Source organism: Tachyglossus aculeatus, unplaced genomic scaffold (genome assembly GCF_015852505.1).
Source record: "Tachyglossus aculeatus isolate mTacAcu1 unplaced genomic scaffold, mTacAcu1.pri scaffold_143_arrow_ctg1, whole genome shotgun sequence".
Lineage (NCBI taxonomy): Eukaryota > Metazoa > Chordata > Mammalia > Monotremata > Tachyglossidae > Tachyglossus > Tachyglossus aculeatus.
Window position 1 is genome coordinate 684,159 of NW_024044867.1, and position 71,358 is coordinate 755,516.

General features: G+C 47.7%; 4 protein-coding genes and 1 non-coding gene across 5 annotated transcripts; all 5 read right to left on the reverse strand.

Annotated features, from left to right (window-relative positions):
- Positions 1-23,398: 23,398 nt before the first annotated feature.
- On the reverse strand, positions 23,399-24,313 carry LOC119923079 (olfactory receptor 14A16-like; the record flags this gene model as incomplete). Its single annotated transcript, XM_038742633.1, has 1 exon — positions 23,399-24,313. A coding segment is annotated over exon 1 (915 nt), but the record flags the coding sequence as incomplete, so codon positions are not given.
- An 836-nt stretch (positions 24,314-25,149) lies between these two features.
- LOC119923093 lies at positions 25,150-25,287 on the reverse strand. Its single transcript, XR_005448758.1, has one exon. It is a non-coding gene; the product is annotated as a small nucleolar RNA SNORA7 (small nucleolar RNA).
- Positions 25,288-28,394: 3,107 nt separating this feature from the next.
- Positions 28,395-47,935, reverse strand: LOC119923085 (olfactory receptor 14A16-like). Its single transcript, XM_038742636.1, has 8 exons — positions 47,910-47,935; positions 44,505-45,431; positions 39,779-39,918; positions 36,403-36,455; positions 34,034-34,154; positions 30,270-30,328; positions 28,560-28,575; positions 28,395-28,453 (listed from the first exon to the last, which is right to left on the reverse strand). Exons 1-8 carry the CDS (start codon positions 47,933-47,935, stop codon positions 28,395-28,397), a joined length of 1,401 nt encoding a protein of 466 aa, XP_038598564.1.
- Positions 47,936-52,053: 4,118 nt separating this feature from the next.
- Positions 52,054-58,317, reverse strand: LOC119923087 (olfactory receptor 14A16-like). Its single transcript, XM_038742637.1, has 2 exons — positions 58,024-58,317; positions 52,054-52,725 (listed from the first exon to the last, which is right to left on the reverse strand). The coding sequence occupies exons 1-2, from the start codon at positions 58,315-58,317 to the stop codon at positions 52,054-52,056; spliced, it is 966 nt and encodes a 321-aa protein (XP_038598565.1).
- Positions 58,318-60,399: 2,082 nt separating this feature from the next.
- On the reverse strand, positions 60,400-65,659 carry LOC119923088 (olfactory receptor 14A2-like). Its single transcript, XM_038742638.1, has 7 exons — positions 64,721-65,659; positions 63,205-63,220; positions 62,501-62,554; positions 61,655-61,663; positions 61,273-61,348; positions 60,725-60,779; positions 60,400-60,426 (listed from the first exon to the last, which is right to left on the reverse strand). Exons 1-7 carry the CDS (start codon positions 65,657-65,659, stop codon positions 60,400-60,402), a joined length of 1,176 nt encoding a protein of 391 aa, XP_038598566.1.
- Between the last annotated feature and the right edge of the window lie 5,699 nt (positions 65,660-71,358).

Consider the following 71,358-nt stretch of genomic DNA (forward strand, 5'->3'; position numbering starts at 1 on the left):
CCCCACTCTAGACCAGGCCACGGCCCCACTCCAGTACTTCATAGTTCCGAGGTGCTAGGGCCCTTCCTACTTACATTTCTCTGGTGCTAATCTCAGAACTCCTCCCACATGTCCCAGGGAAGTGACCTGAGGCTCAGAGCCCTTGTTTCTGCTGCTATGGCGCTGAATCAGAACCTAGGACCATCCCTACAGGATCGGGGTTGCTCGCCCAGGTCCCAGAGCCCTCACTGAGATGCTGAATCATGTGCCAGAACTTTCACAAATGCCAAGAGCCCGAGTGAGGTCCTGAGACCCCTGCCCCATAGGCACTAGGATTTTGATTCATGGCTCTCCTGCTAGTTTCCGGGGGGTTGGACCATGTCCCAGGACCATCTCTAGAGGTGGTGGGCTGCTGAGCCAAGTCTTTGGGCTCCACAAAAAAGGGAAAGAACCCCTGCATCACCCCAGTATAACTGTCAAAACCAGGATGAGACCACAGGGCAAAAATCTCAAACCAATACAGTTTACTGGCTCACTCTCACAATGATGTCCAGACCCATGGTCTCCGGTCCACCGAGCATAGACTTTTGTCCCCAGTCCCATTTGAACCAGCTCCAATATCCTTTGCTCCACCCCGGTTCTGCAGAGAAGGTGGGCTTTCTCACTTCTGAGGTCAGTCTGGGCAGACTAGCGTTCTTGAGGTGCATCACCATATTTCAGAGTGACATGGGCGTCAGGAGGTCATGGGTACTAATCCCAGCACTGCCACCTGTCTGCTGTGTGACCTTGGACAAGTCACTTAACTTTTCTGTACCTCAGTTCCATCATCTGTAAAATGGGGAATAAGACTGTGAGCGCTATGTGGGACAAGTACTGTGCCCAACCCGATAATGTTTTTATCTACCCCAAGCGCTTAGAACAGTGCCTGGCATATAGTAAGCACTTAACAAATCCCGCAATTATTATTAATTATTATTATTTAAAGCACTTAATTACTTTACCTCCCCCTACCTTAGCTGGCTACTTTTCTGCTACAACCCAGTCCGCACACTTAGCTCCTCTAATGCTAAGCTTCTTGCTGTGCCTTAATCCCACCTATCTCTGCACCAACCTCTTGTCCATGTCCTGTCTCTGGCCTGGAATATCCACTCTTGTCACATTCAGCAGGCAATTACCCTCCCTGCCTTCAAATCCTTATTGAGGGCACATCTCCTCGCAGAGGCCGTTCCTGACTAAGCTCCCCTTTCTTCTTCTCTCACTCACTTTTTAATCACCCGATTTGCTCCCTTTGTTCATTGCCCTCTCCCAGCCCCGCAGCACCTATGCACACACCTGTAGTTTATTTATTTATCAGTAGACTGTGAGTTCGTTGTGGATAGGGAATGTGTCTCTTCACTGTTGTATTATACTCTTCCAAGTACAATAAGTAAGAGGGAGGAAGGAAGGAAGGACGGATGGAAGGAAGGACGGACGGAAGGAAGGAAGGAAGGAAGGAAGAAAGGGAGGAAGGAAGGGAGGGAGGGAGGAAGGGAGGAAGGGAGGAAGAGAGGAAGGAAGGAAGAGAGGAAGGAAGGAAGGAAGGAAGGAAGGAAGGAAGGAAGGAAGGAAGGAAGGAAGGAAGGAAGGAAGGAAGGAAGGAAGGAAGGAAGGAAGGAAGGAAGGAAGGAAGGGACTGATCCTACCATCCTTTCATGTTCTTTTTACTATAGCACTGATTCTGGTATCTGCCCTACCAACCACCAAAGCACAGTGATCTGTGCCCCCATATGGGGCGATCCAGTTAACTACATTGCTTTAGAACTCTTGTTATGTTATCTTGTCGTTGGCTTGGTAATTATGCCAGGATGATGGGCAGGTTCTTAACCGTTTGGCTGGGGGGAGGGAGATTGTTGGCGGGGGGGGGGGGGCTGTGGAGGAGGTAGGTCTCTTTCAGGAGCCCCAATACGTTGTTGAAGGGAGATGGTTGTTAACAACATATCCAAGTCCGTGCACTCTTCTCATTAGTGCAGAAGAACTGACCAAAACCCTAGAGTCCTCACTACAGGTGCTGGGTGACAGGGACCCTATCAGACCCTATCAGTTCAGGGTCTTGAACCGGTCTCCAGACCATCCACCTGGAAACTGAGATGCTGTCAGGTCCCAGAGATTTCCCCAGAGATGATGTGATGCTGACCCAAATCCTGCAGACCTCTCTGCAGGTGCTGGGATGTTGACCCTGGTCCTGGAGCTCTTCCCATCCATTTCACAGAGATGATCTACAGGTGACGGGTTGCTGAATTAGGACCTGGGGATCCTTCATTCTATGAAATTGACCCAATATCTTTAACCCTCCCTATGGTTACTAGGGTAATTACCAAGGTCCCGGAGTTCACAGGTAGATGCTAAAATGCTGAATCATTTCCCGAGGCCTTCAAGAACTAGGATGTAATGGCCCAGCTCCCAGCGTTCTCCTCCCTGGTGTCAGGATCCTGAACCATTTCCCAGGATCTCCCTCACTTACTGGACTGCTGGCCCAGGTCCCAGCACCAGCACAGATTGTGTTACGTCACTGCCCCATTGTCTCATGTCACTGCCCCATTGTCTCATTCACCCCTCTCCTCCAAGCCAGCATGCTGAGGTCTCAGGGCTTTCTCAATTTGTATTTTATATGCTGTCTTGGGTTCCTGGGCCTTCCCTCCAAGTTCTGCATGATGATACATGTCCTAGGACTCTCTTCATATGGGCTGGGGAGCAGACGCAGATCCCAGAGATGTCTCCATTGTTGTTAAAGGTATTGACTCATGTCCTGGGGCTCATCTCTTGCAAGCCACCAAGTTTTCTTAAGTTCCTTAGCCCTTCCAACACCTCTGTGAGGTATTGAACCAGGTTCCAAAACCAACACCATAAATGCTGTGGTGCAGGCCCAGAACCCAGTGGAGTTCACCAAAGGAAAACTCCAGAGGAGCTGGGCCTAAGACCTAGGTCCTTCTTTATAGGTGCCAGGTTCTCACCCAGGTCCCGGGATTCTCTTCAAGGACTTAAGTCCTAGTGCCACCCTACAATTACTGATGTGCTGACCCACTGATACAGAACCAGGTCCCTGGACATACCCCAAATATCTCTGGGTGCTGACAGAGTTCCTAGGGGCCTCCTCACTGGTGTTGAGGTGCTGATCCATGTCGCATCTGGTCGAAGAAGCCGGTATACTGAACCAAGTCTCCGGATCTTCCCCAGAGGTGCTTCTTTGCTAACTCAGGTCCCTAGACATACCAGACGCAGATCTCAAGGCCTGCCACACAATTGCCAATGTGCTATGCCAGGTCTTATGCTTTTCCTCCCAAGTGCCAGTGTGCTGTAACAGGTCCCAGGATCCTAGCCACAGGTACCAAGGTATTGAACCAGGTTCCTGGACAGGCCCAGGCAAATGCTGGGTTTGATGGAACCACCATACTTCCTGTCTCATAAGTCCATAACCTTGGCATTTTTCTTGACTCCTCTATCATTCAACCCACATTTTCAGGCCATCACTAAATTCTGTCATTTCTAACTTCAAACCATCGCCAAGATCCGGCCATTCCTCTCCATTCAGACTCCTACCACATTAATGCAAGCACTAATCCTATCCTACCTTGATTACTGTATCAGCCTCCTTCCTGACCTCCCTGCCTCCTGTCTCTCCCCACTCCAGTCCATACTCTATTCTTTGGCCCGAATCATTTTTCTTCAGAAACATTAAGACCATATTTCCCCTCTCCTCAAGAAATTCCCTTGGTTGCCCATCCACTTCCGCATCAAACAAAAACTCCTCACCATTGACTTTAAAGCACTTAATCACCTTGACCCCTCCCACCTCACCTTACCACTCTCCTACTGCAACCTAGCCCACACACTTTTCTCCTCCAATGCTAACCTTCTCACTGTACCTCGATCTTGTCTATCTCGCGACCGACCTCTCACCCACATCCTACCTCTGGCCTGGAATGCCCTCCCTCCTCATATCAGACAGATAATTATTTTCCCCCACTTCAAAGCCTTATTGAAGGCATATCTTCTCCAAGAAGCCTTCCCTGACTGAACCCTCCTTTCCTCTTCTCACACTCCCTTCTGTGCTGTTCTTACTTGCTCCTTCATTCAGTCTCTCTCCCATCTCCACAGTGTGTATATATATATATATAGATAGATAGATAGATAGATAGATAGATAGAGATATATATCTGTATACATCATTTATTTATTGATTTATATTAATGTCTGTCTCCCCATCTAGACTGTGAACTCGTTATGAGCAGTAATGTGTCTGTTTGTTGTTATATTGTATTCTCTTAAGTGCTTAGTACAGTCTTCTTGCAGATGCACGGGTACTGAATCAGGTCCCAGGACTCTTCTCAGATATCAGATGTGGGCTCAGATTCAGGGACTCTCCCCACAAATGCTGGGGTGCTGCTGAATCGGGTTCCATGACTGACCCCATATGTGCTCTGGTGCTGACTCAGGTCTCCTAGACCTTGTGCCAGGTGTCAGAATTCTGAACCAAGTCCTAGGGCTTCCTCCATAAGTGCTGGAGTTCTGGTCAGATACCTTCAGCCCTTTCCACAGCTGTAGTGCTCGTCCAGGTCCCAGCGCTCTCTTCCTTGATGCCAGTGAGCTGGACCAGTCTCCAGGACTTGGTTTGTTTACATCTGTTTCCTTCTTTTCCTCTTCTCCAACTCTCACCTCAGGCTGCTGTAATCTGATTTTTTCATCATCCACACCACTCAAACTGCTCCCTCCATGGTCACGAGTGACCTCCACTTTGCCAAATCCAATGTACTCCTAGGCATGTCAGTAGCCTTTCCTTCTGTGGGTCATCCCCTTCTTCTGGAAACACTATCTATCCTTGGTTTCTCTGACAATGCCCACTCCTGGTTCTTCTCTTACCTCTCTGGCCTTTCCTTCTTGGGCTCTTTCATTACCATTCCCTGTAAAGGTGTAGGGTAGAAATAGAAAACACTCCAACCACACCTCATTCTGGTTGAAACCCCTTGATTTCCACTCCTCAACCCTGAGGAATGATGCCCATAGATTTGGGCTTTTATCTCTTGGAATATTTACATCCTCCCTCCCCTGGCAGACACAATCAGCCTCCCAGGCAACTGCCCACCAACCCACGTCTCTGGAATAGTCCAGCTAGCAAGAATCCTCCGTATCCTGAAGTTTGTCCCAGATATTAGGGCTCGGCCCACAGATGTCAACCCAGCTCTAGCCCTTGTCTGCTATGTGTCCTTGGACAAGTCACTTAATTTCTCTGTGCCTCAGTTACCTCATCTGTAAAATGGGGATGAAGACTGCGAGCCCTTTGCAGGACAGGGAATGTACCCAACTCTTTTTACTTGTACCCACACCAGCACTTAGTTCAGTTCCTGGCACATTCTACGTGCTTAACAAATACCATAATCCCTCTAGACCGTGAACTCATTATGGGCAGGGATTCTCTCTCTTTATTACTGTATTGTGCTTTCCCAAGCGCTTAATACAGTGCTCTGCACACCGTAAGCACTCAATAAATACAATTGAATGAATGAACCACGTTACCCTAGCAGAGCATCTCTTCCCAGTGACATTCTACCTCATGGTGAGGACAAGGGTTCTAGTCCCAGCTCGCCTAATGTGCAATCTTGGGCAAGTCAACTTAACCGCTCCACGTCTTATTCTTAGGTGGGTGGACAATCACTGAAGGTTCTAGAGGAGCAGGGAAATGTGAACTGATTTTTTTTTTAGAAAAAGAATCTGGCCAGCAGAGTGGAGTAAGGATTGGGATGGGGAGAGGTAGAAGGCAGGGAGCTCAGCAAGGAGGCTGATTCAGTAATCAGATAGGATAGGATAAGTGCTTGGATGAACATAGTAGGAGTTTGGATGGAGGGGAAAGAGCAGATTCTAGTGATGTTGTGAAGGTTGAACTGTCAGGATTTGGTGGCAGATTGAATAGGTGGGTTGAATGAAAAAGAAAAGTTGAGGACAATACCAAGGTTATTGGTTTATGAGACAGGGAGGGTAGTTATGTTTTCTCCAGTGTTGGGAAAATCTTGTGGGAGGACAGAGTTTGGGTGGGGAAATGAGGAGTTCTGTTTTGGACATATTAGGTTTGAGGTGTCAGCCAGATATCCAGGTAGAGATGCCCTGAAGGCGATAGAAAATGTGACACTGCAGAGAAGGAGTGATAGATTTGGGAATCATCCATGTAGAGATGGTAACTGAAGCCAAGGGAGCAAATGAGTTCTCCAAGGGAATAGGTGTAGATGGGGAATGGAAGGGGACCCACAAATGAGCCTTGAGAAACTCCCACAGTTGCAGCGGGGGAGTAGAGGAGGAGCCTGTGAAAGAGACTGAGAAGACAACTGAGGAGGTTGTGGTCAGTTAGAGGAATGTCAGAGTTGATGAGGGTAGAGATTATTCAGTTACTAGAGACGTGTCCAGGCATGAGTCCAATTTGGAGAAAGGATGAAGTGGGGTGGAGCAGGAGGTCAGTGGAATGGTCGAGAAAGGGGAAGTGGGCAGTGGAAGGGTTGTCGTGAACATCCCTGTGGATATTGAGGTTCCCATATGGATAGAGAGAGAAGGAATGTGAGAAAGGGATCAAAATGGTTCAAAAGGTTGAAAGAGAGGCCCGGGGGTGGTACATGATTGTGACTAGTAATTAGAATGAGTGCTGAAGGCAAATGATATGGGCTTCAAAGGAAGGAGATGAGAGCGACAGGGGAGGTGGGATGGTACAAAAGCAGCAAGGGGGAGAAAGAAGGAAGCCAACACTTCTCCATAACCTAGTGAGTCTAGAGGAGTGGGAGAAGATGAAGCCCCCTCTAGAGAGAGTGGCAGGGGACACTGTCTTCTAGGGAGAGCCAGGTTTCAGTAATGGCAAGGAGGAGCAGTGATTGAGTCAGAAACAGGTCAAGGATGAAGGGAAGCTTTTTCTTAATGAAGTGGGGATTCCACAGGCTGCACTTGGCTGAGGCTGTTGGGAAGCGTTGAGGTGCGAGGGGCTGGCATAAGAGATACGGATCAGTTGGATGGGAGTGAGCTGTTGTGGGCTGGTGCAGGGGGAAGGGGGACACCTTCTCAGGATTTGACCAGTACTTCACTAATCCTTATCCATGGGAATAACAAATATTGAATGTTCAGCAATCAATCGTATCATTGAGTACTTAGTGGAGAGAGCACTGTACTAAGAACGTGGGAGAGTACAATATAACAGAGTTGATAGGGACATTCTCTGCCCACAATGAGCTTACCGTCTAGAGGAACATAGCTTTGCGGTGGTGGAGACTGCCATTGAGAACAATATGTCCTGAGGCTTAAGGAACAAAGTCCTGTCTGAAGTGACTGAGCATAAGACAAGTGGTTGTAAAGCACAATTCATACTCTCATTCCTGCCATTCATTCATTCATTCAATCATATTTATTGAGCGCTTACTGTGTGCAGAGCACTGTACTATGCCCTTGGGAAGTACAAGTCGGCAACATATAGAGACGGTCCCTAGGGCTCAAAAAGTGAAATGAGCAAGTAGATGGGCACAAATCGAGTATATTGTGAAGTGTACACAAAGATTCTTTTATAACTGTGTTATTTGGTAAGGGCTTACTATGTGCCAAGCCCTGTTCTAAGCACTGAAGTAGATGAAAGATAATCGGGTCGGACACAGTCCCTGTACCACATGGAGCTCACTGTCTTAATCCCCATTTTACAGATGAGGTAACTGAGGCATAGAGAAATGCAGTGACTTGCCCAAGGTCACAAAGCAGACATGTGGCAGAGCCAGAATTAGAATCAATCAATCAATCGTATTTATTGAGCACTTACTGTGTGCAGAACCCACATCCTCTGACTTCCAGGCCCCTGATCTTTTCACAAGAACATCTAATCATATGCAATTGTTTAAATATTTAATTTTATTATGTAGTATTACATTTCTGTTTTCATATCTGTCTCTTTGGTATGCTTCTTGTGGGCAGGTCACCAACCAATCACGAAAGTGCTTACTACAGTGCTCTGCACACAGTAACACTCAATGAATACCATCGATGGCTTGATTGATCACCCATCTCCATCGAAACCGCTACCACTCTAATCCAAACACTTACCATTTACCACCTTTTTAGTCATTTATTCTTTCATTTATTCAATTTTACTCATTGAGCACTTACTGTGTGCAAAGCTCTGTACTCAGCGCTTGGAAAGTACAATTCGGCAACAGGTGGGAGCAATCCCTACCCAACAACGGGCTCACACTCCAGAAGGGGGAGACAGACAACAAAACAGAACAATTACACCGGCACTAATAGCATCAAAATAGATAAATAGAATTCTATATATAAACACATCATTAATAAAATAAATAGAATAACAAATATGTACAATTATGCACAAGTGCTGTGAGGCAGGGATGGGGGTAGAGCAAACGGAGGGATTGGGGCGAGGGGGAGGGGAGGAGGAACAGAGGAAAAGGGGGACTCAGTCTGGGAAGGCCTCCTGGAGGAGCTCAGCTATCAGTAGGGCTTTGAAGGAGGGGAGAGAACTTTTTTAGAAAAAGTATTTATTATTCACAATAATAATATTTCTTAAGCACTCATTATGCCCTACGCACTGTACTAAGTGCTGGGGGGGGGGATACAAGCAAATCGGATTGGACACAGTTCCTGCGCCATATGAGGTTTATAGTCTTTATTCCCATTTTATGGTAGAGGTAACTGAGGCCCAAAGAATGATGATGATGATGATGGCATTTATTAAGCGCTTACTATGTGCAACGCCCTGTTCTAAGCGCTGGGGAGGTTACCAGGTAATCAGGTTGTCCCAAGGGGGGCTCACAGTCTTAATCCCCATTTTACAGATGAGGTAACTGAGGCACAGAGAAGTTAAATGACTTGCCCAAAGTCACACAGCTGACAATTGGTGGAGCCGGGATTTGAACCCCTGACCTCTGACTCCAAAGCCCGTGCTCTTTCCACTGAGCCACGCTGCAAAGAAGTTAAATGACTTGTCCAAGGTCACAAAGCAGACCAGTGGCAGGGCTGGGATTATAACTCAGGTCCTTCTGACCCCCGGGCCCGTGCCCTATCGACTAGACCATTTTGTTTCTCTGCCTTGACTACTGAATCAGCCAACTCGCTGATCTCTCTGCCTCCTATCTCTTCTTCTCCAGTCCATACTTCATTCTGCTGCCCGAATCATTTTTCTGAAAAAATGGTCAGTCCACATCTCCTCACTACTCAAAACCTCCAATGATTGCCTACCTACTTCTACATCAAATAAAAATTCCCTAAAATAGGCTTGAAGGCACTCAAAAATAATGATCTTGGTATTTGTTAAGCACTCACTCTGTGCCAAGCACTGTTCTAAGCAGTGGGGTAGATACAAGATAATCAGGTTGTCCCACGAGGGGCTCACAGTCTTAATTCCCATTTTACAGATGAGGTAACCGAAGCCCAGAGAAGTTAAGTGACTTGCACAAAGTCACACAGCTGACAAGTTGCAGAGCCGTGATTAGAACCCATGACCTCTGACTCCCAACCCGTGCTCTTTCCGCTAAGCCACGCTGCTTCTCTATCAGCTCACTCCATTGTATTTCACCCTTCTCATCTTCTACTATGACCCAATATGCACACTCAGCTCCTCTATTGCCAGCCTACTCTATGTACTTTGATCTCATCTATCTTGTCGCCAACCCCTTGCCCACATCCTCTCTTGGGCCTGGAACTCAGCATGGTGTAGTGGATAGAGCACGGGTCTGGGAATCAGAAGGTTATGGGTTCTAATCCTGGCTCCGCCACTTGTCTGCTGTATGACCTGAGCAAGACACTTAACTTCTCCGTGCTTCAGTTACCTTTCATTCATTCATTCAATCGCATTTATTGAGCGCTTACTGTGTGCAGAGCACTGTACTAAGCGCTTGGGGAGTACATGTTGGGAACATATAGATACGGTCCCTACCCAACAGTGGGCTTACAGTGTACCTCAGTCTACCTCATCTGTAAAACGGGAATTGAGACTGAGCCCCTCATGGAACAGGGACTGTGTCCAACCCTATTTGCTTGTATCTACCCCAGCACTAAGTACAGTACCTGGCACATAGTAAGCGCTTAACACATACAATAATTATTATTGTTATTACTCATATACCACTGTCCACAACTCTCTCCACCTTCAAAATCCTCCGATAATCACATCTCTTCCTAGAGGCATCCTCCTATAATCACATCTCTTCCTAGAGGCCTTCCCTGACTAAGCCTTTATATTGCTTATCTCCACTCTTCTCACCATCAACTATGTACTTTTCTGTGTACCCTTTAAGCTCTTTGATACTCATAAGAGCCCTATGGAACTCACGTAAATATCTTGATACTTAACTATGTCCCCTATCTGTATTTTATTTGAATATCTGTCTCCTCTTGGAGACTGTAACCTCCTCCTTATGGGCAGGAAAGTACAATTATAATTGTACTTTCCCCAAAGCTTAGTACAATGCTCTGTACACAGATTGTTTGCTTGACTGATTAATCACCTTCCCTGTTCTTGCTTCCCAATCTATTTTACCCTGAAGATAATCCTCTCTTCCTGCTACCATCACCTTCCCTACCTCATCCTTTCTGCTCAACCTTAATTATTTTCCCCCAAAGACCTATGTCTAGCACATCCTAAGCTTTATACCTCAACCAGCCCAGTAGTTCCTGTTGGCACTGCCACCTTCAACATTTCCCAGTCCTCCAATGGTTCATTAAGTCTTTCAGGGACTGTGGATTTTCCACCCCATTCAAACAGCATTTTCCAGCTACAGAGATAGTCAGCAGGCCACTCTTAGCTTTCAGGATATTGCAGGGTGCTGATTGGCAACCACGCTGCAAAATTGTTACCATTGTGGTCAGTGACAGGGTGCAGACGAGTTTCCACTCCCGGAAACGGCTGCCTCGGCCCTCTCGGCTGCTGCCTTTGCAGTGCTGCAGAGGGAGCCCTACTGTCAGGAGAGCCAGGTCTTCATTCAATTTCATTGTCTCTACCTACTGTCTTCAAACCAAGTACCCACGCCGACTGCTGGGGTTTCCACATGCGTCCTAGGACAGATGGAGGTGCACCAGGGAAGCAGTAATCACAGGTAGGCCTGGCCCTCACCACGTTGAACCAATGATTCACACGCAATTAAGATGTCCAGCATCCTGGGCTCCTGCAGCCTTGTCACAAACAGGTTGAGCAGGTTGAATCGGACCACCCATCCTTCAGTCCTAGTGGGACTCTTTGCCCCTTGGTGGAGATCTCCTAGCCAGGAACCATTGCTACTATTATCATTGTTATGGTATTTGTTGAGCACTTACTCTGTGCCACGCACTGTTCTAAGCACTGGAGTAGATACAAGGTAATCAGGCTGTCCCATGTGGGGCTCACAGTCTCAATCCCCATTTTACAGATGAGGTAACTGAGGCACTGAGAAGTTAATCAGCTCACCCAAGGACACACAGCAGACAAGTGGCAGAGCAGAGACTGGAATCCACATCCTCTGACTCCCAAACCCGTGCTCTTTCCACAAAGTCACGCTGCTTCTCCTATTGATACGTCTTTATGACAGTGTTCCTACCCTGTCTGGCTCCACCTTCGGACCCTGCTCTCACCCCAACTAGTCTGCACCCTCTGAAACTTTCGAACACTCCTATGGGGACTGGTGGTAGTAGCAGAGAAGATGTGGGAATGGATGGGTCGCGGCACGCAACTTCTCATTCCTCTTTCTCTAACAGACTAACATATTCACTTCCCCAAAGCCCAGGAAAACACATAGTCCCTTGAGCAGAACTCTTGAGAAGCGCACTAGGAAGGTGAAAGTTCAAACTCTGGGATCAGTAAACAGGTCAGTGGTATTTATTAAGCACTTACTATGTGCAGAGCACTGTATTAAGCCCTTGGGAGAGTTCAATACAGCAGAATTAGTGGCTAATGTTCCCCACCCATAGCAAACTTACAGTCAAGAGGGGCAGACAGATAATATTATAAGTAGGTAATTCATAATATATAATTTAAAGAAATGTACAAGGTATTGGGGGGTTGGAGGTGGAGTGAATATCAAATTGCCCAAAGGTCATAGATTCAAGTGCCTAGACAAGGGAGAATGGAGAGGGAGCAAGGGGAAAAAGGGGCTTATTTGGGGAAGGCCTCTTGGAGGAGATATTACGTCCAAGAAGGAAATTAGGATTGAGGAGGAAGGGGCAGGGAGAAGTTGAGGCAAGTATGTTCACTTACTTACCTTGTCCCTATCCCAGTTTCCATGGCCTGGTACATTCCCCAGCCCCTCGCTATACAAGGCTTTTGAGTTGGGGCCCCGTGCAGAAACCAGCCCTGGCTTCGTTGTCCACTAGTGGACAGTGGAGTGTTCAGCTGGCTCTACCTTCAACAACTTTGTGGGGATGCCTGTCTAATGTCCAACAGAGGCCCCAGTGTCCCTGACGCCATAGGAGGATGGAAGGATTGGATGTTGTAAGCCTTAGGGGATAGTCATATAATAATAATGATAATAATAATAATGGCATTTATTAAGCACTTACTATGTGCAAAGCACTGTTCTAAGCGCTGGAGAGGTTACAAGGTGATCGGGTTGTCCCACGGGGGGCTCACAGTTCCAACCCCATTTTACAGATGAGGTAACTGAGGCACAGAGAAGTTAAGTGACTTGCCCAAAGTCACACAGCTGACAATTGGCGGAGCAGGGATTTGAACCCATGACCTCTGACTCCAAATCCCATGCTCTTTTCCACTGAGCCAGGCTGCTTCTGTATGTGTGTGCTGTGGGCAAGGTCAGGCAAAAATGAATTCCTGAGGCTCACCTGGGGGTTTCCCTTGACCTGCGTGGCTTCGTGGAAAGAGCAGGGGCTTGGGAGTCAGAGGTAGTGAGTTCTAATCCCGGCTCCACCACTCCTCAGCTGTTTGAATCTGGGCAAGTCACTTCATTTCTCTGTGCCTCAGCTATCTCACCTGTAAAATGGGGATTAATTATTATTATTATTATTATTACTATCAATTATTATAATAATTATTGTTGTTATTATTATTGTATTTGTTAAGCGCTTAACTATGTGCCAGAGACTGTACTAAGTGCTGGAGTGGATGTAAACAAATCGGGGTGGACGTAGTCCCTGTCCCATGTGGTGCTCACAGTCTCAATCCCCATTTTACAGATGACGTAACTGAGGCCCAGAGAAGTGAAGTGACTTGCCCAAGGTCACACAGCAGACAATTATGAGCCCCATGAGGAAAACCTGATTACCTTGTGTCTACCCCAGCACTGAGAACAGGGTTTGGCACATAGTAGATGCTTAACAAATACCATCATCATCATCATCATCACCATCTGTTTTGCCATATCAGAATAGCATCAGTCACTATGGCTTCCAGTGCTCATAGGACACAGCCTACCCCCAAATGTCCCTCTGGCCAATGACAGGTAGAGAAGGCCACTAAGGGTCGAGACCCCTCTACCAGCATGATGATTCTCCTATAGCTGAAGGCGCCCAAGCAAGCCACAGTTAGGTCTGGACTTCACACATTGTTTGTCCTCCATTTGTCCATTTCCAAAACTTTTAGCCTTCATTTCGTATCCTCCACATGGGCTTGGGTGAGTAACTTGAGAACTGTGCAAGAGCCATCAAATTAGGGCTAAGCAGTCCATTCCCCCTGCCTCTATAACCTTGCCAAAGTCAATCGCTTTTCCTTCTAATAACCAATACTTTGTATATCAGTTATTGGATCCTCAATTAACAACAGGGTAAAGGCCAGATTGGGTTTTGAATGAAAAATTCTCACAGACACTTTACAGGACGCTGCACCTTTTCCTCACTCCTGGATTGTTGCAACCACTGCCCAGCAGACAGAAGGGCCTTTGGTGGGCCTTCACCAATACAAGGCAAGTAGACATGGAATATACTAGGCATGCAGTAAGCTGAGATGGTGCTACATGCGCACTTTGCCCAAGTACATAGAGCTCACTCCAACTAAAAGATTTATCTGGAGGACAGGTCCAGATAAAGATCCCCATGCTCACAGGGGTATTCAATTTGGGGGCTTCCACAGCGCCTGTGACATCATTATACAACGCTGCACTTACCAAGCCTCTCCTCCTCCTCTATCATGAATCCAGAGTCCGAGTTCTCCCCTTCCTCCTTCTGCCATTGCTCCCTTTTATCTCTGTCAGGCTCCTGCCCTTTCCAGGAAATGGTTGGTGATTGTCCAGACATCAGGTCTAGAGAATAGGTGGGGGTGTCCAGGCCTCAGAGCCATGGAACAGGTTGGGCATCAGAAAGCAGCCAAATCTAATTTGCTTCCCCTTTCTCCTCAGTCACCTGAGAGTCACTTTCTTACCCCTAAATGGAGAGACTTTCTCTCACCTTCCTGCCCCGCTGGCCCATGGAGTGAAATGAAGCTGGCTCCTTCCATACATCTGATTAGGCCTCATATATAACGGGGAAACTGGGGCCAAGTAGCATTTTGTCACTGCTGTCTGGCTGGAAGGTCTGCAAGGGAAAGAGGAGACGGGAGGACCCTGCTTAGCAGAGGGGAAAGGGGAAGGCTTGAGCACCATCTGTCCCTGGTGAACTTCACTTTGACCTAAACTCAGCTCTGTATCTTTGACTCTCTCACTAAACATGTTTTCCCTGTGATAGGGCATCTCCTTACCATCAGCTTTAAAGCACTCAATCACCTTGTCTCCTCCTACCTCACCTTGCTACTCTTCTACTACAATTCATCCCACACACTTTGCTCTTGCAATGCCAACTTTCTCACTGTACCTTTATCTTGTCTCTCTCCCCGCCAGCCTCTTGCCCACATCCTGTCTCTGGTTTGGAATCCCCTCCCTGTTCATATCTGACAGACAAAGACTCTCCCCACCTTCAAAGTCTTATCGACGGCATTTCTCCTCCAAGAGGCCTTCCCTGATGTAGCATTCCTTACCTCTTCCCACTCCTTTCTGTGCCGCCTTGACTTGCTCCCTTTATTCATCCCCCATCCAAGCCCCACTGCACTTATGTACATATCTGTAATTTTAGTTTTTATATTAAAGTCTATTTCCCCCTCTAGAGTTTAAGCTCCTTCTGGGCAGGGAATGTGTCTGTTATATTGTTGTGCTGTACTCTATCAAGCACATAGTACAGTGCTCTGCACACACTAAGCACTCAAATACGATCGACTGGCTGAATGACTAACTCTAAGTTGGCCATGGAGCAGAGACAGAAGAGAAAGAATTAGTGGGAGAGTGAGTCAGAAAGAGAGAGGGTGGAGCAGATGGCGGCATAGCGGTCATAAGACATTGCAGTGAGGACAAATAACTCTAAAGCGGCAAGCAGGACCACTAGGAAGAGCTGCAAGACACAACCCAGAAAGGAGATGGAGCTGTCACTGGACAAGGAGTTGACAATGGATTTGGGTACCGTGGTAGAAATGTAGCAGAGGTCTATGAAGGACAAGATCTTGAGAAAGAAGTACATGGGGGTGTGGAGACACTGGTCGAGGGTGGTGACAACAATAATGAGGAGATTCCCCAGAAGGGCTACTAGGTAGACCAGGAGGAACAGCGTGGCATGGAGCAGCTGCAGCTCCCGGATGTCAGAGAACCCCAGGAGGAGGAATTCAGTCACTGTGGAGATGTTGGTCATTTCTGGGAGATGATGCTGACTCCCTGGAAAGGAAGAGGGGAACTTCAATTTAGAATCATTGGCATTCCCTCCAGGCTGTAAGTTCCTTTTGGGCAGGTAACACTCCTACAAATTATATGATATCGCACCCTCCCAAGCACTTAGTACAGCGCTCTACACACTGTAAGTGATCAATAAATATGATTGACTCCCATTTTAATAAATGAAGCAGCTGTATTCATTGATCACCTATAGAGTTCAATAATATTGATACTTGTAGGGATATGAACACATCAAGTAATAGCTCAATGGTGTTCACCGAATACTCACTGTGTGCAGAGCACTGTACTAAGTGATCCTACTCTATCCTAATGCTCCTCGACCTCTCAGTAGCCTTCAACACTGTTGACCACCCCCTTCTCCTCAACACGCTATCCAACCTTGGCTTCACAGGCTCCGTCCTCTCCTGGTTCTCCTCTTATCTCTCCGGCCGTTCATTCTCAGTCTCCTCTGTGGGCTCCTCCTCCCCCTCCCAACCCCTTACTGTAGGGGTTCCTCAAGGGTCAGTTCTTGGCCCCCTTCGTTTCTCTATCTACACTCACTCCCTTGGTGAACTCATTCGCTCCCACGGCTTCAACTATCATCTCTACGCTGATAACACCCAAGTCTACATCTCTGCCCCTCCTCTCTCCCTCCCTCCAGGCTCGTGTCTCCTCCTGCCTTCAGGACATCTCCATCTGGATGTCTGCCCGCCATCTAAAACTCAGTATGTCCAAGACTGAACTCCTTATCTTCCCTCCCAAACCCTGCCCTCTCCCTGAATTTCCCATCACTGTAGACCGCACTACCAACCTTCCATCTCCCTCCTACCATTCCTTTCCAAACTCCTTGAATGAGTCGTCTACACGCGTTGCCACAAATTCCTCAACACCAACTCTCTCTTCGACCCCCTCCAGTCTGGCTTCCGTCCCTCCACAAAAACTGCCCTCTCAAAGGTCACCAATGACCTCCTGCTTGCCAAATCTAACGGCTCATACTCTATCCTAATCCTCCTCGACCTCTCAGCTGCCTTCGACACTGTGGACCACCCCCTTCTCCTCAACATGCTAATCAACCTTGGCTTCACTGACTCCGTCCTCTCCTGGTTCTCCTCTTATCTCTCATGGTCGTTCATTCTCAGTCTCTTTTGCAGGCTCCTCCTCCTCCTCCTCCTCCCCCTCCCATCCCCTTACTGTGGGGGTTCCTCAAGGTTCAGTTCTTAGTCCCCTTCTGTTCTCGATCTACACTCACTCCCTTGGTGACCTCATTCACTCCCATGGCTTCAACTATCATCTCTATGCTGATGACACCCAAATCTACATCTCTGCCCCTGCTCTCTCCCTTCCTCCAGGCTCGTGTCTCCTCCTGCCTTCAGGACATCTCCATCTGGATGTCTGCCCGCCATCTAAAACTCAGTATGTCCAAGACTGAACTCCTTATCTTCCCTCCCAAACCCTGCCCTCTCCCTGAATTTCCCATCACTGTAGACCGCACAACCAACCTTCCCGTATCACAAGCCCGCAACCTTGGTGTCATCTTCGACTCAGCTCTCTCGTTCACCCCACCCATCCAATCCATCACCAAAACCTGCCGGTCTCACGTCCACAACATCGCCAAGATCTGCCCTTTCCTCTCCATCCAAACTGCTACCTTACTGGTTCAATCTCTCAATCTATCCCGACTGGATTACCGCATCAGCCTCCTCTCTGATCTCCCATCCTCCTGTCTCTCCCCATCATCATCATCAATCGTATTTATTGAGCGCTTACTGTGTGCAGAGCACTGTACTAAGCGCTTGGGAAGTGCAAGTTGGCAACATATAGAGACAGTCCCTACCCAACAGTGGGCTCACAGTCCAAAAGGGGGAGACAAAACCAAACATACTAACAAAATAAAATAGAATAGATATGTACAAGTAAAATAAATAAATAAATAAATAGAGTAATAAATATGTACAAACATATATACATATATACAGGTGCTGTGGGGAAAGGGAAGGAGGTAAGATGGGAGGATGGAGAGGAGGATGAAGGGGAGAGGAAGGAAGGGGCTCAGTCTGGGAAGGCCTCCTGGAGGAGGTGAGCTCTCAGTAGGGCCTTGAAGGGAAGAAGAGAGCTAGCTTGGCGGATGGGCAGAGGGAGGGCATTCCAGGCCCGGGGGATGACGTGAGCCGGGGGTCGATGGCGGGACAGGCGAGAACGAGGTACGGTGAGGAGATTAGCAGCAGAGGAGCGGAGGGTGCGGGGTGGACTGTAGAAGGAGAGAAGGGAGGTGAGGTAGGAGGGGGCGAGGTGATGGACAGCCTTGAAGCCCAGGGTGAGGAGTTTCTGCCTGTTGTGCAGATTGATTGGTAGCCACTGGAGATTTTTCTTCAGTCTATACTTCACTCTGCTGCCTGGATCATATTTGTGCAGAAACGCTCTGGGCATGTTACTCCCCTCCTCAGAAATCTCCAGTGTGGCTGCCTGTCAACGTACGAATCAAGCAAAAACTCCTCACTCTTGGCTTCAAGGCTCTCCATCACCTCGCCCCCTCCTACCTCACCTCCCTACTATTCTTCTACAGGCCAGCCCACACCCTCCACTCCTCCACCGCTAGCTCCTCACGGTACCTTGTTCTAGCCTCTTCCGCCGTCGACCCCTGGCCCATGTCCTTCCCCTGGCTTGGAATGCTCTCCCTCCACACATCTGCTAAGTTTGCCTTCTTCCTCCCTTCAAAGCCCTACTGAGAGCTCACCTCTTCCAGGAGGCTTTCCCAGACTGGGCCCCCTTTTTTCTCTCCTCCTCCCCATCCCCCCCACTGCCCTACCTCCTTCCCATCCCCACAGAACTTGCATATCTATCTATCTATCTATCTATCTATCTATCTATTTATATATAGTACAGATATATTACTCTATTTAACGTGTACATATTTACTATTCTGTTTATTTTATTAGTGATGTGCATATAGCATTAATTCTATTTATTCTGGTGATTTTGACACCTGTCTACATGTTTTGTTTTGCTGTCTGTCTCCCCCTTCAAGACTGTGAGCCCGTTGTTGGATAGGGACCGTCTCTGTATGTTGCCGACTTGTACTTCCCAAGCGCTTAGTACAGTGCTCTGCATTCAAAACTCCCCTGTGCTGGGGAGCAGTGTCATGGAAGAGAGTCGAGAAGGAGACTCAAGTTAACTGCAGGGAAGAAGACAATGGTAAACCACTTCTGTATTTTTCCAAGTAAACTCTATGGATGAACTACCAGAACATTTGCAGTTGGAGAATGGAGCATTCCTGGAGAGATATGTCCATTCATTCGCTATTGGTCAGAGATGACATGATAGCATAAGAAAAAGCAAAGAAGCGTTCAAACATCTCTCCTCCAAACACTTCACTGGCCCCATGTATCTTTTCACATGAAAAAATACCTCACAATTATCTTCAAGGCTTTCTACCATGTGAGACTCACTCTTAATTCCCATTTTAGAGATGCGGTATCTGAGGCACAGGGAAGCAAAGTGATGTGTACAGCAGCATGGCTCAGTGGAAAGAGCCTGGGCTTTGGAGTCAGGGGTCATGGGTTCAAACCCCGGCTCTACCAATTGTCAGCTGTGTGACTTTGGGCAAGTCACTTAACTTCTCTGGGCCTCAGTTCCCTCACCTGTAAAATGGGGATTAAGACTGTGAGCCCCCCGTGGGACAACCCGATCTCCTTGTAGCCTCCCCAGTGCTTAGAACAGTGCTTTGCACATAGTAAGCACTTAATAAATGCCATCATTATTATTACTATTATTGTCTGACATCACACAGCAGACAAGGGGCAGAGCCAGGATTAGAACCTAGGTCCACGAGCCGGTTGTTGGGTAGGGATTGTCCCTATCTGTTGCCAAATTGTACTTTCCAAGCACTTAGTACAGTGCTCTGTACACAGTAAGCGCTCAATCAATACGATCGAGTAAATGAATGAATGAAGGAATGAATGAATGGCAGAGTCAGGATAAGAACCCAGGTTCCCTCACTACTACCACTATTATTTGCCTCTCCCTGGGCCCAGACACACTTTTTCCCTGGAAGGTGATGGGAGAAGATTCCCTTCTCCTCCTCCCCTCCAGCCCTCCGCCGGCCAAGGTTTGTTCACTGCCTCCCCTGCCCCACCTTGGATACACACAAAGCCGCCGACACAACAAATCTGACTGTGGTTCTCAGAGGAAAATGAAACAGACTGAAGTCTGGTTGACTCCAATCACCTCCTTGCCACTAACTTCAAGGCTTTTGACCGGTGTTCTCCTCCGTGTTTCCCTTCCCTCCGCACCGACTACCCTCCAGCCACTGGAAATAGATCTTATCCCTTTTCCTCTCCTCCTCCTCCCCTCCCCATCTCCCCATCTGCCCACTGCTCCATCCCCTTCCCCTCCCCACAGCACTTGTACACGTTTGTACATATTTATTTCTCTATTTTATTAACGATGTGTATTTAGCTATAATTCTATTCATTCTGATGGTATTGTCACCTACTTGTTTTGTTTCGTTGTCCAAGCACTTAGTACAGTGCTCAGCACACAGTAAGCGCTCAATAAACACTATTGAATGAATGAATGAATGAATGAAAAAGGACCTTCCCTTTTCCAACACATGGCTTAGATCCTTCTTTCTTCCTGAATCTCCCTCTCCCTTCAGACTTGCCCAGATTGATGTTTATTTTCCCTATGCCGATTCAAGCCAGACACCTCCTCTGCATTTACACATTCACAACTGCTCATTGCACTTCCCTACCCATAGATTCACATTACTCAGCACTTATTAAGCTGTGCATCCAGCTTTCCATTCTCATTTCCCCCTAGCTGTAAATTCTTTTGGATTGGTCTAGCCCAGCAGATCGGTAAGTCCAGGAGGGAAGGGATTAAATCTCTTACCTCCATCATGTTCACACAACGTTCCTACATGAAGGAGTTGATGAGAGTGCTGATGGTCTAGAACCAATCACACTCTTTCATTCCCTCCCTGTCATTTCTCACCAGAAACATTTTCTGACATCCAGGACACAGTCTTGGCCGAAGTGACCACAACATAATGCTGACGCCGTGCAGCGGGGCCCCAGCCGGACATGTTAGTTGGATGGAGGTGAATGAGGAAGGGGAGATGAGTGATGGTTGGGGCCACTGCACTGTCAAATACTTACCCTCCTGAAAGCCCACCCACCCTTATGAGGATGTAGCCCTGACCCAAAGTCCGACAATGGCCCCATGTGTGAGCATTTCCCCTGAATGGCTCCACCTCTCGCATCCCCATCATGGTCTCTCTCTCCACCTCCAACACCCTCCGGTCACACTCACTGGGGCAGCGTAAGGCTGTAGGGCTCTGACCTCCGCCGGGTTGGGATGCTCCTCCCTCCACTCCAGTTCGTGGGTGCAGCTGGCTATGAAGGAAGGGACAGCGTGACACCCTCAGCCCCTCTCTTATCTCCTGTGGGCAGGGAGATGTTCTTCAGAGAGTCCCCCATCCCCATAGATAAAACAGCCACTGCTCCCTGGGGAACCCCTGGAGGATCAACTCAGGTGGGACCGCGTGTCCTGGCCAATGCCAAAATCCTCTGCCTGTGAGGTCTCTGAGATTCTTTAGGGATAAAGGACCAGGCTCTAAAGCTGCAGCAATGGTGCCGCACTCCAGGGTTCCCATGGAAACAACAGCATCTGCATCGCAACATCCCAACTGTTTCTAATGTTACTGACAATCTACATCAACTGTGGGTGGTTTCAGCTTCATCTCACATACCACCTTAGATGGTCAGCTTCTCATTTAGTCAGTCAGTTGATAGATTTCATTTTCTGACATCTTCTGATTTCAAAGCTCGACAGAGCAAGAGATTCCTCTGAATCCATTCTCTGATCCTCCCCCAGGCTGAGTGAGGTGGGGCAGGGGACTGAGGCTTCGTGAATGGGAGGATGGGAAGGAGAGATTCCTTGCTTGAGGAAGAATAAGATGGAAATGGCTCCTCCTGTTGTGATGATTTACTAACCTGGGTTCTGGAAACTAGACTTCCAAACCACTGCCTTGCTGGTTCAATCTCTCATCCTATCCTGACTGGATTACTGCACCAGCCTCCTCTCTGATCTCCCACCCTCCTGTCTCTCCCTGGTTCAGTCTATACTTCACTCTGCTGCCCGGATTTTCTTTGTACAGAAACACTCTAGACATGTCACTCCCGTCCTGAAAAATCGCATAGTGGTTGCCTGTCAAACTATGAATTATGCAAAAAATCCTAACACTCGGTTACAAGGCTCTCCTTCACCTCGCCCCCTTCTACCTCACCTCCCTTCTCTCCTTCTATGGCCCAGCCCGCAACCTCTGCTCCTCTGCCGCTAACCTCCTCGCTGTGCATCGTTCTCGCCTGTCCCGCCGTCGACCCCCGGCCCACGTCCTTCCTCCGGACTGGAATGCCCTCCCACCACATATCCACCAAAGTACCTCTCTTCCCCCCTTCAAAGACCTACTGAAAGCTCACCTCCTCCAGGAGGCCTTCCCAGACTGAGCCCCCTTTTTCCTCTCCTCCTCCCCATCACCCCCCCAGCCCTACCTCCTTCCTCTCCCCACAGCACTTGTATATATTTGTACAGATTTATTACTCTATTTATTTTACTTGTACATATTTACTATTCTATTTATTTTGTTAATGATGTGCATATAGCTTTAATTCTATTTGTTCTGATGATTTTGACACCTGTCTACATGTTGTCTGTCTCCCCCTTCTAGACCGTGAGCCCGCTGTTGGGTAGGGACCGTCTCTATATGTTGCTGACTTGTACTCCCCAAGTGCTTAGTCCAGTGTTCTGCACACAGTAAGTGCTCAATAAATACGATTGAATGAATGGAGTTCCATCAGTGAATGTCTCTATCTCTTTTCAAACACCATTATCACTATTATTTTTATTATTTGGTATTAACAATTTCTGTGTCGAAGTCTGTGCCACCTGATGATAAATAATTCAATCGATCAATGGTATTTTTAGTAATAATGATTATAATGGTGGTTTTTGTTAAGCGCTTACTATGTGCAAAGCACTGTTCCAAGCACTGGGGAGGTTACAAGGTGATCAGGTTGTCCCACGTGGGGCTCACAGTCTTACTTCCAATTTTACAGATAAGGTAACTGAGGCCCAGAGAAGTGAAGTGACTTGCCCAAAGTCACAGAGCTGACAGTTGGCGGAGCCGGGATTTGAACCCATGACCTCTGACTCCAAAGCCCCTGCTCTTTCCACTGAGCCACGCTGCTTGTTGAGTGTTTACTGAGTGCCTTACATTGTACTAAGCGCTCTGCAGAGTACAATACAATGGAGTTGGTAGATACAATTCGTGCCCACAGTGAGTTTACAGTCCAAAAATGAAATTACAATCCAAATAGGCATTTTTCCCATCCCACAGGGGCTCAGCAGGTAAGAGGAAGTGAGAGCCCAGGAGCACAGGAATGGCAAGACATTAACGCCAGGTCACACAGCTGGCCAGTGGCCGAGCTGGGATTAGAACTCAGGTCACGTGACATCCATTCACATGCCACTGAGCCATGAGGCCTCCTAGGGAATGAATGCATTGCCACTCATGACCTAGTCTTATCAGCCAACCTCCCAGACCTTGACAAATCCTTAATATCCCGACTTGTTCTTTGGGACTCTGAGTCAGTGATATCTATGCATATGTCTAAGGGCAATTCCTCTTTCAAAGAGGTCATAGGGGATTATTAGTACATGGACACAGACAGTTTATCCCAGAATGGATGCTGGGGGAATTTCCCCTTTAGGATCCTGCCCAGGGCAGCCTTCAGGTCCCTGTTCCTCAGACTGTAGATAAGGGGGTTCAGAGTGGGGGGCACCACAGTGTAGAACATGGAAACCAGCAGATCCAGAGCCGAGGGCAAGTCTGAAGGTGGTTTGAGATAGGCAAATGCTGCGGTAAAGAGAAAAATGATGATGACAGTGAGATGGGGCAGGCAGGTGGAGAAGGCTTTGGTTCGGCCCTCGGAGGACGGCATCCTCAGCACGGCTGAGGCGATGTGGACATAGGAGTGGATGATGTAGATGAAGCAGACGGCATCTAAGACTGACCCAGCAGCCACACTCACATCTATGGCAATGTGGTCCTCAGAGCAGGAGATCTTCAGCAGAGGGGGGACATCACAGAAGAACTGCTGGACAATATTGGACCCACAAAAGTTCAGGGAGAAGGTAGAAGCTGAAAGCCAGACTCCAAACAGACCCCCACTGAGCCATGATGCTGTTACTAAGCGCACACAGGCTGTTTTGTTCATGATGAGCTCATAACGCAAGGGGGAGCAGATGGCGGCATAGCGGTCATAAGACATTGAAGTGAGGACATAAAACTCTGAAGCAGCAAACAAGACCACTAGGAAGAGCTGCGAGACACAACCCAGAAAGGAGATGGAGCTGTCACTGGTCAAGGAGTTGACAATGGATTTGGGGACCGTGGTAGAAATGTAGCAGAGGTCTATGAAGGACAGATTCTTGAGAAAGAAGTACATGGGGGTGTGGAGACGCTGGTCGAGGGTGGTGACAGCAACAATGAGGAGATTCCCCAGAAGGGCCATCAGGTAGACAAGGAGGAACAGCATGGCATAGACCAGCTGCAGCTCCCGGATGTCAGAGAACCCCAGGAGGAGGAAATCAGTCACAGTGGAGTTGTTGGTCATTTCTGGGAGATGATGCTGACTCCCTGGAAAGGAAGAGGGGAACGTCAATTTAGAAGCATTGGCATTCCCTCCAGACTGTAAGTTCCTTTTGGACAGGTAACACTTCTACAAATTATATCATATTGTACCCTCTCAAGCAATTAGTACAGTACTCTACACACTGCAAGTGATCAATAAATATGATTGATTCCCATTTTAATGAATAAAGCATTTGTATTCATTGATCACCAATAGTGTTCAACAGTATTGATACATGCAGGGGTATGAAGACATCAATCAATAGCTCAATGGTATTTACTGAATAGCTCTGTACTAAGTGCTTGGGAGAGTTCAATCCAACGGAGTTGACAGCTATTTTCCTGCCCACCAGGAGGTAACAGTCTGGTGGGTAGACTCTGCATACCATAAATGCTTAATAAATACAATGGAAGGATAGCATCGATGACATAATCAACACTAATTCCTTTTGGAGTTTGCCAGCGCTTAGAACAGTGCTTCACACATAGTGAGCGCTTAACGAATACCATCATCATTATTATTAAATCAATCTGTTGTATTTATTTGTCACTTGTAGTGTTCAATAGTATTAATATGTGCAGTGGTCTGGCGTGTCTTGACTTATGCTGTCGATTCGCCTCCGACCCATAGTGACTCCGTGGAAGCTTCTCTCCCAGAATACCCCACCTCCATCTGCAAGCATTCTGGTATTGTATCCGTAGAGTTTTCTTGGTAAAAATAGAGAAGTGGTTTACCATTGCCTTCTTCCACCCAGTAAACCTGAGTCTCCACCCTCGACTCTCTCCCCTGCCACTGCTGCCCAGAACAGGTGCGTTTTGACTTGTAGCAGATTGCCTTCCACTCGCTAGCCACTGCCCAAGCTAGGAATGGAATGGGTATCCCTCTGCTTCACTCTCCCTCCCTTGACTGAGACTGGTAGAGTACTGGAAACTCTCCAGGTGTGATCCTTTGAGGGGGCAGGGGTATGTACCCATCAGTGAATCAAGCAATGGTATTTACTGAGCACTTAGGGCTCAGTCTTCATTCCCATTTTACAGATGCAGTATTTGAGGCACAGAGAAGCAAAGTGCCTTGCCCAAGATCACCCAGCAATCAAGGGGCAGAGCCAGTATTAGAACCCAGGTCCCCGAGCTCATTGTTGGGTAGGGATTGTCTCTACCTGTTGCCAAATTGTACTTTCGATGTGCTTAGTACGGTTCTCTGCACATGGTAAGCGCTAAATAAATACAATTGAATGAATGAATGAATAAATTAGTAGCAGAGTCAGGACTAGAACCGAGGTCCCCTTACTACTACCACTATACTTTGCCTCTCCCTGGGCCCAGGCACCCATTTTCCCTGGGAGGTGATGGGAGAAGATTCCCTTCTGCTCCTCGCCTCCAGACCTCCTCCAGCCAAGGTTTGTTCACTGCCTCCCCTGCCCCACCCTGGGCACACAAATCTGATTGTGGTTCTTAGAGGAAAATGAATCCGAATTAAGTTTAGTTGACTTCAATCAACTCCTTGCCATTAGCTTCAAGGCTTTTTACCCGTGTTCTCCTCCGTGTTTCTTTTCCCCCTTCACCAACTCCCCTCCAGCCCTTGGAAACAGATCTGCTCCCTGTGCCTCTCCAAGGACATTCCCTTCTCCAACACATGGCTCAGATCCTTTCTTCTGCCCGAATCTCCCTCTCCCTCCAAACTTGCCCAGATTGATGTTTCTTCTCCCCATGCTGAATCAGCCCAGATGCCACCTCTGCATTTACACATTCAGAACTGCTCATAGCTCTTCCCTACATATAGAGTCACATTACTATGTAAGAACTTATTAAGCTGTGCATTCACATTTTCATGCTTATTTCCCCCTAGCTGTAAATTATTTTGGATCAGTCTTGCCCAGCAGACTGGCAAATCCAGGAGGGAAGGGATTGAATCTCTTACCTGCATTGTGTTCACCTGACATTTCTGCATGGAGGAATTGATGATAGTGCTGGTGGTCTAGAACCAATCACACTCTCTCATTCCCTCCCTCTCACTTCCCACCAGAAACATTTTCTGACATCCAGGACCCACTTCTGTCCAATGTGACCACAGCATAATGCTGACGCTGTGCTGCTGGGTCCCAGCCAGCCGCTCAGACACACACACACACACACACACACACACACACACACACACACACACACACACACTTGCTTAAACTGACTGTGGTTACATACACATAAACACACATAGTCACACAAACCCACACCTATTTAGCCACTGATTTGTTCATTTAAATATTGGCTAAAGCATCACTCTCCCAAATCAATATCGTACCTGGAGAGTTTCCAGTACTCTGCCAGTCTTGGCTACCAGACGGACGGTTAAGCAGAGGCATACCTGTTCCATTCCCAGCTTGGGCAGTGGCTAGCAGGTGGAAGGCAATCTGCTACAAGTCAAAGCTCCCCTGTACTGGGCAGCAGTGTCATGGGAGAGAGTTGAGGAGGAGACTCAGGTTTACTGCAGGGAAGAAGGAAATGGTAAATCACTTTTGTATTTTTACCAAGAAAACTGTATGGGTAAACTACCACAACATTTGCAGTTGGAGAATGGGGCGTTCCAAGAGAGATGTGTCCATTCATTCCCTATGGGTCAGACACGACACGATAGCAAAAGAAAAGACAAAGAGCTCAAACATCTCTCCTCCAAACCCTTCACTGGCACCATGTATCTTTTCACATGAAACAAAAACACCTCACAATTATCTTAAAGGCTTTCTTCCATGTGAGACTCACTCTAAATTCCCATTTTACAGATGCGGTATCTGAGGCACAGAGAAGCAAAATGATTTGCCCGATGTCACACAGTAGACAAGGGGCAGAGTCAGGATTAGAAGCTAGGTCCCCGAGCCGGTTGTACTTTCCAAATTGTACTTTCCAAGCGCTTAGTACAGTGTTCTGCACACAGTAAGCGCTCAATCAATACGATCGATTGAATGAAAGAATGAATGGTAGAGTCGGGATTAGAACCCAGGTCTCCTTACTACTAACACTACTATTTGCCTCTCCCTGGGCCCAGACACACTTTTTCCCAGGAAGGTGATGGGAGAAGATTCCCTTCTCCTCCTCCCTTCCAGACCTCCGCCAGCCAAGGTTTGCTCACTCCCTCCCCTGCCCCACCTTGGATACACACACAGCCACCGACACAACAAATCTGACTGTGGTTCTCAGAGGAAAATGAAACAGACTGAAGTCTGGTTGACTCCAATCAACTAGCTTGATTGGACTACTACTACAACCACTAGCTTCAAGGCTTTTGACTGGTGTTCTCCTCCGTGTTTTCCTTCTCTCTTCACCAACTACCCTCCAGCCCTTGGAAATAGATCTTCTCCCTTTTCCTCTCCTCCTCCTCCCCTCCCCATCCCCCCCTCCACCCTATCCCCTTCCCCTCCCCTCAGCACTTGTGTATTTTGGACATATTTATTACTCTATTCATTTTATTAATGATGTGTATTTAGCTATAATTCTATTTATTCTGATGGTATTGCCCCCTGTCTACTTGTTTTGTTTTGTTGTCTGTCTCCCCCTTCTAGATTGTGAGCCCGTTATTGGGTAGGGACCTTCTCTATATGTTGCCGATTTGAACTTCCCAAGCTGCTCTGCGCACAGTAAGTGCTCAATAAATACAACTGAATGAATGAAAAAGGACAGTCCCTTCTCCAACACATGGCTTAGATCCTTCTTTCTTCCCGAACCTCCCTATCCCTTCAAATTTGCCCAGATTGATGTTTCTACTCCCCATGCGAATCAGGCCAGATACCATCTCTGCATTTATACATTCACAACTGCTCATTGCACTTCCTTAGCTATAAAGTCACATTACTAAGCACTTACTAAACTGTGCATCCACCTTTCCATTCTTATTTCCCCCTAGCTGTAAATTCTTTTGGATCAGTCTAGCCCAGCAGACTGGAAATCCAGGAGGGAAGGGATTGAATCTCTTACCTCCATTGTGTTCACCCAACATTCCTGCATGGAGGAGTTGATGATAGTGCTAGTGGTCTAGAAACAATCACATTCTCTCATTTCCTCCCTGTCATTTCTCACCAGAAACTTATTCTGACGTCCAGGACAAACTCCTGGCTGAAGTGATGACATTGTGCTGCAGGGCCCCAGCCAGGCAAGTGGCTTCCATGTTAGCTGAATGGGGGTGGATGAAGAAGGGGAGATGAGTGATGGTTGGGGTCACTGCACTATCAAATACATACCTTCCTGAAAGCCCACCTGCCCCTCAGGGGATGAAGCCCTGCCCCAAAGTCTGAAACTGGCTCCGTGTGGGAGCACTTCCCCAGAATGGCTCCATCTCTTGCATCTCCATCATGGTTTCTCCCTCCCCCTCCAATACCCCCCGGCCACATGCACTAGGGCAGGATAGGGCTGGGGGGCTCTGACCTCAGCGGGCTAGGGATGGTCCTCTCTCCACTCCAGTTCTTGGGTGCAGCTGGCTATGAAGGAAGGGACAGCATGGCACCCTCAGCCCCTCTCTGATCACCTCTGGGCAGGGAGATGTTATTCAGCGAGTCCCCCTCCCCAAAGATAAAGCTGCCACTGCACCGTGGGGAATACCAGGAAGATCAACTCAGGTGGGACTTTGTGTCCTGGCCGATGCCAAAATCCTCTGCCTGAGAGGTCCCTGAGGTCCTGCAGAGATAAAGGCCCAGTCCCTAAAGCTGCAACAATGGTGCTGTACCCCAGGATTTCCATGGAAACAACAGCATCTGCATCCCAATATCCCAAGTGTTTCTAATGTTATTGACAATCTACAGCAACTGTGGGTGGTTTCAGCTTCACCTCATATACATCCTTAGTCAATCAGCTTCTCATTCAATCAGTCAGTTGAACAGATTCATTTTCTGACACCTTCTGATTGCAAAGCTAGATAGAGCAAGACATTCCTCTGAATCCATCCTATGATTCTCCCCCAGGCTGAGTGGGGTGGGGCAGGGGACTGGGGTTTTGGGAATGGGATGATGGGAAGGAGAAATTCCTGGCTTGAGGAAGAATAGGATGGAAATGGCTCCTCCTGATGTGATGATTTAATAACCTGGGTTCTGGAAACTAGAGTTCCAACAGTGAATGTCTCTGTCCCCTTTCAAACACCATTATTATGATTATTATCATTTTTATTATCTGGTGTTAACAATTTCTGTGTCCATGTCCATGCCACGTGATGAAGCAGAAACAAATTAATTCTATCCATCGAATGTATTTGTTGTGTGTTCACTGTGCACAGAACATCATAGTAAGCACTTTGAAGAGTACAATACAATAGAGTTGATAGATTCAATCCGTGCCCACAATGGGTTTACAGCCCAAAGATGAAATTACAATCCAATCAGACACGTTTCCTGTCCCAAAAGGGCTCAGAGTGTAAGAGAAAGTGAGAGCCCTGGAATGGTAAGACACTAATGCCAGGTCTCACAGCAGGCCAGTGGCCGAGCTGGGATTAGAATTTGTCTGTAAAATTGGGATTAAGACTGTGAGCCCCAGGTGGGACAACTTGATCACCTTGTAACCTCCCCAGCACTTAGAACAGTGCTTTCTGCATAGTATGTGCTTAATAAATGCCATCAATATTATTATTATTATTAACTCAGGTCATGTGACACGCATTCACGTGCCATTTAGCCATGAGGCTTCCTAGGGAATGCATTGTCACTCACGACCTAATCTTATCAGCCAACTGCCCAGACCTTGACAAATCCTGAATATTCAGACTTGATTTTTGGGACTCTGGGTCAGTGATATATTTGGATATGTTGAAGGGCAATTCCTCTTTTAAGGGGGGTAGGGGATTATGGGTACATGGACACAGACATTTTGTCCCAGAACGGATGCTGGGGGAATGTCCCCTTTAGGATCCTGCCCAGGGCAGCCTTCAGCTCCCTGTTCCTCAGGCTGTAGATAAGGGGGTTCACAGTGGGGGGCACCACACTGTAGATCATGGAAACCACCAGATCCAGAGCCGAGGGCGAGTCTGAAGGTGGTTTGAGATAGGCAAATACTGCGGTAAAGACAAAAATGATGATGACAGTGAGATGGGGCAGGCAGGTGGAGAAGGCTTTGGTTCGGCCCTCGGAGGATGGCATCCTCAGCACGGCTGAGAAGATGAAGACATAGGAGAGGATGATGTAAATGAAGCAGACAGCATCTAAGACTAATCTAAGACTAACGACATTCCCTTCTCCAACACATGGCTCGGATCCTTCTTTCTTCCCGAATCTCCCTCTCCCTTCAAATTTGCCCAGATTGATGTTTCTTCTCCCCATGCCGAATCAGGCCAGATACAACCTCTGCATTTATACATTCACAACTGCTCATGGCACTTCCGTACCTGTAGATTCACATTACTAAGCACTTGTTAAGCTGTGCATCCACCTTTCCATTCTTATTTCCCCCTAGCTGTAAATCCTTTTGGATCAGTCTAGCCCAGCAGGCCGGTAAGTCCAGGAGGGAAGGGAATGAATCTCTTACCTCCATTGTGTTCACCCAACATTCCTGCATGGAGGAGTTGATGATGGTGCTCTTGGTCTAGAAACAATCACATTCTCTCATTCCCTCCCTGTCACTTCTCTCCAGAAACATTTTCTGACGTCCAGGACAAACTCCTGGCCGAAGTGCTGCTGCTGTGCAGCAGGGCCCCAGCCAGGAAGCGACTTCCATGTTAGCTGGATGGAGATGGTTGAGGAAGGGGAGATAAGTGATGGTTGGGGCCACTGAAATGTCAAATACGTAATAATAATAATAATAATAACAGTACTTATTTAGTGCTTACTATGTGCAAACCAATGTTCTAAGCACTGGAGAGGTTACAAGGTGATCAGGTTGTCCCATTCATTCATTCATTCATTCATTCAATCGTATTTATTGAGCGCTTATTGTGTGCAGAGCACTGTACTAAGTGCTTGGGAAGTACAAGTTGGCAACATATAGAGATGGTCCCTACCCAATAGTGGGCTCACAGTCTAGAAGGGGGATACAGACAACAAAACAAAACATATTAACAAAATAAAATAAATAGAATAAATATGTACAAGTAAAATAAATAGAGTAATAAATATGTACAAACATATATACATATATACAGGTACTGTGGAGAGGGGAAGGAGGCAAGTTGGGGGGATGGGGAGTGGGGGAGGGGGAGAGGAAGGAGGGGGCTCAATCTGGGAAGGCCTCCTGGAGGAGGTGAGCTCTCAGTAGGTCTTTGAAGTGAGGAAGAGAGCTAGCTTGGTGGATGTGGGGAGGGAGGGCATTCCAGGCCAGGGGGAGGACGTGGGCTGGGGGTCGACGGTGGGATGGGCGAGAACGAGGCACAGTGAGGAGATGAGTGGCAGAGGAGCAGAGGGTGTGGGCTGGGCTGTAGAAGGAGAGAAGGGAGTCCCACGTGGGGCTCACATTCTTAATCCCCATTTTACAGATGAGGTAACTGAGGCACAGAGAAGTTAAGTGACTTGCCCAAAGTCACACAGCTGACAACCGGTGGAGCTGGGATTTGAACCCATGACCTCTGACTCCAAAGCCCGTGCTCTTTCCACTGAGCCATGCTGCTTCTCCTGAGAGCCCACCTGCCCCCCCTGGGGATGTAGCCCTGCCCCAAATCCCGAAACTGGCTCCATGTGGGAGCACTTCCACAGAATGGCTCCATCTCTGGCAACCCCATCATGGTTTCTCCCTCTTGCTCCACCACCCCCCAGTCACACTCACTGGGGCAGCGTAGGGCTGGAGGGCTGTGACCTCGGCTGGCTTGGGATGGTCCTCTCTCCAGTCCAGTTCTTGGGTGCAGCTGGCTATGAAGGAAGGGACACCATGGTACCCTCAGCCCCTCTCTGATCACCTCTGGGCAGGGAGATGTTATCCCGCGAGTCCCCCTCCCCAAAGATAAAGCTGCCACTGCGCCGTGGGGAATCCCTGGGGGATCAACGCTTGTGGGACCTCGTGTCCTGGCCGATGCCAAAAACCTCTGCCTGAGAGGTCCCTGAGGTCCTGTGGAGATAAAGGCCCAGTCCCTAAACCTGCAGCAATGGTGCTGCACCCCAGGGTTTCCATGGAAACAACAGCATCTGCATCGCAACATCCCCACTGTTTCTAACATTAATGACAAGTTACAACAACTGTGGGTGGTTTCAGCTTCACCTCATATACAACCTTAGTCAATCAGCTTCTCATTCAGTCAACTGAATAATTTCATTTTCTGACACCTTCTGATTGCAAAGCTAGACACAGCAAGACATTCCTCTGAATCCGTCCTATGATTCTCCCCCAGGCTGAGTGGGGTGGGGCAGGGGACTGGGGTTTTGGGAATGGGATGATGGGAAGGAGAAATTCCTGGCTTGAGGAAGAATAGGATGGAAATGGCTCCTCCTGATGTGATGATTTAATAACTTGGGTTCTGGAAACTAGAGTTCCAACAGTGAATGTCTCTGTCCCCTTTCAAACACCATTATTATGATTCTTATCATTTTTATTATCAGGTGTTAACAATTTCTGTGTCCACGTCTGTGCCACATGATGAAGCAGTAACGAAATAATTCTATCGATCGAATGTATTTGTTGTGTGTTTACTGTGCGCAGAACATTGTAGTAAGCACTTTGAAGATTACAATACAACGGAGTTGGTAGATTCAGTGCGTGCCCACAATGGGTTTACAGGCCAAAAGTGAAATTACAATCCAATCAGACATGTTTCCTGTCCAACAAGGGCTCAGAGTGTAAGAGGAAGTGAGAGCCCTGGAATGGTAAGAACTAATGCCAGATCACACAGCAGGCCAGTGGCCGAGCTGGGATTAGAACTCATCTGTAAAATGGGGATTAAGACTGTGAACCCCACGTGGGACAACCTGATCACCTTGAAATCTCCCCAGCGCTTAGAACAGTGCTTTGCACAATGTATGCGCTTAATAAATGCCATCATTATTATTATTATTAACTCAGGTCATCATGTGATACCCATTCACATGCCATTTAGCCATGAGGCCTCCTAGGGAATGCATTGTCACTCATGACCTAATCTTATCAACCAACCTCCCAGACCTTGAAAACTCCTGAATATCCAGACCTCTTCTTTGGGTTCAGTGGGATATATATGGATATGTCCAATGGCAATTCCTCCTTTAAGGGCGGGTAGGGGATTACTGGTACATGGACACAGGCATTTTGTCCCAGCACGGATGCTGGGGTAATGTCCCCTTTAGGATCCTGCCCAGGGCAGCCTTCAGGTCCCTGTTCCTCAGGCTGTAAATGAGAGGGTTCACAGTGGGGGGCACCATGGTGTAGGACATGGAAACCAGTAGATCCAGAGCTGAGGGCGAGTCTGCAGGTGGTTTGAGATAGGCACATGCTGCGGTAAAGACAAAAATGATGAAGACAGTGAGATGGGGCAGGCAGGTGGAGAAGGCTTTGGTTCGGCCCTCAGAGAACGGCATCCTCAGCATGGCTGAGAAGATGAAGATGTAGGAGAGGGTGACGCTAGTGAAGCAGAGGGCGTCCAAGACGAATGCTGCAGCCACACTCACATCAATGGCAATGTGGACTTCAGAGCAGGAGATCTTCAGTAGAGGGGGGACGTCACAGAAGAACTGCTGGACAGCACTGGATCCACAAAAGGTCTGGGAGAAAGTAGAAGCTGAAAACAAGACTCCAAGCAGACCCCCACTGAGCCATGACACTGCTGCCATGCGCATACAAGCTGTTTTGTTCATGATGAGCACATAGCGCAGGGGAGTGCAGATGGCGGCATAGCGGTCATAAGACATTGCAGTGAGGACAAATAACTCTGAAGCGGCAAGCAGGACCACCAGGAAGAGCTGCGAGACACAACCCAGAAAGGAGATGGAGCTGTCACTGGACAAGGAGCTGACAATGGATTTGGGTACCGTGGTAGAAATGTAGCAGAGGTCTATGAAGGACAAGTTCTTGAGAAAGAAGTACATGGGGGTGTGGAGACGCTGGTCGACGGTGGTGACAGCAATAATGAGGAGATTCCCCAGAAGGGCTACTAGGTAGACCAGGAGGAACAGTGTGGCATGGAGCAGCTGCAGCTCCCGGATGTCAGAGAACCCCAGGAGGAGGAATTCAGTCACCGTGGAGATGTTGGTCATTTCTGGGAGATGATGCTGACTCCCTGGAAAGGAAAAGGGGAACTTCATTTTGGAAACATTGGCATTCCCTCCAGGCTGTAAGTTCCTTTTGAGCAGGTAACACTCCTACAAATTATATCATATCGCATCCTCCCAAGCACTTACTACAACGTTCTACACACTGTAAGTGATCAGTAAATATGATTGACTCCCCTTTTAATAAATACAGCAGTTGTATTCATTGATCACCTATAGAGTTCAATAGTATTGATACATGTAGGGATATGAACACATCAAGCAATAGCTCATTCCATGGTGTTCACTGAATACTCACTGTGTGCAGAGCACTGTACTAAGTGATCCTAAACCTTGTCCTCTCCCTGACTTTCCCATCTCTGTTGACGGCACTACCATCCTTACCGTCTCACAAGCCCGCAACCTTGGTGTCATCCTCGACTCCGCTCTCTCATTCACCCCTCACGTCCAAGCCGTCACCAAAACCTGCTGGTCTCAGCTCTGCAACATTGCCAAGATCCGCCCTTTCCTCTCCATCCATACCGCTACCCTTCTCATTCAAGCTCTCATCCTATCCCGTCTGGACTACTGCATCAGCCTTCTCTCTGATCTCCCATCCTCGTGTCTCTCTCCACTTCAATCCATACTTCATGCTGCTGCCCGGATTATCTTTGTCCAGAAACGCTCTGGGCATATTACTCCCCTCCTCAAAAATCTCCAGTGGCTACCAATCAATCTGTGCATCAGGCAGAAACTCCTCACCCTGGTCTTCAAGGCTGTCCATCACCTCGCCCCCTCCTACCTCACCTCCCTTCTCTCCTTCTACAGCCCAGCCCACACCCTCCACTCCTCCGCTGCTAATCTCCTCACTGTACCTCGCTCTCGCCTGTCCTGCCATCGACCCCCGGCCCACGTCATCCCCCGGGCCTGGAATGCCCTCCCTCTGCCCATCCGCCAAGCTAGCTCTCTTCCTCCCTTCAAGGCCCTGCAGAGAGCTCACCTCCTCCAGGAGGCCTTCCCAGACTGAGCACCTTCCTTCCTCTCCCCCTTGTCCCCCTCTCCATCCCCCCCATCTTACCTCCTTCCCTTCCCCACAGCACCTGTATATATGTATATATGTTTGTACATATTTATTACTCTATTTATTTATTCATTTATTTATTTTACTTGTACATATCTATTCTATTTATTTTATTTTGTTAGTATGTTTGGTTTTGTTCTCTGTCTCCCCCTTTTAGACTGTGAGCCCACTGTTGGGTAGGGACTGTCTCTATATGTTGCCAATTTGTACTTCCCAAGCGCTTAGTACAGTGCTCTGCACATAGTAAGCACTCAATAAATACGATTGATGATGATGATGATGATACACTTCCCTACATATAGATTCACATTACTAAGCACTTATTAAGCTGTGCATCCACCTTTCCTTTCTTATTTCCCCCTAGCTGTAAATTCTTTTGGATCAATCTAGCCCAGCCGACCGCTAGGTCCAGGAGGGAAGGGATTGAATCTCTTACCTCCACTGTGTTCACCCAACATTGCTGCATGGAGGAGTTGATGATAGTGGTCTAGAACCAATCACACTCTCTCATTCTCTCCCTGTCATTTCTCACCGGAAACATTTTCTGACATTGAGGACCCAGTCCTGTCCGAAGTGAACAAAGCATAATGCTGATGCTGTGCTGCAGGGCCCCAGCCTGGCATGCTGGCTGGATGGAGGTGGATGAGGAAAGGGAGACGAGTGATGGTTCAGGCCACTGCACTGTCAAATACGTACCCTCCTGAAAGCCCACCTGCTCCACTGGGGATGTAGCCCGGCCCCAAAGTCCAACACTTGCCCCATGTATGAGCATTTCCCCTGAATGGCTCCATCTCTTGTATCCCCATCATGGACTCTCCCTCCCCCTCCAACACCCCCGGGTCAGACTCACTGGGGCAGCTAGGGCTGGAGGGCTCTGACCTCGGCTGAGTAGAGATGGGCCTCTGTCCACTCCAGTTCCTGGGTGCAGCTGGCTATGAAGGAAGGGACAGCATGGCAATCTCAGCTCCTCTTTTATCTCCTGGGGGCAAGGAGATGTTCTTCGGAGAGTCCCCCCTCCCCAATGATAAAGCAGCCACTACTCTGTGGGGAACCCCTGGAGGGTCAACTCAGGTGGGACCTCGTGTCCTGGCCGATGCCACAATCCTCTGCCTGTGAGGTCCCTGAGGTCCTATAGAGATAAAGGCCCAGTCCCTAAAGCTGCAGCAATGGGGCTGCACCCCAGGGTTCCCATGGAAACAGCATCTGCATCCCAACATCCCAACGGTTTCTAATGTTACTGACAAACTACATCAACTGTGGGTGGTTGAAGCTTCATCTCATATACCACCTCAGACAATCAGCTTTTCATTCAGTCAGTCAATTGTTCGATTTCATTTTCTGACACCTTCTGATTTCAAAGCTCGAGAGAGCAAGAGATTCCTCTGGATCCATCCTCTGATCCTCCCCCAGGCTGAGTGGGGTGGGGCAGGGGACTGAGGGTTGGAGAATGGGATGATGGGAAGGAGAAATTGCTGGGTTGAGGACGAATAGGATGGAAATGGCTCCTCCTGTTATGATGATTTACTAACCTGGGTTCTGGAAACTAGAGTTCCAAACCGCTACCCTGCTGGTTCAGTCTCTCATCCTATCCTGACTGGATTACTGTACCAGCTTCCTCTCTGATCTCCCATCCTCCTGTCTCTCCCCACTTCAGTCTATACTTCACTCTGCTACCTGCATTATCTTTGTACAGAAACATTCTGGGCATGTCACTCCCCACCTCAAAAATCTCCAGTGGAATCATACAAAAACTACTCCTCTCGGCTTCCAGGCTCTCCATCCCCTCGCCCCCTCCTACCTCACCTCCCTTCTCTCCTACTCCAGCCCAGCCTGCACCCTCCGCTCCTCTCCCGCTAACCTCCTCACTGTGCCTCATTCTCGCCTGTCCTGCCACCGACTCCCGGCCCACGTCCTTCCCCTGGCCTGGAATACCCTCCCTCAACACATCTACTAGCTCTCCTCCTCTCCTCAAAGCCCTACTGAGAGCTCACATCCTCCAGGAGGCCTTCCCAGACTGAGCCCCGTTTTTCCTTTCCTCCTCCCCATCACTCCCCCTCTGCCCTACCTCCTTCTCCTCCCCACAGCACCTGTGTACATTTGTACAGATGTATTACTCTATTCATTGTACTTGTGCATATTTACTTCTGTATTTATTTTGCTAATGATGTGCGTAGAGCTATAATTCTATTTGTTCTGACACTTTTGACACCTGTCTACATGTTCTATTTTGTTGTCTGTCTCCCCCTTCTAGACTGTGAGCCTGATGTTGGGTAGGAACCATCTCTTTATGTTGCCGACTTGTACTCCCCAAGCACATAGTGCAGTGCTCTGCACACAGTAAGCGCTTAATAAATGCGATGGAATGAATAGAATTCCATCAGTGAATGTCTCTATCTCTTTTCAAACACCGTTATTATTATTATTTTTATTATTCAGTGTTAAAAATTTCTGTGTCAAAGTCTGTGCCACGTGATGATAAATAATTCAATCGATCAATGGTATTTGTTGAGTGTTTACTGCGTGCATTACATTGTACTAAGCGCTTTGAAGAGTACAATACAATGGAGTTGGTAGATGCAATCCACGCCCACAATGAGCTTGCAGTCCAAAGATGAAATTGCAATCCAAACGGACAAGTTTCCTGTCCCACAGGGACTCAGAGTGTAAGGGGAAGTAAGAGCCCAGGAATGGTAAGACACTAATGCCAGGTCATCATCATCATCATCATCAATCGTATTTATTGAGCGCTTACTATGTGCAGAGCACTGTACTAAGCACTTGGGAAGTACAAATTGGCAACATATAGAGACACTCCCTACCCAACAGTGGGCTCACAGTCTAAAAGGGGGAGACAGAGAACCAAACCAAACATACTAACAAAATAAAATGAATAGAATAGATATGTACAAATAAAATAAATAAATAAATAAATAAATAGAGAAATAAATATGTACAAACATATGTACATATATACAGGTGCTGTGGGGAAGGGAAGGAGGTAAGATGGGGGGATGGAGAGGGGGATGAGGGGGAGAGGAAGGAAGGGGCTCAGTCTGGGAAGACCTCCTGGAGGAGGTGAGCTCTCAGCAGGGCCTTGAAGGGAGGAAGAGAGCTAGCTTGGTGGATGGACAGAGGGAGGGCATTCCAGGCCCGGGGGATGACGTGGGCCGGGGGTCGATGGCGGGACAGGCGAGAGCGAGGTACGGTGAGGAGATTAGCGGCGGAGGAGTGGAGGGTGTGGGCTGGGCTGTAGAAGGAGAGAAGGGAGGTGAGGTAGGAGGGGGCGAGGTGATGGACAGCCTTGAAGACCAGGGTGAGGAGTTTCTGCCTGATGCACAGATTGATTGGTAGCCACTGGAGATTTTTGAGGAGGGGAGTAATATGCCCAGAGCGTTTCTGGACGAAGATAATCCGGGCAGCAGCATGAAGTATGGATTGAAGTGGAGAGAGACACGAGGATGGGAGATTAGAGAGAAGGCTGATGCAGTAGTCCAGACGGGATAGGAGGAGAGCTTGAATGAGCAGGGTAGCAGTTGGGATAGAGAGGAAAGGGCGGATCTTGGCAATGTTGTGGAGCTGTGACCGGCAGGTTTTGGTGACGGCTTGGATGTGAGGAGTGAATGAGAGAGCGGAGTCGAGGATGACACCAAGGTTGCGGGCTTGTGAGACGGGAAGGATGGTAGTGCCATCAACAGAGATGGGAAAGTCAGGGAGAGGGCAAGGTTTGGGAGGGAAGACAAGGAGTTCAGTCTTCGACATGTTGAGCTTTAGGTGGCGGGCAGACATCCAAATGGAGATGTCCTGAAGGCAGGAGGAGATGCGAGCCTGGAGAGAGGGGGAGAGAGCAGGGGCAGAGATGTAGATCTGGGTGTCATCAGCGTAGAGATGATAGTTGAAGCCGTGGGAGCGAATGAGGTCACCAAGGGAGTGCGTGTAGATCGAGAACAGAAGGGGACTAAGCACTGAACCTTGGGGAACCCCCACAGTAAGAGGATGGGAGGGGGAGGAGGAGCCTGCAAAAGAGACTGAGAAAGAACGACCGGAGAGGTAAGAGGAGAACCAGGAGAGGACGGAGTCTGTGAAGCCAAGGTCAGGTCACAGCAGGCCACTGACTGAGCTGGGATTAGAACTCAGATCATGTGACCCTCATTCACATGCCATTTAGCCATGAGGCCTCCTAGGGAATGCATTGTCACTCACGACCTAATCTTATCAACCAACCTCCTAGACCTTGACAAATCCTTAATATCTGGACTTCTTCTTTGGGACTCTGGTTCAGTGGGATATATATGGATATGTCCAATGGCAATTCCTCCTTTAAGGGCGGGTAGGGGATTATCGGTACATGGACACAGGCATTTTGTTGCAGCATGGATGCTGGGGGAATGTCCCCGTTAGGACCCTGCCCAGGGCAGCCTTCAGGTCACTGTTCCTCAGGCTGTAAATAAGGGGGTTCACAGTGGGGGGCACCACAGAGTATAACATGGAAACCATCAGATCCAGAGCCGAGGGCGAGTCTGAAGGTGGTTTGAGATAGGCAAATGCTGCGGTAAAGACAAAAATGATGAAGACAGTGAGATGGGGCAGGCAGGTGGAGAAGGCTTTGGTTCGGCCCTGGGAGGACGGCATCCTCAGTACGGCTGAGAAGATGAAGATGTAGGAGACGGTGACGCAAGTGAAGCAGACCCCATCCAAGACGAACGCAGCAGCCACACTCAGCTCAATGGCAATGTGGACTTCAGAGCAGGAGATCTTCAGTAGATCTCCCTTAGCTGAGAAGGGTAGAGTCCTGGAACCTCTCTAGGTGTGATCCTGAGAGGAGGCAGGGATATGTACCCATCAATTAATCAAACAATGGTATTTACTGAGCACTTAGGGCTCAGTAGTAATTTCCATTTTACAGAGGCAGTATTTAAGGCACAGGGAAGCAAAATGCCTTGCCCAACGTCAACCAGCCGACACGGGGCAGAGCCAGGATTAGAACCCAGTTCCCCAAGCTCATTGTTGGGAAGGGATTGTCTCTATCTGTTGCCGAATTGTACTTTCCAAGCACTTAGTACAGTGCACGTAGTACACATAGTAAGTGCTCAGTAAATACTATCGAATGAATGCATGAATGAATAGCAGTCAGGATTCGAACCTAGGTCCCCTTACTACTACCACTACTCTTTGCCTCTCCCTGGGCCCAGACACACTTTTTCCCTGGAAGATGATGGGACAAGATTCCCTTCTCCTCCTCCCCTCCAGCCCTCCACCGGCCAAGGTTTGCTAACTGGCTCCCCTGCCCCACCTTGGATACACACACAGCCACCGACACAACAAATCTGACTGCGGTTCTCAGATGAAAATGAAACAGACTGAAGTCTGGTTGAATCCAATCAACTCGTTGCCACTATCTTCAAGGCTTTTGACCGGTGTTCTCCTCTGTGTTTCCCTTCCCTCTTCACCAACTCGCCTGCAGCCCATGGAAATATGTATATTTCCTGTATATATGTATATATGTTTGTACACATTTATTACTCTATTTATTTATTTATTTATTTTACTTGTACATATCTATTCTATTTATTTTATTTTGTTAGTAAGTTTGGTTTTGTTCTCTGTCTCCCCCTTTTAGACTGTGAGCCCAATGTTGGGTAGGGACTGTCTCTATATGTTGCCAATTTGTAATTCCCAAGCGCTTAGTACAGTGCTCTGCACATAGTAAGTGCTCAATAAATACGATTGATGATGATGATGATGATGATGATGATGATGATGATGGAAACAGATCTGCTCCCTGTGCCTCTCCAAGGACATTCCCTTCTCCAACACATGGCTTAGATCCTTCCTTCTGCCCGAATCTCCCTCTCCCTCCAAACTTGCCCAGACTGATGTTTCTTCTCCCCAGGTGGAATCAGCCCAGATGCCACCTCTGCATTTACACATTCACAACTGCTCATAGCTCTTCCCTATGTATAGATTCACATTACTTTGGAAGAAGGTATTAGGCTGTGCATTCACATCTTCATGCTTATTTCCCCCTAGCTGTAAATTCTTTTGAATCAGTCTAACCCAGCAGACCAGTAAGTCCAGGAGGGAAGGGAATGAATCTCTTACCTCCACTGTGTTCACCCAACATTCCTGCATGGAGGAGTTGATGATAGTGCTGGTGGTCTAGAACCAATCACACTCTCTAATTCCCCCGCTGTCATTTCTCACCGGAAACATTTTCTGACATCGAGGACCTAGTTGTGTCCGAAGTGACCACAGCATAATGCTGAAGCTGTGCTGCAGGGCCCCAGCCTGGCATGCTAGCTGGATGGAGGTGGATGAGGAAAGGGAGACAAGTGATGGTTCGGTCCACTGCACTGCCAAATACATACCCTCCTGAAAGCCCACCTGCCCCACTGGGGATGTAGCCCAGCCCCAAAGTCCGACACTGACCCCATCTATGAGCATTTCCCCTGAATGGCCCCATCTCTTGCATCCCCATCATGGTCTCTCCCTCCCCCTCCAACACCCCCCAGTCAGACTCACTGGGGCAGGGTAGGGCTGGAGGGCTCTGACCTCTGCTAGGTAGAGATGGACCTTTCTCCACTCCAGTTCTTGGGTGCAGCTGGCTATGAAGGAAGGGAAAGCATGGCAATCTCATCTCTAGAGAAGCAGCATGGCTCAGAGGAAAGAGCACGGGCTTTGGAGTCAGAGGTCATGGGTTCAAATCCCGTCTCTGCCAATTGTCAGCTGTGTGACTTTGGGCAAGTCACTTAACTTCTCTGGGCCTCAGTTACCTCATCTGTAAAATGGGATTAAGACTGTGAGCCCCCTGTGGGACAACCTGATCACTTTGCAACCTTCCCAGCGCTTAGAACAGTGCTTTGCACATAGTAAGTGCTTAATACATGCCATTATTATTATTATTATTATTATTATTATTATTATTATTACCTCCTCTTTTATCCCCTGTGGGCAAGGAGATGTTCTTCAGAGAGTCCCCCCTCCCCAAAGATAAAACAACCACTGCTCTGTGGGGAACCCCTGGAGGGTCAACTCAGGTGGGACCTCGTGATCTGGCCGATGCCAAGATCCTGTACCTGTGAGGTCCCTGAGGTCCTGTAGAGATAAAGGCCCAGTCCCTAAAGCTGCAGCAATGGGGCTGCACCCCAGGGTTCCCATGGAAACAGCATCTGCATCCCCAAATCCCAAATGTTTCTAATGTTACTGACAATCTACATCAACTGTGGGTGATTGAAGCTTCATCTCATATACTACCATAGACAATCTGCTTCTCATTCAGCCAGTCAATCGTTTGATTTCATTCTCTGACACCTTCTGATTTCAAAGCTCGAGAGAGCAAGAGATTCCTCTGAATCCATCCTCTGATTCTCCCCCAGGCTGAGTGGGGTGGGGCAGGGGACTGAGGGTTGGAGAATGGGATGATGGGAAGGAGAAATTGCTGGGTTGAGGACGAATAGGATGGAAATGGCTCCTCCTGTTGTGATTATTTACTAACCTGGGTCCTGGAAACTAGAGTTCCAAACTGCTACCTTGCTGGTTCAATCTCTCCTCCTATCCCGACTGGATTACTGCACCAGCCTCCTCTCTGATCTCCCATCCTCCTCTCTTCCCAACTTCAGTCTATACTTCACTCTGCTACCCGCATTATCGCTATACAGAAACACTCTGGGCATGTCACTCCCCACCTCAAAAATCTCCAGTGGTTGCCTGTCAACCGATGAATCATGCAAAAACTCCTCCTCTCGGCTCCAAGGCTCTCCATCCCCTTGCCCCCTCCTACCTCACCTCCCTTCTCTCCTTCTCCAGACCAGCCCACACCCTACGCTCCTCTTCCGCTAACCTCCTCACTGAACTTCATTCTCGCCTGTCCTGCCTTCAACCCCCGGCCCACGTCCTTCCCCCGGCCTGGAATATCCTCCCTCCGCACATCCACCAAGCTAGCTCTCTTCCTCCCTTCAAAGCCCTACTGAGAGCTCACCTCCCCCAGGAGGCCTTCCCAGACTGAGCCCTGTTTTTCCTTTCCTCCTCCCCATCACCCCCACTCTGCCCTACCTCCTTCCCCTCCCCACAGCACTTGTATGCATTTGTACAGATGTATTACTCTATTCATTGTACTTATGCATATCTACTACTCTGTTTTGTTAATGATGCACATATATAGCTATTATTCTATTTATTCTGATAGTTGTGACACCTGCCTACATGTTTTGTTTCGTTGTCTGTCTCCCCCTTCTAGACTGTGAGCCCGATGTTGGGTAGGGACCGTCTGTATATGTTGCCGACTTGTACTCCCCAAGCACTTAGTACAGTGTTCTGCACACAGTAAGTGCTCAATAAATATGATTGAATGAATGGAGTTCCATCAGTGAATGTCTCTATCTCTTTTCAAACACCATCATTTGTTTATTATTCGGTGTTAATTTCTGTGTCAAAGTCTGTGCCACGTGATGATAAATAATTCAATCGATCGACGGTATTTGTTGAGTGTTTACTGTGTGCATTACATTGTACTAAGCGCTTTGAAGAGTACAATACAATGGAGTTGGTAGATACAATCGATGCTCACAGTGAGCTTATAGTCCAAAGATGAAATTGCAATCCAAACGGACATTTTTCCTGTCCCACAAGGGCTCAGAGTGTAAGGGGAAGTAAGAGCCCAGGAATGGTAAGACACTAATGCCAGGTCACACAGCAGGCCAATGGACGAGCTAGGACTTGAACTCAGGTCATGTGACACCCATTCACATGCCATTGAGCCATGAGGCCTCCTAAGGAATGCATCGCCACTCATGACCTAGTCTTATCAGCCAACTTCCCAGACCTTGACAAATCCTGAATATCCCGACTTGTTGTTTGGGCCCCTGAGTCAGTGGTATATATTGTTATGTCTAAGGGCAATTTCTCTTTTAAGCGGGGTAGGGGATTATTGATATCTGGACACAGATATGTTGTCCCAGAATGGAAGCTGGGGGAATGTCCCCTTTAGGATCCTGCCCAGGGCAGCCTTCAGGTGCCTGTTCCTCAGGCTGTAGATAACCGGGTTCACAGTGGGGGGCACCACAGTGTAGAACATGGAAACCAACAGATCCAGAGCCGAGGGGGAGTCTGAGGGTGGTTTGAGATAGGCAAATGCTCCGGTAAAGAGAAAAATAATGATGACAGTGAGATGGGGCAGGCAGGTGGAGAAGGCTTTGGTTCGGCCCTCGGAGGACGGGATCCTCAGCACGGCTGAGAAGATGAAGACATAGGAGAGGGTGACGTAAGTGAAGCAGACGGCATCCAAGACGAATGCAGCAGCCACACTCACATCAATGGCAATGTGGACTTCAGAGCAGGAGATCTTCAGCAGAGGGGGGACGTCACAGAAGAACTGCTGGACAGCATTGGATCCACAAAAGTTCAAGGAGAAAGTAGAAGCTGAAAACAAGACTCCAAACAGACCTCCACTGAGCCACGATGCTGCTGCCATGTGCATACGGGCTGTTTTGTTCATGATGAGCACATAACGCAGGGGGGAGCAGATGGCAGCATAGCGGTCATAAGACATTGCAGTGACGACACAAAGCTCTGAAGCACCAAACAAGACCAGTAGGAAGAGCTGTGAGACACAACCCAGAAAGGAGATGGAGCTGTCACTGCTCAAGGAGTTGACAATGGATTTGGGTACCGTGGTAGAAATGTAGCAGAGATCAATGAAGGACAAGTTCTTAAGAAAGAAGTACATGGGGGTGTGGAGACGCTGGTCGAGTGTGGTGACAGCAATAATGAGGAGATTCCCCAGAAGGGCCACTAGGTAGATAAGGACGAACAGCGTGGCATGGAGCAGCTGCAGCTCCCGGATGTCAGAGAACCCCTGGAGGAGGAATTCAGCCACCGTGGAGATGTTGGTCATTTTGGGGAGATGATGCTGACTCCCTGGAAAGGAAGAGGGGAACTTCAATTTAGAATCATTGGCATTCCCTCCAGATTGTATGTTCCTTTTGGGCAGGTAACACTTCTACAAATGATGTCATATTGTACTCTCTCAAGCACTTACTATAGTGCTCTACACACTGTAAGTGATCAGTAAATATGATTGATTCCCATTTTAGTAAATAATGCAGTTGTATTCATTGATCACCTACAAAGTTCAATAATATTGATACATGTAGCGGTATGAACACATCAATCTATAGCTCAATGGTTTTTACTGAATACTCACTGTGTGCAGAGCACTGTACTAAGTGCTTGGGAGAGTTCAATCCAACAGAGTTGGCAGATACTTTCCTGCCCACCAGGAGGTAACAGTCTAGTGGGTAGACTCTGCATACCATAAACGCTTAATAAATACGATCGATTGATAGCACCAATGAAGTAATCAACACTAATTCCTTACAGAGTTTGCCAGCACTTAGAAGTGCTTCACACATAGTGAGCGCTTAACAAATACCATCATCATCATTATTAAATCAATCTGTTGTATTTGTTTGTCACCTGTAGTGTTCATAGTATTAATATGTGCAATGGTCTTGCACGTCTTGACTTATGCCGTCATTTCTCCTCCGACCCATAGCGACTCCATGGACGCATCTCTCCCAGAGTGCCCCACCTCAATCTGCAAGCATTGTGGTACTGTATCCATAGAGTTTTCTTGGTAAAAATAGAGAAGTGGTTTACCATTGCCTTCTTCCACCCAGTAAACCTGAGTCTCCACCCTCGACTCTCTCCCCTGCCATTGCTGCCCAGAACAGGTGCGTTTTGACTTGGAGCAGATTGCCTTCCACTCGCTAGCCACTGCCCAAGCTAGGAATACAAAGGGTATCTCTCTGCTTGACTCTCCCTCCCTTGGCTGAGACTGGTAGGGAACTGGTAACTCTTCAGGTGTGATCCTGAGAGGGGATAGGGGTATTTACCCATCAATTAATCAACAATGGTATTTACTGAGCACTTAGGGCTCAGTCCTAATTCCCATTTTACAGATGCAGTATTTAGGGCACAAGGAAGCAAAGTGCCTTGCCCAACATCACCCAGACGAAAAGGGGCAGAGCCACGATTAGAACCCAGGTCCCCGAGCTCACTTTTGGGTATGGATTGTCTCTGTCTGTTGCCGAATTGTATTTTCCAAGTGCTTAGTACAGTTCTCTGCACATGGTAAGTGCTCAATAAAAATGATTGAATGAATGAATTAATTAATAGCACAGGCAGGATTAGAACCAAAGTCCCGTTACTACTACCACTACTCTTTGCCTCTCCCTGGGCCCAGACACCTTTTTTCCCTGGAAAGTGATGGGAGAAGATTCCCTTCTCCTCCTCCCCTCCAGACCTCTGCCGGCCAAGGTTTGTTCACTGGCTCCCCTGCCCCACCCTGGGTTCACACACAGCCGCCGACACAACAAATCTGCATGTGGTTCTCAGATGAAAATGAAACAGACTGAAGTCTGGTTGAGTCCAATCAACTCCTTGCCATTAGCTTCAAAGCTTTTGACTGGTGTTCTCCTCCGTGTTTCCCTTCTCTCTTCACCAACTCCCCTCCAGCCCTTGGAAACAGATCTGCTCCCTGTGCCTCTCCAAGGACATTCCTTTCTCCAACACATGGCTCAGATCCTTCCTTCTGCCCAAATCTCCCTCTCCCTCCAAATTTGCCGAGATTGCTGTTTCTTCTCCCCATGCCGAATCAGCCCAGATGCCACCTCTGCGTTTACACGTTCACAACTACTCATAGCTCTTCCCTATGTATAGATTCACATTACTATGGAAGAAGTAATTAAGCTGTGCATTCACATTTTCATGATTATTTCCCCCTACCTGTAAATTAGTTTGGATCAGTCTAGCCTAGCAGACTGGCAAGTCCAGGAGGGAGGGATCGAATCTCTTACCTGTATTGTGTTCACCTAACATTTCTGCATGGAGGAGTTGATGATTGTGCTGGTGGTCTAGAGCCAATCACACTCTCTCATTCCCTCCCTGTCATTTCCCACCAGAAACATTTTCTGACAACCAGGACCCAATTCTGGCCAAAGTGACTGCACAATAATGCTGATGCTGTGTTGCAGGGCCCCAGCCAGCTACTCAAACACACACACACACACACACACACACACACACACGCACACACGCACACACGCACGCACACACACGCACGCACGCACACACACACAAGCTTCAACTGACTGTGGTTACTTACACATAAATACACACAGTCACACAAACCCACACCTATGAAGCAACTCATTCATTCATTTAACTATTTGCTAAAGCATCACTCCCCCCACTCAGAATCGTACCTGGAGAGTTTCCACTACTCTACCAGTCTCAGCTACCAGACAGATCGTTAAGCAGAGGCATACCCATTCCTTTCCCACCTTGGGCAGTGGCTAGCAGGTGGAAGGCAATCTGCTACAAGTCAAAACTCGCCTGTGCTGTGCTGCAGTGTCATGGGAGAGAGTTGAGGAGGAGACTCAGGTTTACTGCAGGGAAGAAGACAATGGTACACCACTTCTGTAGTTTTACCAAAAAAACTCAACGGATAAACTACCAGAACATTTGCAGTTGGAGAATGGGGCGTTCCTGGAGAGATGTGTCCATTCATTCACTATGGGTCAGAGATGACACGATAGCATAAGAAAAGACAAAGAAGAGCTCAAACATCTCTCTTCCCAACCCTTCACTGGCACCATGTATCTTTTCACATGAAACAAAAACACCTCACAATTATCTTCAAGGCTTGCAACCATGTGAGACTCACTCTAAATTCCCATTTTACAGATGTGGTATCTGAGGCACAGCGAAGCAAAGTGACTTGTCCGACATCACACAGCAGACAAGGGGCAGAGCCAGGATTAGAAGGTAGGTCCCCGATCCGGTTGTTGGGTAGGGATTGTCCCGATCTGTTGCCAAATTGTACTTTCCAAGTGCTTAGTACAGTGCTCTACACACAGTAAGTGCTCAATCAACACAATTAAATGAAGGAAATGAATGAAGAGTCAGGATTAGAACCCAGGTTCCCATACTACTACCACTACTTTTTGCCTCTCCTTGGGCCCAGACACACTCTTTCCCTGGAAGGTGATGGGAGAAATTCCCTTCTCCTCCTCCCCTCCATACCTCCACCAGCCAAGGCTTGTTCACTGCCCCCTCTGCCCCACCTTGGATACACAAACAGCCGCCGACACAACAAATCTGATTGTGGTTCTCGAGGAAAATGAAACAGACTGAAGTCTGGTTGACTCCAATCAACTCCTTGCCACTAGCTTCAAGGTTTTTGACCAGTGTTCTCCTCTGTGTTTCCCTTCCCTCTTCACCAACTACCCTCTACCCCTTGGAAATAGATCTCCTCCCTTTTCCTCTCCTCCTCTTCCCTGCCCCATAGCCCCTCACCCTATCCCCTTCTCCTCCCCACAGCAATTGTGTATGTTTGTACATATTTATTACTCAATTTATTTCATTAATGACATGTACATAGTTATAATTCTATTTATTCTGATGGTATTGTCACCTCTCTACTTGTTTTGTTTTGTTGTCCGTCTCCCCTTTCTAAACTGGGAGCCCGTTATTGGTTAGGGTCCTTCTCTATATGTTGCCGATTTGTACTTCCCAAGCACTTAGAACACTGCTCTGCACACAGTAAGCGCTTAATAAATGCAACTGAATGAATGAATGATTGAATGAAAAAGGAGATTCCCTTCTACAACACATGGCTTAGATCCTTCTTTCTTCCCGAATCTCCCTCTCCCTTCAAATTTGCCCAGATTGATGTTTCTTCTCCCCATGCCGATTCAGGCCAATCAATCAATCAATCGTATTTATTGAGCGCTTACTGTGTGCAGAGCACTGTACTAAGCGCTTGGGAAGTACAAGTTGGCAACATATGGAGACAGTCCCTACCCAACAGTGGGCTCACAGTCTAAAAGGGGGAGACAGAGAACAAAACCAAACATACTAACAAAATAAAATAGAACAGATATGTACAAATAAATAAATAGAGTAATAAATATGTACAAACATATATACATATATACAGGTGCTGTGGGGAAGGGAAGGAGGTAAGATGGGGGGGATGGAGAGGGGGACGAGGGGGAGAGGAAGGAAGGGGCTCAGTCTGGGAAGGCCTCCTGGAGGAGGTGAGCTCTCAGTAGGGTCTTGAAGGGAGGAAGAGAGCTAGCTTGGCGGATGTGGGGAGGGAGGGCATTCCAGGCCCCGGGGGATGACGTGGGCCGGGGGTCAATGGCGGGACAGGCGAGAACGAGGCACGGTGAGGAGATTACCGGCAGAGGAGCGGAGGGTGCGGGCTGGGCTGTAGAAGGAGAGAAGGGAGGTGAGGTAGGAGGGGGCGAGGTGATGGACAGCCTTGAAGCAGAGGGTGAGGAGCTTCTGCCTGATGCACAGATTGATTGGTAGCCACTGGAGATTTTTGAGGAGGGGAGTAACATGCCCAGAGCGTTCTGTACAAAGACAATCTGGGCAGCAGCATGAAGTATGGATTGAAGTGTGGAGAGACACGAGGATGGGAGATCAGAGAGAAGGCTGATGCAGTAGTCCAGACGGGATAGGATGAGAGCTTGAATGAGCAGGGTAGTGGTTTGGATGGAGAGGAAAGGGCGGATCTTGGCAATGTTGCGGAGCTGAGACCGGCAGGTTTTGGTGACAGATACCACCTCTGCCAGATACCACCTCTGCATTTACACATTCACAACTGCTCATTGCACTTCCCTACCTATAGATTCACATTACTAAGCACTTTTTAAGACGTGCATCCACCTTTCCATTCTTATTTCCCCCTAGCTGTAAATTATTTTAGATCAGGCTAGCCCAGCAGACTGGTAAGTCAAGGAGGGAAAGGATTGAACCTCTTACCTCCATTGTGTTCACCCAACATTGTTGCATGGAGGAGTTGATGATAGTGCTCCTGGTCTAGAACCAATCACACTCTCTCCTTCCCTCCCTGTCATTTCTCACCAGAAACATTTTCTGACCTCCAGGACCCACTCCTGTCTGAAGTGACCAGAGCATAATGCTGATGCTCTGCTGCAGGGCCCCAGCCAGGAAACAACTTCCATGTTAGCTGGATGGAGGTGGGTGAGGAAAGGGAGATGAGTGATGGTTGGGGCCACTGCACTGTCAAATACGTACCCTCCTGAAAGCCCACCTGCCACTCTGGGGATGTAGCCCTGCCCCAAAGCCCGAAATTGGTTCTGTGTGTGAGCACTTCCCCAGAATGGCTCCATCTCTTGCATCCCCATCATGGTTTCTCCCTCCCGCTCCACCACCCCCTGGTCACACTCACTGAGACAGTGTAGGGTTGGAGGGCTCTGACCTCGGCTGGCTTGGGATGGTCCTCTCTCCACTCCAGTTCTTGGGTGCAGCTGGCTATGAAGGAAGGGACAGCATGGCACTCTCAGCCCCTCTCTGATCTCCTCTGGGCAGGGAGATGTTCTCCAGAGAGTTCCCCATCCCCAAAGATAAAGCAGCCACTGCTTCACAGGGAACCCCCAGAGGATCAACTCAGGTGGGACCTCATGTCTTGGCCGATGCCAAAAGCCTCTGCCTGTGAGGTCCCTGAGGTCCTCCGGAGATAAAGGCCCAGTCCCTAAAGCTGCAGCAATGGTGGTGCACACCAGGGTTCCCGTGGAAACAACAGCATCTGCATCCCAACGGTTTCTAGTGTTACTGACAATCTACAACAATTGTGGGTGATTTCAGCTTCATCTCATATACAACCTTAGACAATCAGCTTTATATTCAATCAGTCAATTGAATGATTTCTGATTGCAAAGCTAGACAGAGCAAGACATTCCTCTGAATCCATCCTATGATTCTCCCCCAGGGTGAGTGGGGTAAGACAGGAGATTGAGGTTTTGAGAATGGGATGATGGGAAGGAGAGGTTCCCGGCTTGAGGAAGAATAGGATGGAAATGGCTCCTCCTGTTGTGATGATTTACTAACCTGGGTTCTGGAAACTAGAGTTCCGTCAGTGAATTTCTCTGTCCCCTTTCAAGCACCATTATTATGATTATTATCATTTTTATTATTTGGTGTTAACAATTTCTGTTTCCACATCTGTCACATGATGAAGCTGAAACAAAATAATTCAATTGATCGATGGTATTTGTTGTATGTTTACTGTGTGCAGAACATTGTAGTAAGCACTTTGAAGAGTACAATACAACGGAGTTGGTAGATTCAATCCATGCCCACAATGGGCCAGCAGCCCAAATATTAAATTACAATCCAATCAGACACGTTTCCTGTCCCACAGGGGCTCAGAGTGTAAGAGGAAGTGAGAGTCCAGGAATGGTAAGACACTAACGACAGGTCACACAGCAGGCCAGTGGCCGAGCTGGGATTAGAACTCAGGTCATGTGACACCCATTCACATGCCATTTATCCATGAAGCCTCCTAGGAAATGCATTTTCACTCACGACCTAGTCTTATCAGCCAACCTCCTAGACCTTGACAAATCCTGAATATCCAGACTTGTTCTTTGGGCCTCTGGTTCAGTGGTATATATCTGGATATGCCTAAGGGCAATTCCTTTTATAAGGGGTGGCAGGGGATTATTGGTACATGGACAGAGACATTTTGTCCCAGAATCGATACTGGGGCAATGTCCCCTTTAGGATCCTGCCCAGGGCAGCCTTCAGGTCCCTGTTCCTCAGGCTGTAGATAAGGGGGTTCACAGTGGGGGGCACCACAGTGTAGAACATGGAAACCAGCAGATCCAGAGCCGAGGGCGAGTCTGAAGGTTTGAGATAGACAAATGCTCCGGTAAAGAGAAAAATGATGATGACAGTGAGATGGGGCAGGCAGGTGGAGAAAGCTTTGGTTCGGCCCTCAGAAGACGGCATCCTCAGCACGGCTGAGAAGATGAAGATGTAGGAGAGGATGATGTAAATGAAGCAGGCAGCAGACAAGATAAACCCAGCAGCCACACTCACATCAATGGCAATGTGGACTTCAGAGCAGGAGATCTTCAGCAGAGGGGGGACGTCACAGAAGAACTGCTCCACAGTATTGGACCCACAAAAAGTCAGTGAGAAGGTAGAAGCTGAAAGCAAGACTCCAAACAGACCCCCAATGAGCCATGATGCTGCTACCATGCACATACAAACTGTTTTGTTCATGATGAGCTCATAACGCAGGGGGGAGCAGATGGCGGCATAGCAGTCATAAGACATTGCAGTTAGGACAAAAAACTCTGAAGCGGCAAACAAGACCACTAGGAAGAGCTGTGAGGCACAACCCAGAAAGGAGATGGAGCTGTCAACGGTCAAGGAGTTGACAATGGATTTGGGGACCGTTGTAGAAATGTAGCAGAGGTCTATGAAGGACAAGTTCTTGAGAAAGAAGTACATAGGGGTGTGGAGACGCTGGTCTACGATGGTGACAGCAACGATGAGGAGATTCCCCAGAAGGGCCACTAGATAGACAAGGAGGAACAGTGTAGCATAAACCAGCTGCAGCTCTCGGATGTCAGAGAACCCCTGGAGGAGGAATTCAGCCACCGTGGTGATGTTGGTCATTTCTGGGAGACGATGCTGACTCCCTGGAAATAAAGAGGGGAACTTCAGTGTAGAGACACTGACATTCCCTCCAGAGTGTAAGTTTCTTTAGGGCAACTATCACTTCTACCAATTGTATCATATTGTACACTCTCGTTCACTTAGTACAGCGCTCTGCACACTGTAAGTGATCAATAAGTACGATTGATTCTCATTGAAATAAATAAAGCAGTTGTATTTATTAATCACCTTTACAGTTCAATAGTATTGATACATGTAGGGGCATGAACACATCAATCAATAAATCAATGGTATTTATTGAGTACTCACTGTGTGCAGAGCACTATACTAAGTGCTTGGGAGAGTTCAATCCAACATAGTTGGCATATATTTTCCTGCCCACCAGGAGGTAACTGTATAGTGGGTAATTTTATACTTTGTATAAAACGTTGCCTAGAGAAACAACAATGATAAAATAGACCACAGCACTCCCATTATTTGGAGCCCTGCTACAATCCCACTTCCTTTAACAAGCTTTCCCATCACCCTAACTCATATCATTCCTGAATGAAGTGGTGTACAGCCTCCTTAGCACTTAGGTGCAGGTGTCCACTCAGTGCTCTTTTTTTTTAAAGTATTTTCATGTTTGCCTCTTTTTGGGCGGGGGATCATTCACTTATTTTTCAGAACTTCTTAAGCACCTAGTACAGTGCACTGCCTCAAGTAGGCACTCAATAAATCATCTAACCTTTACTACTACTATTTACCTCTCCCTGGGTCCAAAGACACTTCTTTCTTTGGATGTGATGGGAGAAGATTCCTTTCTCCCCTCCCCTCCAGAGTACTACCAGACTAGGTTTCTTCACCACCACCCCCGCACCACTCTGGGCACAAACACAGCTTCTTACACAAGTAGACTGATTATGGCTCTCCCTGTTTGGAGGAAAATGAATCAGGGATTGAATAATAATTATAATGCTGGCATTTGTTAAGCGCTTACTATGTGCCAAGCACTGTTCTAAGCGCTGAAGTTTGGTTGTCTCCAATCAACTCCTGACTATTGGCTCCAGGGTTCTCCACTGTCTCTCTCCTCTCTGCTTCCCTCCCCTCTTCACTTAGTCTGCTGCAGCCCTTGGAAATTGACCTTCCCTCTGTCCCTCTCTCGACTCTTTGGTTTCAGATGTGTCTTTCTGCCTGGAATTCCCTCTCTTTTCATATAATAATAATGATGATGATGGCAGTTATTAAGCACTTACTATGTGCCAAGCACTGTTCTAAGCGCTGGGGAGTTACAAGGTGATCAGGTTGTCCCGAGGGGGGCTCACAGTCTTCATCCCCATTTTACAGATGAGGGAACTGAGGCACAGAGAAGTGAAGTGACTTGCCCAAAGTCACACAGCTGACAATTGGTGGAGCTAGGATTTGAACCCATGACCTCTGGATCCCCAGCCCGGGCTCTTTCCAATGAGCCACTCTGCTTCTCATATCATTCAGACCACAGCTCTCACCATCTGCTGAATCCTTCTGAAATCCCACATTCTCCAGGAGAACTTCCCAGGTTAATGTTTTTTCTCACCAGACCCTATCAGCCCAACTACCACCTCTGAACTTGTACATTCACAACCACTCAAAGCACTTCCCTACCTAGAGATTTACATTCTTATGTAAGCACTTATTAATCTGCATACCCATTTTTCCATTCTTCATCTCCCCAACTGTAATTTGTTTTTTAATCGGTTTCACTCAGGAAATCCATGGGGTCAGGAATTACATCTCTTACCTGTATTGTGCTCTCCCAACATTTGGGAAGAACTCCTGCATGGAGGACTTGATGATAGGGCTAGTCGTTGTCCAGAACCAGTCAAAACTTCTCTTCCCTGTCTGTCATTTCCCCACCAGAAATATTTTTGATGTCCGGGACCCACTTCTGGCCAAATCAACCACAGCATAATACTGACTCTGTGCTGCAGTGTCACAGCCAGGCTGGTATTTGTCATGGTAGCGGGAATGGAGATGGGTGAGAAAGGGGAATTGTGTGATGGTCGGGGCCATTGTACTGGCAGACACTTGCCCTCCTGCCAGCCCGCCTGCCCCTCTGGGGATGCAGCCCTGCTGTGAGCTCCAACTTTGGCTCCGTGTATGAAAGTCTCCTCAAAATCCACCATCTCTCGAATCCCCATTCTAGTCCTTTCCTACCGCTCTACCCTGCTGATCCCACTCACCAGGGCAGCGTGGGACTTGGGGGCAATGACCTCTGCTGGGATGATCCCCTCTCCCTTCCAGTTCCTGGGTGCAACTGGCTTTGAAGGGACAGTGTGGTGCTCTCAGCCCCTCACTGCTCTCCCGTGGGTGCTGAGATGTTCTCCAGATGGTCCCCCATCCCCATAGATAAAGCAGCCTCTGCTCTATGGGGAGCCCCTGGAGGACTGGCTCGAGTGGGACCTTGTGGCCTGGGCAATGCTAGAACCCTCTGCTCATGATGTCCCCGAGGCCCCATAGAGGTGAGAGTACGATCTCTGAATCTATAGCAGTGGCGCTGAACCGCGGCGTTCCCATAGAAACAAAGGCATCTGCAACCCAATACTGCAACAGTTTCTGATGTTTACCAACCATCTATATCAACTGTGGGTGAATTCAGCTTCGTCTCATTTACAACCTCAGACTATCAGTCTGTCATTCAATCATCCCGGGGGGAAAATTCGATACTTTCTGACTGCAAATCTAGAGAGAGCGAGAGATGTCTCTGAATCCATCCTAAGGTCCTCTCCCAGGCTGAGTGGGGGTGGGGCATAGGACTGAGGCTTTGAGATTGAAGCGATTGGGCTTAAGAAGGAATAGGACAGAGGCTATGCTTTGTCCTCCCTTGAATTCAGTATCAAAAACGGCTCCTCCTACTGGGATGCTTTACTAACCTGGGCTGTGGAAACAATTGAGTTCCTTCCAGTGAATGACCCTGTCCCCTTTCAAAGTATCTCAATGACCCTCAAGGAAAATGAAGAAATAATCTGTCGGTCTCAGAGCCTCCTCCGATCCCTGGCTCATTCATTCATTCAATCATATTTATTGAGCACTTACTGTGTGCAGGGCACTGTACTAAGCGCTTGGGAAGTACAAGTTGGCAACATATAGAGACGGTCCCTCATGCTACTTCACCTGACTGGAACTCCTTCACCCTTCCAGTCCATCAGACCACGACTCTACCCATCTTCAAAGTCCTTCTGAAATCACCACCTCCTAGAGAATACCTTCCCCGATCAATTTTTCATCTCTTTAAGCCACTTCCTCCCAACACTAATTGGCATTTTGGACCACTTATGGACTTAGTCACTCACTCCCACCGCTTGAAGCTCTCTTCATAGTGACTATACAAACTGTAGTCTCAAAACTCACCTGTTCTGAGCAGCAGCAGCATGGGAGAGAGTTGAGGGTGTAGAGTTAGGTTTACTGCATGGAAGGAGGCAGTGGTAAACCACCTCCTTATTTTTACCAAGAAAACTCTATGGATATGCTACCAGAGCGATTGCAGATGGAGGTGGGGCGTTCTGGAAGAGATATGTCCATGGCAGCGCTATAGGTCAGAGACAACTAAACAGCATAAGACGTCTTGATGCAAACATCTATCTCCTTTTCTATTTTTCCCTCCATTCCTTCCTATTCTAGGCAATTTATTCTGTATCTATCTCCCCCATTATATTGTAGTCTCCTAGATAGCAGGGACAATGCATTTTTTTTACTCTCCTTTACAGTGCTTTGCACCCAGAATGTGATCGGCAATTATAATTGATTGATTGATTGATGGAAGGATGGATGGAGGGATAAGAGGATGAATTGATAAGACAGATGGAGCTGTAACCATACTGTCTCCATTCTCCCGTATTGTCCCCCATTTTCCAACTTTCATACCCACTCCGAGTAATCTTAACGTGCATATTAGCACAATAATTACTAATAACGTTTTTATTAAGAGCTTAGGTGCCAAAAAACTGTTCCAAGTGCTTGAGTGAAAACAAAATAATCAAAGCAGACACATTCCCTAGCCCACAGAGCCTGTATCGAATTCCCACTTTACAGAGAATTCTAGAGATGTTAATTCCCTGATTCAAGGTCACACAGCTGTTCAGCGTCAGAGTCGGGATTGGTACTTTCGTCTCATCACTCCCAGTCACACGTTCGTTCCATTAGTACATGATGCCTCCCAAAGAATGAATGGATTGTCAGTCACACACTAGATTCATCAACCACCCTCCGAGACTTGGACAAATCCTCACTCTCAGGACTATCTCTTTGGACTTGTAGGACACCTTTGTATGTGGATAAGTCCTTGAGCGGGTATCGTGTTGAGGGATGGGATCATCAGCACAAGGAAAGACACAGCTTATCCCACAGGAGCCACCGGGCATTTCCCCCTTTTAGGGTCCTCCCCAGGGCGGCCTTCATGTCCCTGTTTCTTAGGCTGTAGATAAGAGGGTTCAGGGTAGGAGGCACCACGGCATAGAACACAGATACTAGCAGGTCAAGGGCCGAGGAAGAGTCTGAGGGAGGCTTGATATAGGCAAATACCCCTGTGAAGAGGAAAACTGTGACAACGGTGAGGTGGGGCAGACAGGTGGAAAAGGCCTTGTTCCGTCCCTCAGAGGATGGAGTCCTCAGCACGGCTGAGAAGATGCGGACATAGGAAATGATGATGGAAGTGAAACCGACGACAACTAAGACTACTGCAACAGCCACGATCACATCAATAGCAACGTGGTCCTCGGAGCAGGAGATCTTCAGCAGTGAGGGGACATCACAGAAGAACTGCTGGACAGTGTTGGACCCACAGAAGGGCAAGGAGAACGTTGAAACTGAAAACAAGACTCCAAACAGACTTCCGCTGAGCCAAGAGGCAGCCACCATCTGCACACAGGCCCATCTATCCATGACGAGCTCATAGCGCAGGGGGAGGCAGATGGCAGCATAGCGGTCGTACGACATCGCCGTGAGAACAAAAAACTCTGAACCAGCAAACCAGGTGACCAGTAAGACTTGAGAAGCACAGCCCAGGAAAGAAATGGAATTGTTATTAGTCAGGGAGACGGCGATGGATTTGGGGATGGTGATGGAGATAAGACACAAGTCATTGAAAGACAAGTTCTTAAGGAAGAAGTACATGGGCGTGTGAAGGTGGTGGTCCAGGGTTGTGATAGTGATAATGAGGAGATTCCCCAACAAGGCCGCCACATAGACAAGGAGGAACAGCACGGCGTGGACCAGCTGCAGCTCTCGGGCATCGGAGAACCCCAGGAGGAGGAATTTGGTCACCGTGGAGATGTTGGCCATTTCTGGGATATGAGGTTGTCTCCCTGCACAGGACAAGAGAAATCTTAAATTTAGAGACACCGATAGCATGGATGAAGGAATCGGCATTCATTTCAATAGGAGTAAATTAATCAGTTGTATATGAGCACTTCAGGAGTTCAGTAATATTAGAGCATATGAGCCCTGCTTTCAGTGAGTTTCTATTTTATTGGAATCTCTAAGTTTCCAGTCCTGTAGAAACAATATGGCCTAGTGGAAAGAGCACAGCCTTGGGACTCAAAGTATCTGGCTTCTAACCTCAGCTCTAGAATATGCCTGCTCTGTGACCTTCAGAAATTCACTTTACTTTTCTATGCCTCAGTTTTCTTATTTATAATTTGAGGGTTCAATACCTGTTCTCCCTTCGACAGAGACTCTGTTCTCTCCAGATTCCATGTTGTACTCCAGCATTTAGTTCAGTGCTTGACACATAACAAGATCTTAAAAAATGCCACAATATTATTATTAGTGGAGGAGAACAAAACTAAAATAGATTACAGCTAGGAGAAGGTTAGAGAGTGTAAAGAGATGCATATAACACCTATGAAATGTCAATGATTTAATTTTGTCTTGTCTTATGCCGTCGAGTCATCTCTGACCCATAGCGACGCCTTGGACACTTCTCTCCCAGAAGGCCCCACCTCCATTTGCAGTCGTTTTGGTAGTGGATCCAGAGAATTTTCTTGGTAAAAATACAGAAGTGGTTTACCACTGTCTCCTTCCGCATGGTGAACTTGAGTCTCTGCCCTCGACTCTCTCCCATGCTGCTGCTGCCCAGCACAGCTGAATTTGGACTCGTAGCAGATTGCCTTCCACTCGCTAGCCACTGCCCAAGCTAGGAATGGAATGGATATGCCTCTGCTTGATTCTCATTCATTCAACCACATTTATTGAGCGCTTACTGTGTGCAGAGCACTGTACTAAGCGCTTGGGAAGTACAATTCAGCAATTCTCCTGTAGTCGAGATTGGTAGGGTACTTGATTTAATATTTAACTTGATTTAATATTCAGACAAAAATGTCCTTATATATAAGCATACTCATTCTTACAGTGACCCAAACGTTGTTAGCACACACACATACACACACGTACACACACACATGCTTCCAACTGACTCGTTGCTTACACATACACACACATACTGAAAATCGTAAACACACACACACACACATATATATATATATATATGTATATATACAGAGAGAGAGAGAGAGAGAGAGAGTAACTTATTTAACTATTTCCTAAAGCATCTCTCAGACTACATCTCTCCTCTCCTCAAAACCCTCCACTGACTATACGTGTCTTTTCAGATGAAACAAAAACTCCCCACAATTGGCTTCAAGGCTCTCTACCGCCTAGCCTCACCACACTTTTCCGGAGCTTAGTACGGTGCCCGGCACATAGTAAGTGCTTAATAAATACCACAGTCATCATCATCATCATCCTCTATTCAATCCATCTTCAGCGCTCCCAAGCCATCCTTCTAGTTGTAACTCACCCTTGACTTTCCTGTTTCCACGTTTTGCTCGGGCACCTCCCTTCCCAATCAGATAAACCACAGCTCTCCACACATTCAGAGCCCTGCTGAAATTCCTACGAGCTTCTCTAGATTAATTTCCCAGCACTCGAAACCATACGATCACTTCAGATAATTCTGGCATGAATGAGCTTATTAAAACCTCCGTAGCACCCATATAACACATATGTACTTATTTAGATAGTTATGTAACTACTTAAATGCTTAAATACTTGTGGGCAGAGAATATGTCAATTTGGAATTTGGTTGGTTAATCTCCTTATGGGCAGGGAACATGTCAACAAACTCTGTTGTATCTTGTTCCTTGTTCAGTGCTTGGCACACAGTAATCACTCAATAAATACTGTTGATTGATTGATAGAGTGCACTGTTCTACGTGGGCATGCAGTAAATGTTATTACTCCTACCACAACTATTTATCTCTCCTTATGCTGAGATGCACTTCTTCCCTTGGAGTTGATGGGAGAAGATTCTCATCTATCCTCCCCTCCAGACTACCTCCCAAGATACAAGAAGGAGAAATTCAGTTAGCCAAGTTCTGCAGAATTCTTTGCCTGTTAAGACAAAGAGAAAGGCAAAATTAGGAAGAGTTGATCAGAACACTCCCTTGAAAGGCAGGTTCCCCACCATTTAGCGCAGTGCTTGGCATGTAGGAAGTACTTAAAAATACCATAACTAGATAACCATGTCTTTCCCTGACACCAACTCTTCTTTCTGCATTTTGAAAATCCCAACAAATAAATAATAAATAAAGCAGATGTGAGTGTGTCCCAACAACCACTTATAGACTGGTTGAGGATACGACAGGGCCTGTTATTGAGAGGATGATCCTGCTTTTCTGTGCCACCCCACTCTGCTGCCATCTTTATCAACTGTCTTGCAGGGTGTGCTGTTGGCTACAGCGGGGCTAGACTGGAGAGTGAGAATAGTTCACTGCAAACCATCACTGCTACTTCATAAACAATTCAAGAGCAAGTCTTACTGATTGAGGGATACCTCATTCTTGCACCCACTGGGGAATTTAAATGTCAGTGGATCCTCCTCCAACTTAAAGAAGCCTCCTCTCTTAGATTCACCCCAAAGCCCTCCATACAACTCGGTTTTGGACTGAATAAAAAAATAAAATAAATAATGGTACTTGTTAAGCACTTACTATGTGCCAAACACTGCTCTAAGCACTGGGGTATATATAAATTAATCAGTTTGGACACAGTCCCCATCCCACATGGGGCTCAGAGTTTAAGTAGGAGGGAGTAAGACTTAATCCCCATTTTACAGATTAGGTAACTGAGGTGGAGAGAAGTTAAGTGACTCGTCCAAGGTCGTACAGCAGACATGTGACAGAGCCAGGATTAGAATCCAGGTCCAGCCGTTATAAATGGAGCAAGACCTAGGGGCACCATGGTGCCCCAAGGGGGGCGGGGGGTGGGGAGGGCTCCTTTTCAATTTGCTCCATGGTGACATAGGACACAAAGTCTGTGATAGAATGGGATGACTTGCAATGCTGACTGGGATATTTTGACAAGCAGAGTGAGTGGTGGAAGGCCCAGTGGGAATCACAACTACTCAAGTTGTGAGTAGTTCTGGACTGTGAGCCCGTTGTTGGGTAGGGACCGTCTCTATATGTTGCCAACTTGTACTTCCCAAGCGCATAGTACAGTGCTCTGCACACAGTAAGCACTCAATAAATACAATTGAATGAATGAAAAGTAAACTCATGCAATGGGAACTCCACGTGCACCCACTCCCCCAAACATACAGAACTAGGACCCCTACCCCCACCCAAAACACCTATAACACACCCACATAAACCGTTAGCTCCAACAGAGGCTTCCCCTCTAGTCCATAGGCTCTTTATGGACAGGTATCATATCAATCTACACTACTGTACTGTATTCTCCCAAGAACATAGTGTGGGGCTATGCCTGCACTAAGCACACAATAAATACCAGTGATTGATTTTTTTCACACCTACACAAACAATCTGATTGAGAATCCACGCACTCCCTTACCCCAAAAAGTACAATATTTGCTGCTGCTGCTGCTGCTGCTGATAATGATGACGGCGATGGAGAAGTGTTCCATGGGAATGTCAGGCAGATCTCACTCTGTAGACTTCGAGCCTGAGATTTTGTATGTGGGAATCCGTTATAGTGTGAGTGGCATCTGCAATGTGACTCACACACCCTCATCCTTAGCCACCTTGTGCCCCCTGGGTAAGGAGTGCAATGAGCAAAATGTTGGCCAGGAGTGCAGCACAATACCAAGGGAGACAGTGCCCCAGCCCAAACTAAAACCTCATGTGCTTCTGTCTCCCCGGAGTGGCCCTTCTCTCACATTGAACTCCTGGTCCCTTCCCACCCTGGTTACAGTCACCTGGGCAGTGTGGGGTTGTCAGTCCAGGATGGTCCCTGTACCCCTCGGGCTCCTTGGTGGTACTGACCATGAAGGGAAAGTGTGGCTCTCAGCCCTTCTCTGCTCTCCTGCTGATACCGAGATGCTCTTTAGATGGTTCCCCATCCCTGTAGATAAAGCAACTGCTGCTCTGAGGGGAATCCCTAGAGGACAAGCTCAGAGCTCCACAGAGGGACCTCATGGACCTGGATGATGTGAGAACTCTCCCTTCACAGGGTTCCTGAGTCCCCGTGGACATGAGGTCCATGTAGCTGTTGGGCTGCTGACCTGCAAGGTTCCCATGGAAACAATAGCATCTATGTTCCAACATCCCAGAGGCCCTCTTTGTTAATGATATTCTGGTCAACTGTGGTTTTAGCTTCATCTCATTCACAACCTCAGACAATCAATCTGTTGATAAAATAATAGCAATAATAACAACAATAATAATGGTATTTGTTAATCACTTACTATGTACCAAGCACTGGGGTAGATACAAGGTGAGTAGATTGTCCCACGTGGGGATTCCAGTCTTAATCCACATTTTATAGAAGAGGTAACTGAGGCACAGAGAGGTTAAGTGGCTTGCCCAAGGTCACACAGCAGACAAGTGGCAGAGCCGGGATTAGAACCCATGTCCTCTGACTCCCAAGCCCATGCTCTTTCCACTCAGCCAAGAATCAATCAATTGTATTTTCTGATGCCTATGCAGTGCAAATCTAATGAGAGTTAGGAATGTCTGGGTATTCCCCCTAAGAACCCTCCTCCCCAAGCAGTGTGGGTGGATAAATATGGGCAGGGCAGGAGGTTGAGGGGTTCTGAGATAGGGGTGATGGGAAGGAACTACAGGGACCAGAAATCCCTGGCTTGAGGAGGAGTAGGGTGCAGCCTTTGCTTTGTCGTCTTGTAACTCGGTTTTGTAACCAGGTCCTCCTGACGGGACACTTTATCAAACTGGGGTGCGGAAACAACTGGCTTCCTTCCAATCAATGACCCTGTCCCCTTTCAAAGTATATGACTCTTCCTCCTGAGGAAGGAGAAATAATCTGTGGGGCTGGGCCTTTGGACTCCAACTCACGCTTGCTAAAATCGTGCTCTCCTTACAGGCTCACCACAGACCTTCACACTCAGTCGAAGTGCAACCAATGCAAGTTATTGATCTGCTGTTGGGTTGCCCAGATCTTCACTGGTTTGAAAGCTCCTTGAAGGCAGTGACCACTTGTCTTGTTCTGTTGCACTATTCCCATTTCTTCAATTAGTTTCCCACTCTCAGCAGGGACTCGATACACATCACCATTTAATTAATTGATACCAAATAAACACCAATGTTGACCGACAGCTATAAGACATGTTGACCCCCAGAAATGCCCTGCAGAATCTGGAGTTGGCAAACCCCACCTGAAGCGCTGAATTGTGGAGAGCTGTTCTCTGCCAGAGAAGCAGTGTTCCATAAGGGTGAACAGCCAGGGAAGACCACTGTGGGGTGCAACCACGCAGGGGATTCTAAGGGAAATATAATGGGTTAGGGCTAGGGTTAGGGTTAGGGTTCAGGTTTGGGTTAAGTTTTTAGTTAGGATTAGGGTAAGGGGTAATATAAGGATGTGGGTTCTGGTTAAAGTTAAGTTTAGGATTAATATCTTAATTCAAAGAGTTAATTAAGGATTATGCCGAAACAAAACCCTGCACTAGCCCAGATAACATCTATGTTGAACCTAAATTCTGCCAAGGTCATATGGCAATACACAGCACTTCCTATATCTGCACAAATTGTCAGAAGTGGACCAAAGAGCTGTGCCTTCCGCTGGCAAGATATGCAGTTCCGGGAATGACTCTCAGCCCTTGACTGAGCTTGGAAATTTGTGTCCGCCCTTTAAGGGACTGGTCACTTAGCAGGTGAAAGAGGCACCAGAATGAACCCAGGGGTCGGGGAAGATCTGGAAAGTCACGGTCAGTGAGTTGGGGTAAGTGAAGTCTGGATTTCTCTGAGGCACACACTCTCCCAAGTTATTTTTACAGAGTAGGTAGTAAATCAATACTATTGATTGATTGAATATCTGTCCCGGTGAAAGTTATGCTTGCCTGAGCCATAACACTTAATCAATTAGTGATATTCATCGTGCACTTACTGTGTGCAGAGCACTGTACAGAGTGCTTGGGAGAGTACAACAGAGTTTGTAGACATGTCGCCTGCCCACAATTGGGCCACAGTCTAGGGTCGGGGGATTGGTCAGACATTGATATAAATATAAATAAAGTATGGGTATGCAAATAAGTTCTGTAAGGCTGGGTACCCACCCCTCCTTAAGAAGTGTTTGTTCGTTACTCTTGCACACATTGAAATCCCTCACTGTCGAGACTTCAGACAAGAAGGACAGCTCTATAGATGCATATGCCACTGGAGATTCCCTCTGATTAAGGAGGGGAATACGAGAGAAAGGAAGCAGACATTTTAACCCAGAAGGGAGAGCGAAGGAGTCTTCCCTTTAGGGTCCTTCTCAGGGCAGCCTTCATGTCCCTGTTCCTCAGGCTGTAGATGAGAGGGTTCAGGGCTGGGGGCACCATGGTGTACAACATGGACACGAGCAGGTCCAGCACTGAGGGGGAGTCTGAGGGTGGTTTGAGATAGGCAAAGGCACCATTCCCTATGAACAAGGTCACCACCATGAGGTGCGGCAGACAGGTGGAGAAGGCTTTGGCCCGGCCCTCCGTGGACGGCATCCTCAGCACGGCGGAGAAGATGCGCACATAGGAGAGGGTAATATAAATGAAGCAGATGACAGCTAACGCTACCCCAGCAGTCACACTCACATCGATGGCACTGTGGTCCTCAGAGCAGGAAATCTGCAGCAGGGAGGGGACGTCGCAGAAGAACTGTGGGACAGCATTGGACCCATAGAAAGGCAGGGAGAACGTGGAAGCCGAAAGCATGAAGCCAAACACGCTCCCTATGAGCCAGGAAGCTGCCACCATTTTCACACAGACCCCTCTGCTCATCATGACCTCATAGCGCAGGGGATAGCAGATAGCAGCATAGCGGTCATAGGACATCGCCGTGAGGACAAAAATCTCTGAACTGGCAAACAGGACCCACAGCAAGAGCTGTGCGGCACAGCCAAGGAAGGAGATGGAGCTGTTGTCGGTCAGGGAGTTGTGGACGGACTTGGGGACGGTGGTGGAGATGAGGCAGAGGTCGAGGATGGACAGGTTCTTAAGAAAGAAGTACATGGGGGTGTGGAGGTGCCGGTCAAGGGTGGTGACGGTGATGATGAGGAGATTCCCTGTCAGGGTTGCCAAGTAGACCAAGAGGAACAGCACGGCATGGACCAGCTGCAGCTCCCAGACATCGGAGAACCCCCGGAGGAGAAATTCAGTCACCATGGAGAAGTTTGTCATTGGGAAATGATGTTGAATCTCTGCATAGGACAAAGGAAGGATCAAATTTAAAGATACTGATGGGGTGAAGAAATCAATAGGAAATTTGCCAGTAATTCTATGAGAGGGGCAGCTGATGGCACATTGACAGTTGTTGATTACAAAATGACCTAGAAAATTGGGAAAATTGCTTCCACATAATTACAGGGGACTCCCAAAGAAGTGTTAGCAAAATAATGCTGCAAGTGGGGACAAAATGATAAGGATGTAAGACAGAAAAGTAGTTGTAGAAATAATAGCAGTAATAGCAGCAAAAGCAGTAGTTCAAGCAAGTAGTAGTAATAGTAGTTGTGGAAATAGTAGTAGCGGTAGTAATAATGGTATTTATTGAGCACCCAATGGTCAGAGTCCCCTTCTCTGCAACACTAATTGTGAGTGATGGAGAATGGTGTGTTGTCCAGGAGAATAATGAGAAGTGGAGGAGGTTTTTATTCACAATTACCCCTACCCCTGATTTTAGGAGTGGACAAAAAGGAGTCTCTTCAAGATTTCCAATGGCTAAACAGGAAATAGTCTGGCTTGGGAAGTCCAGCAGTATGAGGCCTCTGGCCTGACAGAGGGATGGGGGAGATCAGACGATGAATCAGTGTTGTTTATAGAGCACTTACTGTGTGCAGAGCACTGTATTCAGCGCTTGGAAGAATATAATACAACAGAGTTGGTATATTAAGCCCATAATGAGCTTACAGTCTAGAGGAGGAGACAGACATTAAGATAAATGCATAGTTTATGGGTATAATTTATGGACATAATCCCAAGATGGGGAAGAGAGTGTTCTAGCATGAACAGTGGATGAACAAAGACCCTGTGACTGAGAAGCTGAGCAGAGGAATTGATTCCAGTAGTAGTGGCTTGTGCTGCAGCATTTCACACCCTCTTGTAACTTCCAGTCCTGCTGAGGCCTGGTTTCTGCTCCTGCAAATCCGCCTGCCCCACGGCCCTGCCCTGAACCCCAAGCAGAGGCTGAAGTGAGCATCTCCCCAGAATGGCTCCATCTCTCACATCGACCTGCTGGCCCCTCTGTGCCCTTCCCAGCCCCAGTCACACTCACCAGGGCAGCGTGGGGCGGGGGGACTGACCTCTGCTGGGTTGGGATGGTCCCCCCTTCCCTCAGACTCCTGGGTGCGGCCGGCCATGAAGGGACAGTGCGGCACCTTCAGCCTCTCTCTGCTCTTCCCTGGACGCTGAGATGCTCTCCAGAGCCTCTCCCTGTAGATAAAGCAGCTGCTGCTCTGTGGGATATCCCTGGAGGACTGGCTCGGGTGCTGCCGAGGGACCCCGTGGCCTGGGTGACATGAGAACCTGCTGGCCATGTCGTCCCTGAGGCCCTTCAAGACAAGGGTCTGGTCCCTGAAACTGCAGCAATGGCTCTGGCTCGTGGGATTTCCATGACAACAGCAGCATCTACTTCCCAGTGTCCTAAAGGTTCCCATCACTAGGGATGATTTGGGTTACTTGTGGACAGATTTAGCTTTGTCTCTTTCGTGACCTCGCACAGTTAATCATTCAATCAATGAACTACATTTGCTGACCTCTACAGAGTGTGACACTCTAAGCTTATTATAGGCAGAGGACATGTCCGCCGACTCTGTTATAATGTACTCTCACAAACATTTAGTATAGTGCTCTGCACACAGCATTCAATAAATACCTTTGAAATTAGAGTGAGAGATGCCTTTGAATCCATCTTAAGACCCTCTCGCAGGCTGAGAGGGGAGGGTCCAGTGTGGGTGGGACAGGGGGCTGAGAGATTCTGAGATTGGGTTCATTCATTCATTCAATCATATTTATTGAGCACTTACTGCGTGAAGAGCACTGTACTAAGTGCTTGAGAAGTACAAGTTGGGAAGGAACCACTGATAGAGACCACGTGCACATGAGGGGGAAATCCCTGGTTTGAGGAGGAATAGGACAGAGCCTACCCTTTGTCTTCTTGTATCTTGGGATTGGAATCAGCCCTTTCTGCTGGGAAGCTGTATCATCCTGGGGAGTGGAAATCACTGAATTCAATCTAATCCTTTTCAAAGCATCTGACTGTCGCTCATGGAGAATGGAGAAATAATCCATGGGCTGGGCCTCTGGGCTTAAGGTCAAGCTTGCCAATGTTGTGCTCTCCTCCTGTGATCAAAACAGAACTCTACACTTAGTAGATGCATAACAGTTGATCGGTCAGTCAGTCGATCGTATTTATTGAGCACTTACTGTGTACTTGGGAAAGTACAATATAACAGACACATTGCCTGCCCACAATGAGCTCACAGTCTTTGTTACTGTAGAGTTGGTGTTAGGCTTGGAGTTAGGGATGAGGTGGATGTTAGAGTTAAGGTAAGGACAAGCAGTAGGGTTATAGGGGTAGAGTCAGGGATAGTACCGGGGTTAGGGTTAGTGACAATTCAAAGGGATAAATTAAGATTCTGTTAAAACAAACAACTGTGTTTTCCTCGATATAGCTAGTGTCCTTTATAATTGAAGTAGACACAACTGACAGTGAAGTTCAAGTATGGATGTGTGAGTGAATGAAAATGCTAATGTGGGATTGTTAAGTGCCAGGGCACTGTACCAAATGCTGGGGTAGATAATGATGATAATGGCATTTATTAAGCGCTATGTACAAAGCACTGTTCTAAGCGCTGGGGAGGTTACAAGGTGATCAGGTTGTCCCACGGGGGACTCACAGTCTTAATCCCCATTTTACAGATGAGGTAACTGAGGCCCAGAGAAGTTAAGTGACTTGCCCAAAGTCACACAGCTGACAATTGGCGGAGCTGGGATTTGAACCCATGACCTCTGCCTCCAAAGCCCGTGCTCTTTCCACTGAGCCACGCTGCTTAAGATTGTTCTAAAGACAAGATTGTTCTAGATACAAGATAATCAGGTTGGACATAGTCCCGGTACCACATGGGGATCACAGTTTAAGTTGGAGGGAGAGGATTTAATCTCCATTTTACAGATGAGATAATTAAGACAAAGAGACTTGGCTAAGGTCACAGAGCAGACAAGTGATAGATCTAGGGTAAGAACCCAGGTCCTCCAGATTCATTCAATCGTATTTATTGAGTGCTTACTGTGTGCAGAGCACTGTACTAAGTGCTTACCGAACTCTGTCCACTAGGCCATGATGCAGCTCAGGGACTAACTCCCCACTGAGGACACTATTCTCCCGGGAAAATCAATTCCAAATGACAATGCTATGACTTAAGTGCCATTTTCCAGGAAGGCTGGTGCTATTCATTCATTCATTCATTCATTCATTCATTCAATTGTATTCATTGAGCACTTACTGTGTGCAGAGCACTGTACTAAGCGCTTGGGAAGTACAAGTCGGCAACATATAGACAACAGGGAAGCAGCGTGGCTTAGTGGAAAGAGCACGGGCTTGGGAGTCAGAGGTCGTGAATTCTAATCGTGGCTCTGCCACTTGTCAGCTGTGTGACTTTGGGCAAGTCACTTCACTTTTCTGGGCCTCAGTTCCCTCATCTGTAAAATGAGAATGAAGACTGTGAGCCCCATGTGGGACAACCTGATTACCTTGTATCTACTCCAGTGCTTAGAACAGTGCTTGGCACATAGCAAGAGCTTAAGAAATACCAACATTATTATTATTATATAGACGGTCCCTACCCAACAGTCTAGCAGGTTTCAGCTCATAAGGCAGAAGATATACCTAGTCTGACCTATTCTGTCTACGGAAATGAGGAGATTGTTCTAAACAAGTGTCACCAATGAGTGACACACGTTTAGGTGCAAAGATCTGGTCACTGACGAGTGCTGGGGTCATTCACTTGGTCCACAGTAAGTCCAGCGGGGAAGGGATGTTGACATCACATCCCCAAGATGGAAGACATTTCCCACCCAGAATCTTCCCCAGGGAGGCTTTCATGCCTCTTCCTCAAGTTGTAGATGAGGGGATTCAGGGCAGAGTTCACCACAGCATAGAATACCAGCAGGTCCAGTATTGAGGGGGAATCAGAGGACAGCTTCACTTAAGCACAGAAAAAAATCATGACAAAGAGAGTGACCACCACGAGGCGGGGCAAGAAAGTGGAGAAAACCTGGGTCCAACCCTCTGTGAATAATAATCGTAGTAATAATAATGATATTATAATTCTCTTCTCTGCTGAACTGGTATCCGCAGCACAGCAGAGAAGATGCAGATATAGGAGGTGATGATGGAAATGGAGCAGAAGACACGTAAGACTACCACAAAAATCACACCAACATCAATAGCGACATGGTCCTCAGAGCAGGGGATATTCAGGAGGGAGAGAGCACCACAGAAGTACTGCTGGACAGCGTTAGGCCCATAGAAGGATAAGGAAAATGTTGAAGCTGAAATCAAGATTACAAACAGAATCCTTCTGAACCAAGAAGCTGCCACCATCTGCACATAGGCTTTTTTGCTCTCCGTGACCTCATAGCACAGGGGGCAGCAGATGGTGGCATAGCAGTTTTAGGACATCACCATGAGGACAAATTATTCTGCATCTAGGAAGAAAATCACCAGCCAGACTTGTACTGCACAGCTCAGGAAGGAGAGGGAGCTGCACTGTCAGAGGTATGAGAATGGATTTAGGGATGGTGACGGAGATGTAGCAGAGAACTAGGACAGATGTATTCTTGAGGCTCTTGAGGCTCTTCCACACCTGGGGGTGTGGAAGTGCTGGTCGAGGGAGGTGATAGCAACAATGAAGAGATTCCCTCTCAGGGCCACCGAGTAGACCAGGATGAATAGTGTGGTATGGACCAGCTGCAGCTCCTGGATGTCTGAGAACCCCAAGAGGAGGAATTTGATTACCATAGTAATGCTGGCCACATCCTGCAAATTGCCTCTGGGCATCATGGGATAGGATCTGATTTCAGACAAGGATGACAACACTCCAAGAGAGTTTCATACAGCAAGGTAATCCCCTTGTCCTGGAATGAATCTCAATCAGTAGTTTTTAATTGAGTGATTACTGTGCGCAAAGCACTGTACTAAGCACTTGGGAGAGTTCAATACAACAGAATTGGTAGAAACTCAGTAGCTCTCACCTCACCCAATATCGATCCATTGTTCACATCCTCCCTTCTGCTTGGAACTCCCTCTCTCTCCAAATCCAAAACATCACTACTCTCCCCATGTTCAAACACTTACTGAAATCATATCTCCTTCAAGAAGCCTTCCTGGACTAAGCTCTCAAAACCCCTGACACTATTTTCCCTTCCTTCTGCCTCTCCTGCACACTTATTCCCATGCACAAGGACTTAGATATTACCCCCCCCACCCATCCCCTTTACTCAGTATCTATGTCCATATCCTTACACTCTGCTCCCCCTAATCTCCAGGAAGGCAGAGAGCATATCTACCAATTCTATCAATTGATGACATGTAGTGAGGGCTTACTGTTTGGAGTGATACACACAACTCGGATGTTCACACTAACCTTCTGTGTATTCCATGAGATCCAGCAGTTCTTCTGCAATGGCCCCTCCCTGCTGAACATCTCCTGTATTGAAACACATATTGTTTCTGATGCTGGCATGGCCTTTGGGATTGGATTCACTTTAACGTCTTTCCTTTCCATCATCATCTCCTATGTCCACATCTTCTCTGCTGCTCTGAAAATGCCATTCAGCGAGGGCTGGACCAAAGCCTTGTCCACCTGCCTGTCCCACCTCAC

Excerpts from the sequence above, each read along its gene's own strand:
- LOC119923085 (XM_038742636.1), bottom strand. The coding sequence starts at position 47,935 with ATGACACTGCAGCACAGCACAGGCGA. Across the intron at positions 45,432-47,909 it reads CTGCAGCACAGCACAGGCGA|TCAGCATCATCTCCCCAAAA; the intron begins GTTTTGACTTGT and ends CTTTCCAGGGAG. Across the intron at positions 30,329-34,033 it reads CATCATGAACAAAACAGCTT|ACTCGCCCTCGGCTCTGGAT; the intron begins GTATGCGCATGG and ends AACCACCTTCAG.
- LOC119923087 (XM_038742637.1), bottom strand. The coding sequence starts at position 58,317 with ATGGCCAACATCTCCACGGTGACCAAATTCCTCCTCCTGGGGTTCTCC. Across the intron at positions 52,726-58,023 it reads TCCTGGGCTGTGCTTCTCAA|CTCTTCCTAGTGGTCTTGTT; the intron begins GTCTTACTGGTC and ends TGTGCCTCACAG.
- LOC119923088 (XM_038742638.1), bottom strand. The coding sequence starts at position 65,659 with ATGACAAACTTCTCCATGGTGACTGAATTTCTCCTCCGGGGGTTCTCC. Across the intron at positions 60,780-61,272 it reads GCCCCCCTTGGGGCACCATG|CCCCGCTGTAGCCAACAGCA; the intron begins GTGCCCCTAGGT and ends TCTCCAGTCTAG. Across the intron at positions 60,427-60,724 it reads TTGATAAAGATGGCAGCAGA|GCAAAGAATTCTGCAGAACT; the intron begins GTGGGGTGGCAC and ends TTGTCTTAACAG.